Below are 63,190 nucleotides of genomic sequence, written 5' to 3' on the forward strand. Positions count from 1 at the left end.
AACACATCCACTGCCGTGACTGCTGGCCTCCCTAACTCTAATTACACGCCCACTCCCCGTGAGGGCTGCCAGGAACACAAAAGGACCCTAAAAAAAGAGAAGCAGTCGGCAAACCGTCAATGTTGCCACCAGCACAACACATTTCCTTCCCAGCGCAAGCAGTAAAAAGATGCAGCTCCCGAGTGAGTCCTCTCCTTGCCTACAGACACGCACCGGTAATACTGTACAGAATAGCAGCAAACACGAAGCTCCCATACCCCGATACGCCTGGGGATCCATTCACTGACACACATAGATGCATGCATAAAAGTTTCATCTGATTCACTCTCGTGTCGGCCACCGGGACCTGCTTGGGGATGCAAACGATGCGATTTCCATGTAAACTGTGGAACGAGAGCCTGGCCAGCCCCAGTGTTACCCCAGCCAGTGCCGCTCATGCATCCACACCCATGCCCACTCAGCCACCACGCCGCCACCCATCCAGACCATCACAGCCTCCCAGACTCGATCAGCAGCAGTCCACCCTCTCAGTACTCTTAGTCGACATGCAGAGGTAATTGTCGATGGAGACTTCATCATCCTTCTCTACACCACTACCACCACCACTACCACCACCACCACCACTACCATCTCTATCTCCTTCTTACCCTCTTCCTCATTCTCCAATACCACTACCTCCTCATTCTACTTTTCCTCCTTCTCATCGCCCTTCCTCTTCCTTCCTCCTCTTCCTTCTTCACTACCTCCTCCTCCTCCTCCTCCTCAAATCCCTCTCCTCTCTTCCTTCCGTCCTGTGCTTTTCCTCCACCTCCCGCTGTTTTCTTCCCGTCCCGTCTGTGGCACCTTCTTCCATCGCCTTTAAGACTTCCCGTTTCTTTCCTCCCCTTAATCATAATTTTTTCTTTCCTTTCCTTTTCTCTCCTCTTTCATTCCCTGAACGTCCTTTAAGTTCTTATTACCTATTTCTTTCCATGAGCTTTATTTTGCCTGCAGATCTTTACTGTGGCTACTGTTGTTCTTTGTTTCGTCTATTTCCTTATTCTTCATTCTCTTGATATTTCCTCTTTCCTTCGTAACTTTTCTCCTCCTGCATTCCCTCTTTCTTTCTTTCCTGGTCTCTGAATACCTTACGAGTAATTTTTTTTTTTTCATTATTTCTTTCTTGTTCCATTTCTATTCCAATTTGAAATCCAAATATCCTTCCTTCTCTTCACATCCTTTTCCTTCGCTTCCATTCCACTTCATTCTTCTTTCTTGGTCTGTTTTACTCCAAAGCTTTTTATTTTTTTGACTTTCCATTCTTTCCTGCCTTTCTTCTATATCCATCTATTTATCGTTCAGATTTATTTCAACCTTTCTTTTTTCAATTTCTTATTCTTTCATTCATTCTCCTTATAAATTTATTTCAAAGCCTTTCCTCCATTCTCCATTCTTTCATTCCTTTCCCTTTATCTTCTCTTATAGTTATCCTTCTAATCTATTTTATCTTTCTCTTTTTCCTCCATTTTCTATTCCTTCTTTTCTTTCCCCTTATCATTTCTCACAGTTATTCATCTAATTTATTTCAGCATTTTCCCTTTCATTTTCCCATTCTTTCCTACCTTCCCTCGTCTTTCCGCACGTATCCTTCCTTCCTCCCTTCCTTCCCAATAGTTTCTTCCAGTCTTCTCCTAAATGAAAATTCACGGGGCGCTACAGCCGGGTGACCCCCTGATCCCGCAGGCTGGAGGAAACTGAATTTTTACCAGGAGATAATTTAGTCCCAGACAACGAGAAACATTTACGAGCTGAATTCCACTTTTCAAAGCGAAGAATGGTTCCCTCTGTTTTATTTTCTCCTTTTTTTTTCAGTTACGTTTCTCGTTTTTTATGTTAATTTTTTGTGTGCGTCTCTCTCTCTCTCTCTCTCTCTCTCTCTCTCTCTCTCTCTCTCTCTCTCTCTCTCTCTCTCTCTCTCTCTCTCTCTCTCTCTCTCTCTCTCTAACAATGCAAGATATCTTTCGCCGGTGATCCATAAAGAAAATCTACACACACTGTCCATCCAGGCGTTCCTCTGCACCACTCCTTCCCCCTACGAACAAATGGAAGGAGAGAGGAAGCGAAGGAAGCGAGGGGGAAGATGTCTACGAAAGGGTTCAGGAAGAATAAGAAAGGAGAGGGAAGAGATAAGCAAGACAGAACTGGAGAAAAATATGTGAGAGAAGAACTGTCAATGTATAGAAATAAAAGTTGGAGAATGAGTTAGGGATAAATAAGTAAATGAAAATGGTTAACGAACATTTGAGAAGGTAGAAAATGGTGAGGAGAGAGCCAAGGTAGAGGGAGGAGGATGAGGGAAACAAATGAGGGAGAAGGAATGATGGTTTAGAAATGGAAAGGTACAAAAAATAGGAAGAGGTGAGAGATGAAGGGATAGGGAGAAGCTGAGGAAGGATAGAGGGGGAGGAGAACAAAGGCAAGGAAAATGTAGGGGGTGTAAATGTTTAAGAATACGAAGTGAGGGAGAAGATTTTCCTTTCATTCCTTTCACATCCTTGACGATATTTTCTTCTCTCTCTCTCTCTCTCTCTCTCTCTCTCTCTCTCTCTCTCTCTCTCTCTCTCTCTCTCTCTCTCTCTCTCTCTCTCTCTCCATACAGTGAGTGAGCTATCAAATCTCACTCTCAAAACAGGACTAACCACAAACAGGAATCTTTTAAGGACACTGACAGCTCGAGAACCACTAATAAATTTTCTGAGTTCAGACATCGCAAAAGCGGCAGCAGCGGGTTGAAAGTAGGACTAAACTTGGAAAATAGGTTTAGCGAGTCGTGAAGGTGGCGTGCAGGCCCGGATAATGTGAAGGTTGGGTCGTATTGAGGGTCGTCGCGGGTGTGTGTGTATGGACGGAGGCGCCGCTGATGAGTGACGCATTGGAGGCAAATGAAGCGAGGCGGGTGTAATCCAGAAGCCGCCGGGACCCCTATTACGAGGAATGGCGGGTTTGGGAGGCACTGCAACGAACCTGCGATGGGGAGCGAGGGTGGCAAGGGTGACTGGCAGCTGCGAGAAGGTGGTATGAATATTTATTGATTTCTTTGTGCCACCGCGAGCCCCGGGACGCGGCACATGCAGAATGGAGAAAGAGGAATAAATATTGGATACCGTTCCTACCAAGCATGGCCTCGAGCTGCGCTTTGAGGCGTCCGTCGAAAAGAAGACCAAGGGTACCTCTCACACACACACACACACACACACACACACACACACACACACACACACACACACACACACACACACACACACACACACACACACACACACACACACACACACACACACACACACACACACTCTCTCTCTCTCTCTCTCTCTCTCTCTCTCTCTCTCTCTCTCTCTCTCTCTCTCTCTCTCTCTCTCTCTCTCTCTCTCACACACACACACACACACACACACACACGGCCATTGCCAATACGACCAACTGGTACACACTGCTGTCCTTAATGTTTCTGAGGTTGCTCTTTTCGGGTCTCACGGGAGGCGGGCAGGAAGGTCAAACACTTCACGTAGCGCACTTGGACCACATTTCCTCGCTACGCCGAGAACAAAGCGACGGGATGTGAATGAAGAATTCCTCGAAAAACGATCACTTCTAAAGTAAAGCGTCATGCGGGCTGGCAAGGCAGTGTGAGGCAGGCGGCCAGGATGAGCTGGAGAGGAGGTGCAGCCGGATGAGAGGCGAGGGGTGGGGTAGGTGGGTGGGGGGAATGAATGTAGCTGAAAGGAAGGTGGGAGGAAGGTGGGACGGAGGAGGTGCAAGCGGGCGCCCTCACTGCCTGTCTTGAATAAGTAGTTTTGAAGAACAACAGAAGCCTGGCGGTCCTTCTCCCAGCCAGGCCACCTCCCCCGCCGCCTCCATTATGCATGGCGGCGTGAGGCAGGAGGCCCGGCTCTCTTATATGTAGATTGAATCATCAATTTTCAGTGTCTTGTGAACCCGCGCCGTTGACTCCGTTTACCACAGCCAATATATCAGAGCCAATACTGATGTGCATGATAACTGTACAAATTTCATAGAGAACAGGAATGTAGTGCTGAGGTAAAAGGAGGAATGTGAAAGGGTAAGTCGAGAGACGATAGTGATTGGGGAAAAAAAGAAAGGAAAGGAAGTGGAGGAGCGGGAGAAGGGAAAGAATGTGGAGGAAGGAGAGGAGGAGGAGGCAAATAACTACACTCTTTACTGGTGCTAATTTTCAAACTTAATTACCTAGGTAAGTACAAACAAAGGTGATATGAGAGAGAGAGAGAGAGAGAGAGAGAGAGAGAGAGAGAGAGAGAGAGAGAGAGAGAGAGAGAGAGAGAGAGAGAGAGAGAGAGAGAGAGAGAGAGAGAGAGAGAGAGAGAGAGAGAGAGATGAGGCAGGTAACGATTTAGACTTAACAGCTGGAATGAATAAGTTTACTAATATGAACACATCCAATACCTCACCTTTCTTCCTATACATTGCAACAATATCCTTAATGTTGAGCAATTATTACATTTACACTCCCTCATTTATCTGATTATCACTGCATTCCAATCAACCACCCTACAGAAATCAGTAACTGATCGCTTTTTTTTTTTTTTCTATGCATTATGATTCACTTTCGAATTTTCCTCTACGTGACTCTAAACCCGTGCTCGTGACCCCTACGAATGGCGTCCTTTCATCTCTTCGACGCAGCCACTGAACCATTCACCCTTTGACGGCAATGGCAACGACTCAAGCTTAATAAAACGGTATCACGCAAAACTTACAGTATAATATTCGAAAGCCAAAAGTGACAGCGAAAGAAATAATCGTGTGGATCAAACTTCTTGCCCCTGTTGTTTTATTTTTCCTCGATAACATAGTCTCAGGTCACTCGAGTAAAGTGGCAAAAGTCAAGCAATTATTACCAACCAAAAAAGGTTAAACTCCCAAGTGACAGGATGAAAAAACTTCTCGATCTGTTATTCCTCAACGTCCGCCATCCTCACGCAAACCTCATCCATCACAACCGATACATTTGTCACCTGCTTATTCACTTGTCAAATACCGTGCTTTGCCCTTCCCCATCATAGAGGACACGACCTTCTCTATCCATACAGAATCAGTAGTAAAATTAAGCCTCGACGTGCAAAATGATACAGTTACTACACGTGTCTCTTTCACCTTCTTCGCTCCTCTTCTTCTCCTCCTCCTCCTCCTCCTCCTCTTGTTTCTCTTCCTCCTCGTTCACCAAATGTCACTCCCCCGAATAACACTCTCAATGCAAATGGGAACTGAATGATTGATGAGTCGGCCGCTCTGATGGAAAGACGCGCCTCCTGAGATCTGAGGCATTCAATACTGCGCCTTTCTTTGCCCCGACACTTTTTTCAACGTCTTTCTCCCACACAATAATCGGTTGACTCATTTCCACTCTGTAAACAATGAAGGAAAGATGTTTTACTGATGAGATTTTTGGCGTCTTTGCTCAACAAATCTGTTTATGTTTGTCTATCTTTATCTATCACCCTACTCTCTCTCTCTCTCTCTCTCTCTCTCTCTCTCTCTCTCTCTCTCTCTCTCTCTCTCTCTCTCTCTCTCTCGCTCTCTCTCTAAGTACCTATCAGCGCTTGTCTGTAATTTAAGTAATAAAATCTACGTTATGGTATGACCGAAAGACAGTCAACCATAGCCTGCTGCCGCGCCTACGTCAGAGCGCCCCGCCACCAACCATCCCTCGCCGCCCTCCGCACCAGGCAGTAATTACGGACTTGGGTATGAGGTAGTGCGCCTGTCTGCCTGCCGGACTCCTGGGATGGGGAGGGAGGCAATAGAGGAGAACCACAGGGCAGGAATGGGGACAAAAGAACGGCAAAATGGAGTTGAAAGGCCTAAGTTGGGCGGCAACGATCTAACAAGCAACTTCGTGACCTCTTCCAGAAAAAAAAAAAGTATATCTTTCGAGCATTCAAATGAGTAAGTGATTCAGAAAATACGGCACTTCCATCTACTTTTGCTAGTGTTGTCGTTAATGACGGTGGTAATAACAACAATGATGACGGGGAAGATAACACTGTTTCTTGCAGTTTGTTTATACGTGGACCCCCAGCGCGGCGTCTGCGGGCGGGCTTCACCTGTCCGCGGCAGCCGTCACCTCCATCACTGCACGGTGCAATTTTACCTTTTCACCGTCATGCTGGCCGGTGGGATTACTTATGTTTAATGAAGGTCCGTCAGGCGGTCCGTCATTACCACGTTACGAGAACCACTTACTTATGTGATTTATGGTGACCGGAGAAAGGGTGCGCTGGAATAGGGGGGGGGGTGAGAGATAACAAGGGAGAGGGAGAATGGGGAGGGAGTGAGGAATAAGGAAAGAAGAGAGAGGAAAGGACAGGAATGAGATGATGTAAGGGAGGGAGGGAAAGGAGGTTCACTGCATCCTGGTCACTTGCCCGAGGAGGCACTGAGGTAAACACTATTCACTGCTTCCTTATCTTATAATTACCAGACCACACCCCTCCGTTGCTCCCTTGACTTAGAGGTTTGCTGGCCGCCCTTAAGAGTAATTAAACCAACCAGCCACATGCAGACCACATAGCAGTTCGGCTTACCACGTCTCCAAGATAATGAATGATAATAGTCCTGTTGGCGCAACGTTGTTACCATAAAATAAACAAGTAACATGGATCGCACTCCACCCACGGATATGCGGACCATGCCAACACGTCCCGTCCCACTCATGGAACTTCTATCTCGTGATTCTCAAAGTAAATTTACCTCCGAGAGATGAAAGTTGCACGATATGGAATAAATATACTTACATGAAAACTAATAGTAATTATGTAACGTATTACACCTGATTAGTCTGTTATAGGGAAATTCTGACTGGATTAGAATAACAAGAAAAGAACTATGAAACCTCCAGCGAGTCTATGCAATTGTGTTTCATATAAGTGGACTTAACTATTTTATCAAATTCGATTTCGCAATTTTCAACAAATTCTTAAAAATAAGTGTTTTTCTTTTCTTTCTGGGTCATTATACCGGGCGCGCATATCTGTATGGAATCAATGGGATAAACAGCTAAATACTACACACTGGAATAAAAGTTTCCCACATCGCATCTTGTTGGAGTTCCATCTTAATACTGACCAACATGACCTGACGTGACCAACTCTACTGGCGACCTTTCTATAATAACCAGGAACACAACTCTGCTTCATTCCCGTCCTTCCTCTCACTCCTCAAGCCTTATTTGGTTAGCAGTCTTTTCCCTCCACAGGTGAGGCACACCACAATACATGTGAGAGTGACACATTTCTATTTTAGCACAGTGTGTTGCTGTTCGTTCTCTGAAGTCCACCAGACTAGCATGCCGACAATACCTGTGTGCAATGATACAAAGGTGCACCAATACTTATGATGGCTAAAGAAACAAATAGCTAACTTAAATGTTACTTTAAATTAATGCTGTAGGCATATATTACAGTGATCTCGTATAAAATGCTGGAATATGATAGCAAGCATTCTGAAGTCTCTAAAATCGGAAGACACCTGATCATAGAGAAGAACTAAACGGCCTTAAGTCACTGAACATGAAAAAGGGAATGAAGTCAAGAATGCCGCGTATAATGATTGAGTCTGATAGCCGCTAATTCCTCGAGGAGTGTCTCGACAAAGAAGCTCCAAGTCATCAGTAACAATAATGGAAATAAATCCACTGGAAGAAAGCCCTGCCTGATGGCAGATAAATGGTTTTCAACGTAGCTCTCTCTCTCTCTCTCTCTCTCTCTCTCTCTCTCTCTCTCTCTCTCTCTCTCTCTCTCTCTCTCTCTCTGTGTGTGTGTGTGTGTGTGTGTGTGTGTGTGTGTGTGTGTGTGTGTGTGTGTGTGTGTGTGTGTGTGTGTGTGTGTGTGTTAGCTTTACATTTTTTGCCCCCGCTCCGTATGTCCAATAACACCGAACAACCACGCACGGAATGGGAGGCAAAAATAACACAGGATCATCTTCGTAGCCCCCCTTCTTCCCCTGCCAGCCTCCCCCATCACCTCACGTTTTCTCTCCATCTCGTCCCTACTTCTCCCCCTTGTGTTGTCTCCTGCAGCTAATCCTGGCCTATTGTTGCGTCCCTTAGGCTTCGGTCTGTTTATGGGGTGATGGATGAGCGGGAAGTGATTAGACCCATCATTCAAAGTCAGTCTGCACCCCGCGTCCCTCGTTCCCCACCCCATCCCTGCCTCGTCCGTTGCCCCGCGCGGACGACGGAAGGTTCAAGAGGGAGCGAGACTAAACACAAAGACGGTGGTAAGGTGGTCAGAATTATTTTGGTGTCCGAGAGATCTTTTGTCTGTTGATTTGCTTTACTTTTCCTTAGTGCAGTAACTCTATAAAAGCGTATGAATAAGGTAAGTATGGACAATCCCTACCCACAATTTACATTTACAAAAATGTTTACTGATCCTAAATTTGCACTTTGTAGAATATCATAACTTTACTGTAGCACTTAAAGCAGACGTACACGTACACCTCAATGGCCGTAAATATGCCAGCAACTCAAAGAATCAGTAATTTTTTTGTTTATGTAAACACAGTGCACACATTTCGAGCTTGCTCGAAAACAAAAAATTCACACACACACACACACACACACACACACACACACACACACACACACTACTGACATGACAATATAATCAAGTGTTGACGGAGTGAGCAAACAAGATAATACCGGAGAAATAGTTCCCCATCACGGGCTAGTGTTCCTCCAGGCAGTAGTAGTACCCATCGTAGCTTGCAGGAGGCACTTCTGCTAACAAGACATCCTGGCTCGCACTGGCGTCTGTCATGACTCCTTTCTATTACCACAGCTACCATCGCAGGCCCTCTTAATCGGCACGCAGCCTGTCATGGTTACGGTGCCGTGGGAGGATAGGATGAAAACCAGCACTGCTTTCTTCTTCGTTACTACGAGTGGCTATACCAGTCTCAACTAGTCTGTTATTTGCGTTGTCTTTGATACCCCGGTGCTTAACATGTACAGTGCCACAAACTATTGAGCGATTTTTTTTAAAGGGTATTTAATTTAATTTGCATCACATAACTAAACAACTTAACTACCCGCTTCACTATAAAGACAACTAACTCCTTTCCTTTGCAATTCCAGTATCACAACCACAAATCGTTGGTAAATTACTCCACCTGATTTTCGTCTGACTCACCTCGTCATTGTCACCCGAGGTAGTCAACTTCCACGCTCATGAACGCACCTATTTCTAAGTAACCTGATATTGTTGCTCCTCTTCTCACAAAACAAAACAAAAAATCAAATATTTCTACCTCACTGTCAACTTTCACCACATTTTCATTTGGACCCAAAACCACACCTGGTACTTAGTCACCTTTGGGAAATTCGCTCACTTCAAAAATAGCCTCTTATTTTCGTTGAGATTGCTTTATATTTCCCCCCACCCCCTCCCTTCCTGACGACACACCTTTCACTGACCTCTCTATTTTTTCCCTCATGAACCTTCCTATTCACGTACTACTGCTCTCTCTCTCTCTCTCTCTCTCTCTCTCTCTCTCTCTGTGTGTGTGTGTGTGTGTGTGTGTGTGTGTTGGATTGCTTCGTGACACACTTACTGGCACTGTCATGCCAAGCCGGTGTCCCAAAAAATAACTCCTGTGAATAGTACGTATATTCATTAATGTAGTGAACAGAAGTAATAAACCTTATCTGAGTATTCAAGTTCCATTATAATATTTCAACTCTCAACTTAACGACTTACAAATATGGCCCTTTACACACACGCACACACCTTTCTTCTACTCCACTCGCATAACCAGTAATCTGTGTTCTGCCCGCGCAGACAGCAGGGCGCAGACACCCACGCATTTATTCACTTGCGCATTAATTAATAGCATCCATGAACACCTAAGTTCGGAGATATATTCTCACAGCAGAATAAGTCTCTGGTAATCACTTCAGAATTCAAGCTTAATGTGTGAAGCGCAGCTTTAGTAGAGTTTAGTTTTATATGAAAAGAAGTATAAATATTATGAGCCTCACCAGCAACACCGCCACCGAGCATCCCTCCAGGACGCCTCCTTCACAGCCTCACCCTCGCGTCCTGGCTGCCCCCTCATCACCCCCACCTCACACAAAGGAGTTACAAGCACTTATTTTTCGTGGCACTGTCTCTGCAATCTTTGCGGATAACCACAAACCGCAAAATCAGAGGAAAATAATCGCGATCCCACCAGCACACCAACCACTCGCCAAAGTCACTCGCGGAATCAGTGTTGCCAGACTGAATTATGCATAATCTGACCAAATCTGACAAAATATCTGTAGAAATCTGTAACCCATAAGGAAAATTTCTGAGGAAAAATATGTTGATAATAATGAAATTTTATTAGCCCTATGGTAACTCCACATAAACAGAACAAAGGGTATTTAGTTAATTTTAACTCAAAACAAGCATTTAGGAAGTGTAGCCCATAAAGGCGACGTCACACGGGAGATTTTAGAAATGGAAGCTAAATCTCAAAAACTTGCGATATTTGTGAAAAAATAGTGGTTGCATATCCCGTTTGACGACGTCTTAATACAACTACATGCAATTTTACACATATTACACACCCAGCATAAACCATTTGTAGCGAGAGAAGCACTGTATGAAAAAGAAAACTGCACTCATACACAGGACATAATAAAGCTAATGAGATCACATGACATATCAAGCAGTATATATCAAGCAGTATATATCAAGCATATATGGGATAATGACATAATGCTAGCATTATGTCATTATCCCATACCACATACCCCTTGGTATTATACCAAGGGGTATGTGCCATGGGCACATACCCCTTGGGTCCCTTGGCCCCTTTTCGAGACTCTACGTCCATAGGCTCGGGCCCCCTTTACCTAATCATTATTATATAGGCCCTGGCCCCGTGGCAGTTTGCTACCTCTGCCACCCTATTGTTACGCCTCTGAGCATGCAGAGCTTACTTACTTGCTATAGCTTGTAGTTGTAAGGGTATAGCGACGATGTAGCTCTATAGCTCGTTCTTGTGTGTTTGCTGGGGTCGTGTAGGGCAGGCTGTGGGACTGTGGGAGTATGTTTGTACTTTGTTTACATGACGCGCGCGCCCTCGGGCCTCGGGGATCAGGATGATCTTGATCTTTATGTAGCCTCTGAACTAAAACTTGATGTTGCAGGTGCCTCCTTCTAGGGGAGGGCTGGCCTTTTTTATCGGCAACTCCCGCAAGGGAAAAGAAAAATACAGGGCATCTGTCCCGAACTCATGCATACCATATTCTTAAGTAAGTGCCTTAAGTGAGGAAAATATCTGTAGATTTTGTCCATTTAGAAAAAAAAATCTGAAAATCTGAAACGAGGTCTGAAATCTGTAGAACCTCAGAAAAATCTGTGGATTTGGCAACACTGCGCGGAATGAAAAGTTGCTACACTTCTCCACGTCTTAAATTTTGTAATGTACACTGTGACTGCCTTCCTTGTCGATGACAGTGCCCTTACCATTCAGCAGCATCACACCATTGTAATGAATACATCCATGTGTGTGACATACTATACAATACATTTGATATATGAAAAAAAATAAAATAATCGAGATGAGGCATGCGTAGCCTGGCCATCCGTGTTTATTTCACATGTAGGTCAAGTTTACTTTCTTGACAGTGCATGACAGTCATTATTACTGCTGTAATTAAGTGAATTAAATTGCTTTATATTCACTTCCTTGACCTACCAAATTGATCCCAAACAAGATATGTGAGCAGTCCTGAATACAGCACGGATAGGTGTGTTGTTGTGCAGTAATTATCGTACTGCACAACACGAGGTTCCCGAGAAGAGCTTCCTTCTTCCCGTCTCATCTAAATCAAATGCCAAAATCGCTTAAATACTATTTTTCATCCTTCCTTCTTTATACCTTTCTTTCCTTCTACCCTTTTTCTTTTATCGTGCATCCATCGCCTTTTCCTTTCCCCTCCTTTGACGTCAATAGCAATCATGTATGAGGTCTGCTTTAGTCCGATTTCTGTCAGATCTGAATCCATTCCTGGTCGAAAACGTTCCACAAATAAATTGATTTTGCATTACAAGGTTTCTGCATTTTTATTCATATGTTCATGTATTTGCTTAATTGTTTGTTCATCTATTTACCTATCTAACTGTCTATCTATCTATCCATCCGTCTATTTATCCATCTATCTGTCTGTCTGTCTAGATATCTGTCTAACTATCTATATCTATTTACCTATCTATACATATTATATGTACATCTGTCTATCTGCCTCCAGCTATCACTATCAATTTACCTTTATGTCTATCCCTTTTTACGTTTTTTTTTTTTATTTATTTACTTTTCCTTGTTAAATTTCATATTATATTTTTTATATTATATTGTGAGAGCTCTTGATGAAATGTTTCATCCGGCTTAAGAAATATAATTAATACTGATTATGAAAATGTGTGTGTGTGTGTGTGTGTGTGTGTGTGTGTGTGTGTGTGTGTCAGTAACCGACACATTCCACCACAGACACCCGAGGAACGCCGCACCAGTGAGCTAATAAATAATGTTACAATCCTATAAGATTCCCGATACTTCTCTGTCTTACATGAGAAACACACACACGTGGATCTGTAAATGGGATAACGAAAAACTGGACGAGGCTCATTATTTAAGAGGCTTTACAGAACCGCCTCGAGCAAACAATGCCAGCAGCCGCCTTCCTCTACCACTAATCGATACTCCAAGACCCAGGATAAAAAAAAATACTCATCTGGAACTTTTTTCCCGTCACGTAAGATAATGTCTGCATTTTCTACACTAATGCCAGTAGTAAGAAACGCGTTGGCCTCTCACAAGGACTATTAAAAAAAAACTGTAAGGATAACCAGTACATATCTTGTGTGTGTGTGTGTGTGTGTGTGTGTGCGTGTGTGTGTGTGTGTGTTTTACCACTGATGGTGTATAATTCCTGTTACAGTACTACCAGAAACGTAGGAAGACAATTCTGACGGCGGCGGCATTCATTCTTTTACGCCTTTCGGAAGACTAAGACGGAGCAAAATTGAAAAAAAATCATCCTAGAATAAGATGAGAAAGAGAGAGAGAGAGAGAGAGAGAGAGAGAGAGAGAGAGAGAGAGAGAGAGAGAGAGAGAGAGAAAGGAGAAAGTCATAATAAATGTTGAATAAGGGAATTGTGCTGGTATCCTGATTCCCTCCAAGCCTTCCTTTGTCATCTCTCGTGTTCAATAAGGGCGTCGCTTTTAATATTCACCTGAGCCGACAGTAAGGCTCCAGCGAGACAGGTCTGATGCACACACACACACACACACACACACACACACACACACACACACACACGTACACGGCAGCCTTTTCTCGTGTAGGATTTCATCATTTTTCCCTATTTCCTCGACGCCGCTGGTTTTGTGAAAAGGCGAATTAGATTAAAGAATTCTCTCTCTCTCTCTCTCTCTCTCTCTCTCTCTCTCTCTCTCTCTCTCTCTCTCTCTCTCTCTCTCTCTCTTCAATCCACCTAACGCCCCCCCCCTCACACACACACACACACACACACACACACACACACACACACACACATTTGGCTTTTTCGACTAACAAATAGAATCTTCATGAAATTACGATTCTTTCAGCGCGTGTTCATGAAGTCCGGACGGAAAGTACTCGTATAACCAGAACATTACTGTAAAATTTCTCGCAGCTTCCTGGGCTTGGAATAACTGTGGCATTACTCTACACGTTCCTGTGCTATAGTCCTGTGTGTGTGTGTGTGTGTGTGTGTGAGGGTAGAAGGTCACAACATCCGCTTTTTAACTTATGTGATAAGAGAATGGTGAAATCGTTACCAAATGAGGCGATGTTATTCATATGAGATGGTCCAGGCGAAGTACTAGTAGAGTAGGAGGGAGAAGAGTAGGGGAAATAGGAAGAAAAGGAAGAGGAGGGGACAGGGGTCAGGCAGGAGTAGGGAGGGAGCTGCATGACGACAACGACGAATACAAAACAGGAAACGAAGCTCCATTGTGGTAAAATGGTATTCCCTAGTTGCCATGATATCCCACACACACACACACACACACACGGTATGGAGAGCAGAGATAACTGTGGAACAAATATTAATCTATGTACCAATGTAACCAAGGGAATGAATACTGAAAAGCAAGTGAATATTGATCGGGGCTGAATATTCATTGTGGAGTGAATAGGTGATCAGAGGAGAGTGAATATTTACAGGTGATAAAAAGAGAGTGAGTAATAACAGGTGTTTCTTTTTTATCATTAATTTTAGATGTGCATGAGAGAAAAAGGTTGTTTTGCTTATGTATGAACAGGTACACGATGGAAATAGATTGAGAGGTAACAGGAGTAATTTTATTTACCCCTCCTCCCGCGGCCGCGCTGCACAAGACTTCCTTCTTTCTCTCACCCTTATTCTGTCCACCTCTCTAATGCAAGAGTTACCCAGTATTTTCAGTCACTCATCCCTTTCTCTGGTAAACTCTGGAACTCCCTGCCTGCTTCTGTATTTCCACCTTCTTATGACTTGAATTCTTTCAAGAGGGGGGTTTTAAGACACTTATCCTTCAATTTTTTAGTACCGCTTTGGACCCTTTTCTGGGACTGGCATCTCAGTGAGCTTTTTTTTTTTTTTATTGGATTTTTTGTTGCTCTTGGCCAGTGTCCCTCCTACATAAAAAAAGAAAAAAAGAATACTTGTTACCTCCATTCAGAACTGTGCGAGACGGGGAAGGACTCTTTGCATTAGTCCATTAGTTAACTGACAGGCGGAAAATACAAAAGCCTGTTTGAAACTAATAGGCTGACGATTAGACTTGTACTGTTCATATCTGACATGCGCCTACTAACTATTATTACTACTACTTCTATTACTACTACTTTTATTACTACTTCTACACTACTACTACTACTACTACTACTACTACTACTACTACTACTACTACTACTACTACAACAACTACTACTACTACTACTACTACTACTACTTCTACTACTACTACTACTACTACTACTGTTACATGTTCTTTCTGTATATAATTTAGTAGATATTTCGTTGCATCATCCCTGTAGCATTAGTCATTTAAAAGACGTGCACGTGATTGCGTGGGCGCGGGCACACACACACACGCGCACGCATATAGACATACACACACACACACACACACACACACACACACACACACACTATATCTACTTTTCCATTTAACTTTTTTCTTCTATTGTTTTTAGTGTCATTACCCACAACAAGGACAACGCCAGCACAACACCGCGTAGGGGAAATCGTCATCAGATAACACGGCCACACCAGGTTGACAGAGACCTCCAGCTGAAGACACAGAAGTCAGCACCCGAGAGAACAGACGAAGGAATAAGGAAGCATAGGCTATAAAGATGCAGTTACTGGAGGATGTTGAATTGAGGACACCATCATTACGTCTCACTGGGATATCCTACGAGTTTTTGAAAGCTTTAGACGAACTTAATAAGAAACTCGTGCTAATGTGTGCAGCGGGGCAGGATGTAGCAGCGGGGAGCTCCTGAGAAGTTAGTGGATGTGTCACAGAGTAGTGGGTTGCTTGCACCTCAATCGTCTCCTCGCTTCTGCTCTCCATACTCGCCTACTGAAAGCTCTTCCAAATCTGGCTTCACTGGAGGTAAACATTTCAGCTTCTTACACACTTAGCTAGACGCCAGACTATGCCACCCAGTCTTTGATTTATGTTATTGTTGTATTTTTTCCAAAGCGATTTTCATTTTAATAGTATACATGCTAAGCGACATATTTACTTTTGTTCTTTAGTGTATCTCGTATTACTTTCGTATTCTTCCATTTCAATTTGCATTACTTTTATTCAACACGTTAACAGATGTTCACCCTTTGTGCTATGATTTAGTTACCTTTATTTAGCGTTACATTAATACAAAAAACTTGTCAGGATTTTTTTAGTTCTTTTCTTCCAGACGAAATGAGTTAGGATGTTTGAGGAGAGTCTGTAAGATAACTTCGGTCTGCTATGTTTTGTGGTGTAAAGGAATTCACAAATATAGAGTTTTGTTAATCCTGAGCTGGTAATGAGAAGTCAGTATTTCATCATTCATAAGTTTCTTATTTCTTTTACGCTTTTTTTTTTTTTTTTCAATTCGTGCTGTCATAAAAAGAAAAACAAATAGTTCTACGTGAAAAAAGTATATACATATATATATATATATATATATATATATATATATATATATATATATATATATATATATATATATATATATATATATATATATATATATATATATACATACATATATATATATATATATATATATATATATATATATATATATATATATATATATATATATATATATATATATATATATATATATATATATATATATATCCATAAAATCATCTTAGTAATTCATGTAGCAGCTCCATACCTCCCTGGCATTACAAGTGAGGTGCCTAGTGAAAAAATGTTCAGAAGTGAGAGCAGGGCAATGCGGGCATGGGATATACTTTCGTGCAGTCTGCTGTCATTTATAGTGCAGTACACCTGCTTTGATAAGGGCTACATCAGGGTGAAACTTTTCGTCCTCTTTGTCTTACCGCCAAACCTATTCACATGCTAAGTACGTACACACACAGAAAAAAAAAAGAATGAAATAAAACAAGATTCAAACGAGAGTTGACCTCGAACATTTTTTTTTTTTGTCTTTTTGTCTTCTTCATTAGTGCTCACTCATTAATGTTTACTGTGTACTATGTGATCAGTGCTTACAATTGTTTACACATTTACCAATAACTCATAAGAATAAGAATAATTTACATTAGAGACTGTTAAGAGTTGAAATGTCTAGGAATAGGAACCAATGTGCCAACCCTTACTGCCTCCCATAAACATTTAAATGGTGGCCTTCTTTGCCATGGGGACGCAAACAGCTGGCATAGTGCGATCTTAAGGCAACGCAACCTCTTTTAACTGTGGTATCTACAGTAGACCACAGGAGAGTCCTCGTATCTCGTAGAAAGTTTTTATTTTATTTGATAAATTCAATTTCTTAATCACTGTCAGTAACTTAATAAGAATAACAAACCTAGTTTATTAGGTTACCTTCAGTAATATGTGATACACGACTATACACATGTAGACTGCTGATGGGATTATAATGCATAACACAAAGTAGACTAATCTCCGAAGATAAATCTATTAAAGGTTGCATTTTTTCTTTTAGATCATAAGTCGAAATATGTCTGTACACATGGTATTTTGTTCCTCCAGATAGGTAAAAGAAATATAAACATGATGAATCTAAGTGAAATAATATTGTGAACCGAAAGTCTTGCACCGCCATCAGCTACTCCTGCGTGACGATCCCTATACACTGCGACACCTCTTCATTAGCGTTGTGCGAGATGTTGTCTACTACCTTATTTATTTGCATTATGGTACAGCTGTACGAGCCGTAACATGTCAGCGCTGGGCTGCTTCCACGGCAGGATTTCGTCGTTCCTTCCTCAGGAATAAATCAGTAAATTGCTGAGACCGGTGAATTTGCATTGGCGTTCAAGATAGAGAAAACGCCTACAATTAATGTGCGAGCTCAAACACACACACACACACACACACACACACACACACACACACACACACACACACACACACAGACACACACAAGAAGGAAATAACTCGTATGCATGTAACGGACACATTTTATTACAAGACGTGTGAACTTTTTTTTTTTTTTTGGTCGCAGGTGTTCTTACGTGAGTGTCAGAACGTAAAGAGAAAGGAAAACTGGCACGGAAAGCTAGCAACTTACGCAGACATGGCCACTGAAAAGCCCCGACCGCTGCTGCTGCTGCTGCTGCTGCTGGTGGCACCTTCACTCGTGGTAACTGCTGACATTGAAGGTAAGCTGACTTACGTGAACTTTTTTCTTGTGGCTTCAGAAGAGGAGGGATTTTTTTCCCACTACATAAATACAGATTCTCAAGTGTAATTTTTGTTTTTATTTCTATTTTGATGATCTATATCTGGGAACACTTATTTAAAATAGCCTTCCTTGTTCTCACGACTACTATTAAAACATTTAGATCAGTATTTAATCGGTGGCATTCCATCTGTCCGAGAACAGCTAAGCCGCAATTTCATTGCGATACAGTCTAGTGTCTGGAGATAAGAGATTCATGCTGTTTAGCGTGATTTATTACTGATCTGTTTCTTATTATATTGTATTGTGATACGATTCCACGAAGAAATTATATGCTGTCTTTCTCCAATGAAATGAGAAGTCTGAATCTCTAACACCAGGGTCCGTGTTTCCTCAGGCTTGATTTGCTCGGAACCGAAGAAGTCCACCGAGTCCAATCCCGTCCTCGTTGACTTGTCTCAGGAGCCTCAGCAGCCAACCAAGAGCATTCGCTTCACCGCTCCTATGAGAGACATAAAATGGGATGCAACCTTCATTTTTGTAAATATATATGAAAAAAAAATCACTTCTCGCATTTCCATGGAAATTAAGAAAACTAAATCCGGTGCATACTTTTACCCCCTGAGGCTGTACACAGAAAAACATTCCATAATAAACCACCGACTGGGGAAAAACTGGTTGAATGACGGCGGACAGGCGAACATGTATGTGAACAACAACAAGTCATCATTGACCATCGTCTTCCAAGATCCCAATGAGCATGACAAAAAGCTCGTTTTTGAACTAACAGACCCAGAGGTGAGTGGAAGAAACAAACAAAGGACATGAAGAAAAATATGTTAGGAGGAGAGAACAAAAGTAATTTTAAACGTTCATCTTTCATCTACTAGTCTTTCAACTTCTCACAAAGAAAGAAGACTATCCCATGAATTATTTAGAGCTTCATAATACATTTTAGTTTCAGCAAAATACTGAGATACTGAGTAAGAGCGCACATTATATATATATATATATATATATATATATATATATATATATATATATATATATATATATATATATATATATATATATATATATATATATATATATATATATATATATATATATATATATATATATATATATATATATATATATATATATATATATATATATATATATATATATATATATATATATATATATATATATATATATATATATTGAAGCCACTAGGACTACTTATCTAACTCTGAAGACACCACCCCTTGTTATCTATCTCTCTCTGAGAATACCATCCCTAGTTATCTATCTCTCTGAGGACACCATTCCTAGTAATCTGTCTCTCTGGGGACACCATCCCTAGTTATCTTTCTATTTGAGGACACCAACCCTAGTTATCTATCTCTCTGAGGAGACCATTCCTAGTTACCTGTGTCTCTGAGGACACCATCTCTAGTTATTTGTCTCTCTGAGGACACCACCCTTAGTTATCTATCTCTCTGAGAACACCACCGCTAATTATCTATCTCTCTGAGAACACCACCCTTAGTTATCTATACCTCTAAGGCTATCACCCTTCATTACGCAAATACAAGTTAATTTTTCTTGTTCCTCTGCTGTAAATATCTTGTCTGCTCCGGCCTGGCTTGTAAAATTTTCTTTAGTAAAAACTGATGAAAAGTTATCATATAGCGCCTCAGTTATGTGTTCATTACTATATATATCATCTGATCATCTCTGTTTAGTAAGTTCTTTATTTATTCATTTATTTGCACCTTGAGGTACTCCTTCGTGTATCACGTGTCGTAATTTTCTTTGTGTAAATTATGGATTAACAACTTTTGGTGATGTATTATATAGTATAAACATTTCCAGATTGAAGGAATCGACGCTGTGAAGGTGGTTGGGCGACTAGAGGTGGAGTCGTGTTCGGATCCTGAGAGTGTCCCAGGTTAGTTTCGTGAAGTCCACTGGCAGGCGAGGCGCTGGGGAGTTGTGGGAGCGCAAAGCAACGACTGAAAGTTAGAGGGATACCACTGACCTACTTCATTTATTCTATATTACCGAGATTTAGGGCAACATGCAGAATTTTTTTTCTTGTCCCTCCTTTGTTTTTAATTCTTTTTAATTACATTGGTTTTATCTTCATTTTAGAAACTACAACCACAACTACTTCCACCACAACAACGAGGCCTACCACAACCACCACCACAACCAGTACGACCACCACTACCACTCCCATCCCCACTACCACCACTCCCGCCCCCACCACCACCACTCCCGCCACCACCACTACCACCACCACCGCTCCCACCACTTCTGCCACAACTGAAGTCTTCCCCACCGACGACGCATTCCTCACCACAGAGGGCGAGTCCCCCCATATTGAGGCTGTGATTGGACCGGGCGGCAGCGAGGAATGCAGAGTTGTGCCGGTGTGGGCATGGGGATGTGCGGGCCTGGCAGTAGTGTTCTTCTTGTTCATCTTGGGACTCATGGCTTATTGCATCATCTTGCAAAAGCGCACTTGGAGGATTGAAACTCTGACAAAAAATAAAACAGGAGGGTTTGGATTGTCGGCCCAGGACATGCACTATTATGAGATGAAGAACCCAAACCTGATGGTTGGAAACACTGTCCCCCGAATCAAGACTCCTCGTCCGTCGCTTTCCCCAGGACGCTCACCTTGCAACAGCACCTACCGTCTGTCCGACAACAGACAATCCAATCCGACCCCGACACCCAACACTCTCAGTCTTCCTGCTCCTGACCTGGGGGACTACAAGTGTGACACTATACCTCCTGGAGAAAAATCGAGTAACCCACAAGTTTCCTCCTCCCGTGATGAATTGTGCCCCAGTGAAGAGCTTAATATTTGAGTTTTTAGTGGGCGCTGGCAGGCTGCCATGATGAATCGTACAGATCAAGAAATCTTTTATGACTCTCCTAAGCACTCATATGAACGCAATGTTAGATAAAAAAATCGCAACCATCTGTTTGTTCCTGATTACATGCCTTAACTTCAAAATTCTGTCCACGTGAGGGACCAAGTGCTGATGTCCAAATAATTTCACGCGCAAAAGAATTTCTCAGTTCCCCAAAAAATATATGTTGAAAGGTTTAAAAACAGAGGATAAAGGCACTCTCACAGAAAAAAAAAGTTTATAAACACCTTATAATTATATGCTCTGTGCTAGCCAAGCGGATTAAAAGCAGGATCTCTCAGTTGTGATTCAAGCGACCTAATGCTCAAACTTTTAGTATAAGAAACAGGACTCTGTAACTGTAATTCCTGTTGAATCTAATATTTCATGCACATTTTTCTGTATATAGAAATGCTAACCTGGATGACTGTAATTGATTATATACATTACTTTTTTTTTGTATGTGTATGATACGAGAGACTGGCAGGAAAGCCTCTTGTATTTTTACTGATGACTTTAATGCCCATCATATCGATTGGGTGAATTTTTATCACCCACTGATTTCTGTAGTTATGCTGCCCATGATTTCTCTTGCTTCTCTGGTTGTCCTCGTACTCATGCTTCACGTGACTGCCTAGATCTCTTGTTTTAGAGTTTTCCTGATCTTTAGTAGATCCTTTGCTTTCTCTGATCACAGTTCTTTATTCAAAGTGCGGTTTAGTTGAATTTATCCGTACCTAATGTTTCTTTGTCATGTCAGGTTTACTTTGAATTTAAATTTAATTTGGATTTTGTTAATACGCGTAACAATGTATCTGTTATGGTTTGAGGTGATATCTATCGTGCTGAGTGACCTGTATCAGCTCTTATTTCAAAATTCGTGGGCTTTGTTGATCGAAGATTGCTGTACCTGCTGTAATATTTACTTTACCAGCATTAATGTAACATATATAAAATTCTCTCTAGTAAGCAAGAGTAATAATCTAATATTCTTAAGTTAATTATCCTTCTGTCACAATAATTTTGATGTTTCTTTATGTATAATCCATATGTTTAATCTCTCTCTCTCTCTCTCTCTCTCTCTCTCTCTCTCTCTCTCTCTCTCTCTCTCTCTCTCTTATCCTCAGTAGTTAATCTATACATGGAGGTAAGGAAGAAACTGAAAAAGAATTCATAAATTTTCTTAGGTTTTATTCACCTGTGACTCACATATACTATACAAATGTAGATATTTATATATACAGTAAATGTACAATATAACACACACACACACACACACACACACACACACACACAACTTATATATACACATCCAGGAGCAAATAGTTCCCTCTAGACTCGCTGAAATTACTAAATGGACTCGCTTGTCTACTACCGACTTTCCCCGCGCAGCAACACTCGCCTCTCCAGCACCATGACGTTAGGACCAACACTGCCTGGCGCAATGCAAGCCTGTGTGAGTTATCGAATGTTCACTTGGCTAACAGAGGCAAGCGGCATGACTAGCGTTACCAGGACACACACGGGAAAGAAAAAATGTGGAGTTGTAAGATACCCCCCTCTCTCTCTCTCTCTCTCTCTCTCTCTCTCACGCATGCACGCACGTACAAATAAATGGCCTTATCATTTTTTAATCTCCCTTCTTCTCAACTCGTTACTTTTGAATCTTGTCTCACCCCGGAACAAATGGACAGGATTTCCTTGGACGTTATCGAAGACTTGAATGATTCAGTCGTGCCCTGTGCTAAGGAACTTTTTTATTTTTTTATATTTTTTTGTCAATTCAGAGACTAGAGAATATCATAAAGCAGTCGCACAAAACCTAAAAAAAAAAAAAAAAAAGGAGAAAATGGCTCGTTGAGGTGACAGTGCGATGTTGTGTCTCATCAAACTGAGGTGAGAGCGTTACATGCTGCAAAAATATGATACCAAAAAGAGTGAGTCACTCTGAAACACCAAGGGATGAGATGAAGCTGCAGGACTGTTCTCCACCTTACAACATAAACTCCATCCTTGTATTCCCGGTCTTTGTGTGATACGCTCACCGGTGACTCTTCTAAAGTTAGCTGCTTTGATGCCTTGTATGCTTCCCTCGGTGTTCATCTCATCAATAAAGAACAGCCACAAGGATAGGCAGCTGATGTAGCATGACAACAATTGAATGGTACTAAAACTCAGAATGTAACAAATAAATGAAGATATCATGAAGTAATGTGATCATATTTCATCACCCACTACAGTAAGAACAGGAATTAATAAAATCTATTAAACTTTATAAAACCAATATTCACATAAAGAAGTGCTTCATAACCACCAATGCATGAAATGGAGAGCACAGAGCCACTCGCCTGCCAGGGTAAGTGTACCAAAATGCCTTTGAACACCGCCGGCAACCCGATGCCGGACCCCTAATATAGGACTCCATCGGTGTAGAAAATATCACATCAAAGTCTTGCACTGGACAAGAGGTACAAAAAAAGCCTTACTTATAACACTAACCCAATGGTTGTCGGCCTTACATCAACAACATCGAAGGGAAGAAACAAATGAACGTCAATTAGCCCCGAAGGACTCACTGCTGAAGCAGGACAAGGTGTGGAGAAAATACTTATGACACCTTACGCTATGAAGTTGAAAGGACTCACTCTTGACTCGGTTTACTGGCTCACACTGCGTTATATAAAAAGGGACTCGGAACACTGAGCGGGAATCAAGCACACAAGCAAACACTTTACAGGGGATGGGGGGGGTGGGGGGCACCGGGTCCTGACCAGTACAAAAACTAAATGACTAGTGAATAGCTTGAGTCTGCGGTGACGTGTGCACCCCCGCAATGAGCACCCTGCTAGGTTTGTCCCCTCAGTAGTGCACCCCGTCACGTGTACGTCCCATTAAGAGTGTGCACGTACTAATAATTGTCCATTGCGTTACATACATACGTACATACACATTTGGCTAGGTACACATGGCCGAGGTGTTCACTCCCGTGTGAGTACGAGTACACCCTGCGGCGTGGAATGTTCGCTGGCCGCCAGGTGTAACACAAACCTATACAAGTGCACACAGATTATGCCTAAAATAGTTAGTCTCTAGGTAAAAGGACATAGAAAAGCTACTGCTATGAACACACTCGGCTTCCCTATCGTGTCTAGGCCGCCCTGACCACCCAACCCGCCCGGCCTGAGGGTAGGATCCCTTGCTGCGGCAGGAGGCGATGATTCTCCTTCCCTAATCTAGCCTCCTCCTCCACATGTAAGGCCCGCCCCTCTCCCTGTGTGTCACCTGCGGCCTCAGCGTGCTCTTTCCGCCACCTACAGGAAAAACTCGGAACCATCAAAGGTGGAGTTTTCCGTTTGCAGCTTTCTTTTTTATCTTAAGAAGCCACTATTGATATTTTTTTTTATTTTTTATGAAATAATGGTTTAGATATAGTTTGTGTCAGGTGTTTCTGGTATTACGATACACACTTTCGTTTCTACTTTTCAAACTTCACTTTTTCTATTTTCCTTTCCTTTTCTTCGATATCTTTGTGTTTCTTCTTGCTGTCATCATTCTTTGCATCTTTCTTTTTCTTTTTCTTGTTTGTAGATGAATTCGTTTTCGTTTGTCCCTTCCCTCCTCCTCCTCCTCCCTTTTCCGTATATCAGATGAAGCTGTTGAGTTGCTGGTGGAATGCGGCCAGGTAGTCTAGGATGAGCTTAGCGTGGGGTCGGTCGTGGGGATGGATGGCCCAGCAGAAAGCCATCACTTTGTACAAGTCGTCAGGGCAGTTAAGAGGCTGAGCAAGTCTGTAGCCGTCACGCAGGTATTCGGCCATCTCACACGCTGCCACCTCCACGTAGGGCTGCTGTGCCAGGGTGGTCAGCTCCCACAACAACACACCGTAGGACCACTGGCGAAGAGAGGACGAGGTGTGTCAAGAGAGGACGAGGTGTGTCAAGAAAAGAAGAGTCGTGTCAAGAAAAGAAGAGGCGTCTCAAGAAAGGAAGAGGTGTGTCAAGAAAGGAAGAGGCGTGTTAAGAGAAGATGAGACGTGTCAAGAAAAGAAGAGTCGTGTCAAGAAAAGAAGAGGCGTGTCAAGAAAAGAAGAGGCGTGTCAAGAAAGGAAGAGGCGTGTCAAGAGAGGACGAGACGTGTCAAGAGGCAAGTGTTTGAAGCAAACAAAATTTTATCTGTTCATTCATGGTATTTATCAAGCCTATTTGTCGAGATCTATATGATGAGACTGAAACACAGAGCCATAGTTAGATGTGTTCATTCAGTTCTGGGTGTGAATCGAACGCCGTCTGACTCACCACGTCGCTGGAGGTGGAGATGACGCGGTCCGTAATGACTTCATAGGCCATCCACTTGATAGGTCTGGCTAACTCTGCGCCGGCTGACTCGTAGTCCGAGGGGAAGAGGTCACGGGAGAGAGCGGCATCTGTGATCCGCAGCTGTAATTTTTCGCTCACCCTGTGAAAAAGAATCAGAAGGCGAATGGTTCAAATGGATATCAGATAAGCAACAAGCATCCATCATGGCAAGATATTATCTTCTCAACAGCTGAAAGAGAAGGCGAAGCTGACACAAGACACAAGAGACACTCACACACAGTTCCTGGCAGCGACATCCCCGTGCAGAACATTTGCCGTGTGGAGGAAAGCCAGCCCGTGGGCAGCCTGCACTGCCAACTCAACCAGCTCTGCCGCGCGCAGGTGTCCCCCGCGGTGCTCCTGCAGGTACCTGGCGCAGGGGAGAGGGAGAAGTGACGCTAAAGACAAGTACTCATTTTTAAGTTGCTGTGGCTCTTTGTAAAACCCTACCACTATTGTGAATTAGATAATACATTCCATTAAATCTAAGCAGAAAATAAGTGATATTACTGGTGAACTAAAGAACTAAATATTCAAAAATATCAGTCTAGATACTGGTAAGGATAAATACTTATCAAAACTCTGCGGGTACTTACTGCTTGAGATTTTGGTACCCGTGGAAGGGGTAGATGAGGAAGGGAGAACTGTTGTCTGCGAAGGAGATGCCGACCATAGTGAGGACGTTTCTGTGGTAGAGATTGAACAAGTGCGTGCCCTCCCGGTAGAGTGCCACCACCTCGTCGTGCGGGGCGCCCTCTGTCACCGTCTTAATGAGCACCTGCTGGTCCTGTTCTGGACGGTCGCGTTGAATCCATCCTCGGAACACTCTTCCAAAGGAGCCTTCATGTGCCACGGCTGTAAGACGCACCCTTTGCCTCTCAACCTGGCAGGGACAAAGACAAAAGACGGTTGGACACGTGTGACACAAACTTCTGAGGACTTAAGAGTTACGAAGGTACAGGAAGGGGGGAAAAAAAACTATAATTGGGCGAAATTCTAGAGGGAAAGGGAAGAGGGAGCGAATAATGATGAGGAAAAGAGGTAGTCAAGAGCTTCAAGGACTTGGAGCAATAGATATAGAAAGAGAAGTAAATAACATCAAAAGGCGAGGAAACAGATAATAATGGAACGGGGGAAGAAAGTCATAACAGAAGGGGAGGAAGGAAGCGACAAATTAAGAGAGGAGACAGAAGGGAAGGAGTAGTAATTAAGGAGCAATAAAGAAGAGGGAATGAGAGACGAAGGGGCGATCAATGGGGAGATAAGCAGAAGCGAGAAACCCAGTGAACGAGATAATCTAAACGTCCCAAAGAGAGCATTAGGGTAATCTGCAACCTTAAATCTGGAAAAAGACCGATTACAGACGCCAACTCAAAATCGTAAAACTTTAGTGTCCAAAGAATCCCGTAAATGCTGATAACCTTTCTGTCCATATGTGGAGTTGGGTAAGGAGCTGAACACACTCACAAAAGATATAAAAAGAAAATTTAATTTGCGTGAAGATATCTAATTTTCCACTTCACAAATCAAGCGCTGCACTGAAGACAATAAAAAAGCCATTTTGTTTTAAATTCGCAAATAAAGAGGTTTAAAAGAGGAGAGATATTGTTAGTGAATGAATGCTTCTTGCGCTACAACAATAGACAATAGACAGAAAAGGATTGAGAAAGTGTGCAAAACTCAAATAGCAAGCGGTTGTCTGACTGTTCTGCCGTTTAGAGGGAGTCCGCATTGAGAGACCGAGCCTAACCTGTGTAACCTTTCCAATAGTGGGTTGTGACTCGCTACCTTATGTGAGGACCGCGACACCGGCCTCTTGGAATTGAAATGGTAGTGTTCATCAGCCAGAAGTGACCTTTACTCACCTCCATCTGTCGGAACCTCTCCTGGAGCTCGGCAGCGGACGGGTCGACGATCACCTCCGACCTACTAAGGGAGCTGGACGACTGACAAGTATCTCTACTGCCGCTGTCTCTGCTGGCATCACATGCGTCCCTGCTACCGCTCTCCCTACTGCACTGGGTGAGAGAGACGGTTGTGGACACCTGGTTGTGGGCGTGGGCGGGTGTAAGGGGCGTGAGGGGCGTGATGGGAGTAGTGAGTTTCCTGAGGGAGGCGTAGGAATTGATGGTGATTGAGGAGGGAAGGGTGTAGGTGTTGTTGTTGGGAGTGGCGGCGCGAAGCAGTGTCGAGTTAGTCATGGGACGAGCCTTCACCCCGAGGTCGTTCACGCTGGCAGGGAAAGAAACGTATTCATTTGTAGACAAACTGGCTCATATTGACCAATAAAATAACAGAATGGTAACTTGGAAGTGGTGAAAGAAAGCAGGGCGGGCAGGGCAGGCGAATGGTGGACTGCCCCGGAATAGTAGTGAAGCAGAATAATGAGTACAAAAGATTCAAAACAGATTTGTCTTGCACTTAAACCACAGACTGATGACGACAATAAATCACATATACTGATGGTGATGATGACGATGACTATGATGATGATGACAATCACAACAGCAGAAATGCAACAATAACGATGATAGATTACCTGCACTGTATAAGAGAAGAACTGAAAACAATGAAACAGCTCAGAAAATAATGTCGAAAATAATACTAATAACAATAAGTACAGCAGCAACATTACTCACTCTAGAATCCTGTGGTCGCGATCCCTCTTAAGCCTCCTCCTCCTGACATACGCAGCGAGACCGATGATGGTGAGGACGAGGGTGAGGCCAGCCAGGGAGGGCACCACGTAATAAGCCACGGGCATGGACACCTCGCCGCCTCGTTCTCCCGGCGGGCCGAGATGCGGGGCGTACGTCTCGGCTGACTGACCTGCGGGTGGGGGGGGGGGGGGAGGCGAGGGACGTGAGTACAGGTTGCAAAATTGGTATACAGAGCAGGAGGATGTGAGGAGGGGTCGGAATTATGACTCATATAAAGAAGACTATGACCTGAGGCTGTAGGGACGGAGGGTGTGAGTACAGGTCGGGACTGACTCACATGCATAAAGAAAAGGAAGGTGTTCATCAGGTGTACATCTTCAGGTATGCAGTGCTAATCATGTTCATCCGATAAGGGGGTCCTCTGCTAATTTACGAGGCATGGTGTATTCTTTAAGCTCATTAATTCAAGACTTATCGATGACCAGGACTGCAGAATGTTCATTACTGCCAACACTGCTTGCATTCATCACCAAGGAACGCTATCTCTCTCTTTTTTTGCTTTTTTCTTCTATAGCGACATACAATTACCCTTCCAGCCTACACTCACCTTACACAGACTACTTTTATCCTTCTCTCAACGCATCCACGCACACATCTCTATCACATGTCCCCCCGTACCTCTCACAACGCACTGACGCACACACCTACACGCAACTCTCCCCTGTCCCTCACGCATCCAGGCATTCCGAAGTCCCGAGACTCACCCTCCAGGCAGATCTTCCGTCGCATGAAGTAGAGGACAGTGGGCGGCTGGCGGGGCCTCGGGGACGTCACATTGATGTTCAGAATCACGTCGACCTCAGCGCTGCGTATACCTAGGCAGGGCAAGTCCAGCCTGAAGGTGAGGGGCTCCGTGGGAACAGTACCGGTGAGGGAGACGTTGACGGAGGGCGGGGCCATTGGGGACGGTCCGGGCGGCTCCGTTTCGTTGGTCCAAATGGCCATGTTGTACAGCACCTGGTGGGGACGAGACGTGAGGGTAAGTATTAGTATTGCATAGTGTATACAGTGTTTGTATTAGCGTTGAGTGGTAAGCTTATTGTATTATCTCTTTATTAGTATTATTATTTCTTTGTTTTCTTTTATTAAGCTTTCTATGCCTCCAGGGTAAATAGAATGATCAGTGTTATAATTATCACCAGCAGGGAAAAAAATTTACAAATGAAAGAAATTACTACAGAAGTAAACGATTTTACAGACACCACCATAACTGAAGAAAATATATTGCAAAAAATGAATAAATAAATAAATAAAGTTGAATTAAGAGACGAGTGAAGAAAACTAAGCACAGTCAGAATTTGCGAGAAAAAAGCCTATAACTTAGAAAAAAAATTACAGTCAAATTAAACATTCCTCGAAGTAAAAACCATTGGCACAAATACATAAAGCTTGCGGCCCATTGTGTGCTGAGATGAGCCACGGCCGCCGCACACTCGGAGCCATCTCAGGGCGGGGATGGTCGCAGTTTGTGATAGTGGATGGCATTCATTAAACCCGCTGGCATTGTTTCCCTCGCGAAGGCCGGCGCTGTGGGAAGGCGGTTGGAGGCGGAGGCGTTGTTATAATATTGCCCTCACACATACACGCCCACTCACAGGAAGCTCAAATACTCCCGCTTCCATTCAAAATGCCACATACATTCTCCTCTTCCTACTCTTCCTCTTCCTCCTCCTGCTCTTCTCCAGCATATCTTTTATGAAATACAAATGGTAAGCACCAGCAAGAGAGACTGAAACATTTCTCAAAACGCTGCTACCAACGCCTACACGCACCTTTCCTCCTCCTCCTCCTCCTCCTCCTCCTCCTCCATCTCCTCCTCCTATCATATCCTTTAAGAGGAACAAGTAATATTTGACAAGCGACGACCGTTTGCGCCGAATACCACGACAACTAGATGACACACGGCCGATTACGCGCCTGTAACGAGGACAATCTCGCTGCTCTGGGAGGCTGAGAGGCTGCGATTATTATGCTACAGCGCGGCGCGAGACGAGGTGACAAGGTGCAGCAGGGAGAGGAGCAAGGTGTGAGGTGGGAGGAGCCAGGTGGAGAGTGGTGACGGTGCTTGTTGATGGTTATGTTGGTGTTGCTGTGCCTGGTGTGGCGATGCTTGATGCTTCTTAGTAACATGTGTTAGACCGTAAGGAAAATGTCATAAGAGCTGTTATTGGATCTTTTTAACGTTCATTATTTGGAGAATCGTTTCTTTTCTTCTCCTTGTGTCGTGTTATACATCTAGCACGTGTCTTGTTTATTATCATTAACGAAGTGTCATTTGTGTTGACATGAATAATTCTTCGTCAATGAGAATCCTCCAAGATATCAAAATGTAAAATGCTATGAGCGACGATAACGAAAATAATAATGACGACGACGATGATAATAATGATGAACAATTCCACTTTTCCATTCTGTCTCTCCTACAATTTCCTCCCCTTTCATTAAATCACCTCGTACTACCATTCCCCCTCTTCCTCTAAACCTCTTTACTTCATCACTAAAACTTACCTTATGCACGTCAAACTATCTTCTTCCCTTCCCTTCCTCCCTTCCCTCCACGCCTCTCGCCCAGTCTCCCTCCCTTCCTCCCTCCAGGCGACGTGTGAGTGGCAGGCGCGACCAAGAGCCACTGTTGCATAATCGGCGTGTAATAACCTGAAGCTCGTCATGCGTAAACTGCTCGTTAGGGTTGCCAGGGTGATGACGGAGGGAGGGAAGGGAAGGGCGAGGGAAAAAGGAATGTGAAGAGGGAGAGGAGGGAAAGGTAAGGGAAGTTACGAGCAGAGAGAGAGAGAGAGAGAGAGAGAGAGAGAGAGAGAGAGAGAGTGTGTGTTTTTGGGAGTGACAAGAAATGAAAGTCAATAGCTCATTCAGTAAGTCAAAAACAGTAAGATTCTGCAGGTCCCACGTTAAACATCTGCAATACTATTCTTGACAAGCTCACAAAATGTAGATGCAAGAGATGGAGTAAAAAAAATAAATAAAAATAAACAAAGTAAATAAATACGGGAAGGCAAGATTGATGAAGTAGAGCCAACAACAAATTGTACGAAAACGCCAAAAGCAACACCACCATCAAAAAAAAAAAAAAAAAAAAAAACAGCGACAAGAAATAATGATAATACAGTTACACACAAACAACAATATAACACGAGGAAAACAAAACATTCTCTCCTTCCTTCCCTCCTCACACTCTCATCCCAACCCACCCTCCTTCCGTCACCTTCCTTCCTTTCACCTTCCTTCCCTCTTACATAAAAAAAAAGTAACAAAAAATACCTAAGTAAAATATAGGGGGAAATCTGTACGTAAATGTGTGAAGACCTCGACGAAGAAAACGGGGCTCGTGCTGTTAATGGCAAGGTGAGGTGTTGAAGGGGGAAGCTTAACCTCCCGACGCCCCAATTATCCGTGGCAGGTGTTCAGGTGTTGCCGCCGCCCTGAGGAACTACGTGCAATTATCGGCAGAAGGGTAAGGAAGGACTCCGATCAGCAAGACAAGGAGGGAAGGAAGAGGAAGAGAGAGAGAGGGAGAGAAGGAGAGGAGGGAAGATGTTTGTTTGAGGTGAAATGAATGAAAGAGAAGCTTAGTGTAAAGGAAGGAGTGAGGAGAGGTGTGAAAGGAGAAAGAAACGTAGGAAGAAAGGAAGGAGGGTGAAAATGAAAAAAAAGGGAGTATGACAGTGGGAATATGAGAGAGTCTAAAAATGTAATGAGTAATAAAAAAAAGGAGCTAAAAGAAAACAGACAGACTGATTTGCACACAGACAAGTAGATATGCATACAAACAAAGGCAAATGTCCAGGCAGGTAGCCGGACACGCTGATAGACCGAAAAAAAAAGAAAAAAACAGCAGCAACAACAACAATAAAAGTAACTAAAGCAGCAGCAGAAGGAGCAACCCTAACAACAACAACAACAACAACAACAACAAAGAAAAAAATAGAAAAAGGCACAAGAATATACAACAAGAAAACAACAACAAGACGATAGTAAAGAAGGAGAAGAAGGAGCGAGACAGAGAACAAAAAAAATAAGGAAGAAGTTAATTACAACCCGCTAAATATAAAGTAGCGAGACGACCCTTCCAGTAACCGTATAAGTCGTCCCCAGATGGCCACACGAAGCACCACCGTATTGCAAACTTTACCCTCAACTTGGGGAAATCAGCGACTTGAAAAGGTAATCAACATAAACAAGTCTCCATGATCACCTTGGCGGGAGGAGAGTGCAATGAAGAGCTTCCTTCAATTGGAAAAATAAAAGAGATTTGAGAACCGGAGAGAGAGAGAGAGAGAGAGAGAGAGAGAGAGAGAGAGAGAGAGAGAGAGAGAGAGAGAGAGAGAGAGAGAGAGAGAGTCATATTGCTTGTAAATTCAGAAGTAGAACTTTGCATTTTTCTCAATTTATTTTTCATTTTTTTATTTGTGTTTCGTTATTGTTTTTTATGAAGGTCTTGAAATAGCTCCCGTTAAAGAGGCACCGTCCGGGGCGAGCTACCGTGGGCTGTCGTGGTGGCGGTGGTAGTAGTAGTAGTAGTAGTAGTAGTAGTAGTAGTAGTAGTAGTAGTAGTAGTGATGGTGGTGGTGCTGGTATAGTAGCAGCAGTAGTACTATTAATTATTGTATTTCTTTACTAGTTAGTGACTTTCGTGTGTGTGTGTGTGTGTGTGTGTGTGTGTCATTTACCAGATAAGCATAATAATTCTGCTAGTGTTTCTTTTTTTTATTTATTTATTTTTCTTACAACTTATTTACACCGGCGTTGGTTTACGTTTAATATTTTGTGTTCATGTCTTTCATTTTTGTTTTTCCAGTGTTTTGTCTGTCATCGTTCTGCAACTTTCTACCCCTTTATATCGCCCCCACCCCCCATCCCCCCATATCCCAGCACCCCTTCTACTCCCACACACATCCCTTGTTTGTGATTCTTGCTTGTTTCCTTTTGTCTCCAGTCTAGCATTAATATTTGTTATTTTTAGTATAGTTCTCTATCATTCTTACTCATTTTACATGTTTTCCTCTTTATTTGAATGTCATCTCTCTCTCTCTCTCTCTCTCTCTCTCTCTCTCTCTCTCTCTCTCTCTCTCTCTCTCTCTCTCTCTCTCTCTCTCGTCGCAACACTCACCAGAGAGGGAAGTCCAATTACCTGCGAAGTTCTCAGGAGTTCTGGTGTGGAAGAAGAAGAAGAAGAAGAAGAAGAAGAAGAAGAAGAAGAAGAAGAAGAAGAAAAGAGGAAAAAGAAGAAGTAATTGTAATTAAGGAAGAAGAAGAAGAAGAAGAAGAAGAAAAAGAAGAAGAAGAAGAAGAAGAAAGAAGAACGAGAAAGAGGAGAGGGAGGAGTAGAAAAGGAAGTAGGGGAAAGAAAAGACATACTAACAAAAGATAAAGAGGAAGAGGTAAAAAGGAGAACAAGAGAAGAGAAAGAGAAGGAAAAAGAAAAGATGACAAAAATATGGATATTTTCGAAAGATGGTATACGAAGCACACTTTTTTAATTTTCTCCCTTCTTTTTTTTTTATCATCTTTCATTCTTTCATTCCCCGTTTCCTCATCCATCTTCTCTTCTTTTAATCTCCATGCACATTCATCCCGTCCTTCTATACAACCACATCTTATTCCTCCTGGTTCATTCCCTTCCTCTTTTCACCTTCCTCCTTTTCCCCATCTCTCATTCCCTTCACGTATCCTGACCCTTCCTTTCACCCCCATCTGCCTTCACTCGTCCTGCCCCTACACGCCCACATCCGGCCGCCCACGCACCCCTAAAGACCCAATACGTAACCGTAGGCGAGGGTGCATCTGACAGCCGCCGCCAATTGGCCTCTTGATGTCTTAATTATTCTCCTCAACAGCCTATGGAACCCTTGGCTGTCCGTCCACACTGAGAGGGAGAATGGGAGGGAACGAAGGATAGGAAGGTTTGGATAGAAGGGAGGAAGGGGAAGGGATGGAAGGCAGGGTATAGAAATGATTCAGTGGAATGGTATTTTGAAGTGAGGAGTGAAAATAGAGGAGTAATGAGAGTAATGAGAGAGGAAAACATTTTTACTCCAACTTATTTACTCCCTTTCATCTCTCTAGCTGCATTTCTCCGTCATTTATTTATTTATTTGCTCATTCTTATATTTCATTTTTTCTCGCTTGGGGTTCATTTTTTTAATTTTCTTCTCAAGGTTTAATACGTTTCTTGCAATATTTCATAATTATGTTCCTTTTCTTCCCAGCCATTCTCTCTCTCTCTCTCTCTCTCTCTGATAGTATGGGTGGTAATGTAGATTCTTCCCTCTCCTCCTCCTCCTCACCCTTTAAGTAGCGGTAACAGCTTAAGTTTTCCCTGTGCCTGCATTTTTGTTGCTTCCACCTCCTCCTCCTGTACCACAATCTTCCTATCCCTGCCACGCCACGCGAACAAGAGAAGGATGAAGGTCGAAAGTTTTTTTTTTTCTTTCCACGAAGGAAAATGAGAAAGAAGAGGAAGTCAGGAGGAAAGTAAAGTTATGTAAAGTTTTTCAGTGACGCAATATTTTGAGGTTTTGATATGGTGCCATTCTCCAGCTAGATAGATGGATGAACAGATAGATAGATAGATGAATTGATAGATAGATATATAGATAGACAGATATAGATAGCTTTATAGGTAGCTAGGTATATACGAGTAGGTAGATACACTCCTTACCTTGCTATGATTTTGAATTTTTATCAAGACTGTCTCGCTCACCGTTGACGCCTTGTCAGTGTACATAACAATATAAATGTTTCCATTGGTATATAGAGAAAATAATCATTTGCTGTTTTTTTTTTTCTGCATTAAGGGTAGCGAAGTATAAAAAATGGTTTCAGAGGAGAAATTAGGAACAAAAGAACTGCTATCCCCCACGTTCCAATACTGCGGAGGCCTCGACGTCTCCCGCACCTAGTCCAGCGCGAGTTTCCGTTACGGTTAGGCGCAGTACTTCGTTCTTCTCTTTGTTTTCCGCTCCATTAATACCTGAATATTTGCGTCCAAGTGGTGAACGTGCCGCGGCCTTCCTGCGATGATTGGTAAGTGACGGAAGTAGAGTCACTGCTGCCTTTTAAGATAATGTTCTCTCTCTCTCTCTCTCTCTCTCTCTCTCTCTCTCTCTCTCTCTCTCTCTCTCTCTCTCTCTCTCTCTCTCTGTGTGTGTGCGTGGGGGGGGGGTATTTTGTTTCATAATGTTATTTATGTTGGAGAAAATGTTTTGAAATATTTATAGGAGAAAAATATTACTAAGTACTTCAGGGACAGTGTCCAACTTTTATTTATTTGTTTATTTTTTAATTAATTAATTAATTTTTTTTTATAATAATGTCTCAACATAGTGTGTGACAATTATGTAACTTTGGCAGTGAATGTTTGAGACAACGACTTAATCGGCAAATTTATGCTTTGGTGCTAAATGTGGATGATTAAGACATTTATAGGAGTAGATTTAGGATCAACTAAGCTAAAAGAGTCAAGAGGCACGAAGCGAGGCTAGCTGCTGTCACGATACATGCCCCGCCCACCATTCAGGTCGTGACGCCGGTGTGACGTTTAACTATGACGTGGGAGTAATCACCGACCCAACCGGCAGTTACGTCTTTGTAAGCTGTTTAAAGATTCAGTGCCTCATGGTATTTATATTTGAGCTGCGCCTCTATTTGCGAGTGACTGAGGCGGGGAGTCAAATACTTTAACCGTCACACAACAGTTGATAGGCTTTTATCTTTGTTGTGTGATTATTATACGCAGTCAGACAGTTTTGTATTTTTTTCGTCTTTCAGTAGCAATGAATGAACACGTTTCATCACAAAACAATTGAATTATCTTTGTTCAGAGCATCATTTTATCTTTAATCTCTGTCATTCTTGTTACATATTTAACATTTCGTGCTCAGAATAGTTTATGCAAGGAAAATATTAATATTTCTTTTATGCTTAAATTGCTCTGCTCGTCAGCAAAATATAAATTAATGAATCTCTCTCTCTCTCTCTCTCTCTCTCTCTCTCTCTCTCTCTCTCTCTCTCTCTCTCTCTCTCTCGAAGTCGCTGCAACACAAGCTCATTTCTGCAGCAAAAATCCGTGGTGTCCCAGAATAAGGTTTGTTTTATGCAGCTTGTTGTGGATCCACGTTGCATTTTTATGGTAATGCAGCATCGTGTGCATTAATGGGGCGGCGCCTAAGTGCATGTTATGGCAGAGTAGCAGTCTTGGCGGGGCGGCATTCTTTGGCCAGCGTGTGTCGACCATTCAATTAAAATTCCCTAAAAAATTACGGCTGTTCAACACAGATTGCTCAGGTGTCGCTCAGTAATTCGGTGGATGTGTCTGTCTGTTGACCTGATATGCGTTCACTTGTATACACACACACACACACACACACACATCAAAAAGTATAAATAATTGAAAGTTTACTTGGCAAATGTTATTCCTCGATGCTGCTTATTAACATTAGGCTGCTACGTATTTTCCTTTAATTAGTATGTTAAGCTACATTTCATCGGTCTGCCGCTGCTGTAGCTGGGGTCCGAGAATATATTACAGGCAGGGGACAGCCGGCCGCGCGGTGCCCTCGGTGTGTACTGTTACAGAAGAAAGCGCCATTCACACTCGAATATATTACTGCCTCTACAAACAAATTTCCCCGTGCTATTTAAGCCTGAGAAGTCTGAATAAATTGAATATAAACAAATGTGTGTTAGCTCTCCCTTTATTCATTTCTCACCCCTTTCCTCCTTCATTTTCTCCTCCTCCTCCTCCTCCTCCTCCTCCTCCTCCTCCTCCTCCTCCTCCTCCTCCTCCTCCTCCTCCTCCTCCTCCTTCCCCTCCTCCTCCTCCTCCTCCTCCTCCTCCTTCCTCCTCTCGTACGATTAGCAATGACCTATACAATGCGCAGAATGCCAAAGCAAGTCATTACGTTATATGCAAGCACAAATTTTGATGCTTAACATTGTTGCGTTTCCTCCTTTTCCTTCTCATTCCTCAAAGTAACGTATAATTTTTCACCAGCCTAGACGAGCCCTGTGTGTATTTGCTTTTACGTGATGTATACACCAGTAAAGTATTAGTAACGATAAAAAAAAAAAAAAGACTGTCATGCAATCCTGAAATTCTTTGTGCTTCGAAGTATGTTGCTGATTTGGCATTTGTTAGTGTGAGTGTGGCAGGTGTAGAAAGAAAGGAGGCGCGTCCATGGAAGTTATTTTCGATGTTGTGCTTTCGATGTTGTTGGAGTTCGCTGTACGCTAAGATTTGCCGGCGCCACATGATCTCGATGTTGTGGCGAAGAGGCTTCAGTAAGTCACTCAAGCTAAGATTTGTAATTTCATCCCATCCTGTGTTGCTTTGCTGTACCTTGCTTTCAGGTGAATAACAGCGCATACACACACACACACACACACACACACACACACACACACACACACACACACATTTTCTCCAGGAATAGCGTCTTATCTTGTACAGATTTCTGCAAAGAATCCTCATAAATTTCCTCCAGTTGCGAAACTGCCACGGCCGCCGTTCGCTGGCTAGGGCGAGGCTATATTTGACTTGCCGAGCCGATCACATTTCGCCCAATGACGCGGTCTCGGGACATGGGGGTAATTGTCTCATTATTTAGGTGGTTGCAATAAGCGGGGATATATTATGCATCTCTTGGCGTTAATTGTCCTGAGAAGTGAGTAAGGAAGGGACGGCTGGTGGAAGGAAGCGCTAGTCATAACGCTCGAAATAAACCGTGAGTCGAACCAGAGATTTAGAGACAATAGATCAACAGTGTATACAACTCATTCAGTACTTAAGCCGTTTCATTAGCCAATTTACACGCTCCCATTAACAGCACGTGTAAAATGCTTATTGCTCCGATATCCACTGAGCACTGAGGGGAGGTGGTGGGGCGACAACACGAAGGCTTGCCTACTGAATCCAGTGAACACGATCCTCCAATAAGTAACAACAGGAATTTTACATCACAGCTTCAAAAAAGGAAATAATTTCTTGCTAAGGTATTGTGGTATGTAGTTAAATGTTAGACTGGCGAGCTGGAAATTAAAAACAAACTTAAATCTTGAGTAATAGGTAGTCGTTTATTGTTTCCTCTCTCCTCCTCCTCCTCCTCAGATTTCCCCACGCCTTACGTTAGGGGACAGACAGACACAATTAGCACTTCTGGTAATGAACAAACACGTGAGTTGCCTTCCCCTCCTCTGTCACGCGTCGCCTCTGCCTCCATACATCACCCTTTCTGTACCCTCTAATTCCCAACCCTCCTCCTCCTCCTCCTCCACCTCTCCTCTCTTTTCCTTCTCTTCTTTGTCGTTCTCCTGTTTCCTCTTTATCTTCCTGTTCCTTCTCTTCATCGCGTCATTAATTATTGTCTTTGGTTACTTTTCATTTCCATCATCGCCTAACTTTCTTTCTCCTTTCTTTCTCAATTGTGTTATTTTCTCCAATTATCATTTTCTTTTCCTGCTCCTCTAGATTTGTTTTCCTTGCTGCTTCTGTTCCTCCTCCTCCTCCTCCTCCTCCTGCTCCTCATATATTAAGAAATTTGCTTTATTTTTTTCCCAGTTCGAGATCTCAAAAGCCTTACTTGCTCCCAGCTAGCAATCAGTTTCCATTACCAATCTCTCTCTCTCTCTCTCTCTCTCTCTCTCTCTCTCTCTCTCTCTCTCTCTCTCTCTCTCTCTCTCTCTCTCTCTCTGTCTCGTTTTTTATCGATAATGTTACGATTTTATTGATAATGTGTTTGTCTTCATTTATTTTATCATTTTGTGTTATTTTACATTGTTTTCTCTTTCTCCTCTCCCCTTTTCTACTCCCTCCTGTTCCTTCTCCTTGTCCTCTCTTCTCCTCGTCATCCACCACCTCTTCCTCCTCCGCCTCCCCCCTCCCCTCCCGTTCATTAGGAGTGGAACACTTCAATCAATGTCACCAGATGGACGCGTCGAGTATCCCCCAACACACACACACACACACACACACACACAAACGCACACATTCCTCTCTCTCTCTCTCTCTCTCTCTCTCTCTCTCTCTCTCTCTCTCTCTCTCTCTCTCTCTCTCTCTCTCATTAGCGCATCCCTTTTATCATTTTTTTTTTCGATGCAAAGTTATAACCCGTACATTTTTATAGTGTGTGTGTGTGTGTGTGTGTGTGTGTGTATGCGCGTCTGTACGCGCTGTTTTAAAACACTTTTAGACTACGAGTAACTTACCGTCGTGTGTGTGTGTGTGTGTGTGTTTGTCAATAGACGTGATGGCGCCGGCCTACGATGCGGCTTCTCATAAAGGCAATATTTTTCGTGTGCTCGGGGGAGTTAGTGCCGCCAGATGCATCATTAGCATATTAATATCCCGATTATCTGGAGTCTAGCGGTTTTGTACGAAGTGATGGTGACTGTAGTATGTGGCGGTGATGGCAGCTAGGGTGGCTGTGGTGTGGTGGTAGTGATGGTGGTGGTATACGAGTAAATAACAGTACTGGGGCTGTATTCAGGAACACCTCTGAGCCACACCTCTTCTAAAGGCTCTACTCTAAGTTACACGGTATTTTACTTGTGTTTTCATGGTTGTATTGACAGAATAGCAAGATTTCTACAATGCTGACAGGAATATTGCACTTGGAATCCTGCAACTCTCCTCTGTGGCCTTTGAAAATAGTCGTGGAGAGAGAGAGAAGCGTTTTTTTTTTAATTTGACTGGTGTGCTGTTGGTTGTGATGGTTATAGCAGTAGTGGAGTGGTGTTGCTAATGGTTTTAGAGAAGGGGATAGGGAAGAAAGTAGTGAAGGAAGTGGTGGTGGTCGTGGTGGCAGCAAAATAATACTGCCAAAGCTCTGTAGGTGGTAGTGAAGCAATGACAGTGCAATGGTAGTGGTGGTGATGGTGGTGGTCATGGTGATAACGAGCCACAGAGGCCCTCGAAATATAATTAATTAGCTTGCAGGTAAAACAGGTACTACAGGTATACAGGAAGGCCCGATCGAGACCAGGTGGCGTGTAACAGAGTAATCAAGTTAAGCTGAGCAGAGAACCTGTTAAGTCAGGAAACGAGTAGGGTGAAGGGAAGCCATTCACCCCGTTTTCTATAACAGGAGAAGAGGGAGCAGCATGTCCAAGAGAAACGTGGGGTATGCGTCTTGTAAGCTACTGGTGGTGGTGGTGGTAGTGGTGGTAGTGATGTGGTGGTGAAGGATGTGGTGTGACCTGGCTTGTCCCACCTATTTGTCTTGTTACTGGGTCGTATTAGGTTAAAGCTCTCTCTCTCTCTCTCTCTCTCTCTCTCTCTCTCTCTCTCTCTCTCTCTCTCTCTCTCTCTCTCTCTCTCTCTCTTCTCCACAGACACGTATTAAATTTAAATTGTTAAGTTTTCTCATTAAGATGTACATATTCAGTGTCGCTTTTGTCTTATCAATAAACTGTTTATTATTATTATTATTATTATTATTATTATTATTATTACTACTACTACTACTACTACTACTACTACTACTACTACTACTACTACTACTACTACTACTACTACTACTATTTACACACATAACACACACACACACACACCATAAATACCTCGAGACACACATACACTGAGCTTAATGAGCGACACACAAAGGCAAGCTTACAAGAGCCGTATGCTACTCCTAATCCCCAGTGTTTATGCGCCTCCGCGGCCAATTTAACAAGCCGCTTATGAGGGCAGGCCGGGGAGGGAAAATGACCCATAACATCCTGATGCGCAGAGGCTGACTTTCTCCTTCCCTCTCCCTGTCTCCCTCCCTCTATGGATCTTGGCAAATGACAGGCCTAAACTCAAGCACTTGGAGGAAGGAATAAAGGGAGGGAAGGAGGGTAAGGAGGAGGAGGAAGGTATAAGGGACGAAAGGAAGGAGGAAAGAAAGAGGGGAGGGAAACAGAGATGGATACGCGGATGAAAGGAAGGAAAGAGAAGGTGAATTGAAGGAAGGGACGAGGGAATTATGATACAGAATTAGCTTTATTTAATGATATATTAAACTGAAGGTTAAAGAGAGAGAGAGAGAGAGAGAGAGAGAGAGAGAGAGAGAGAGAGAGAGAGAGAGAGAGAGAGAGAGAGAGAGAGAGAGAGAGAGAGAGAGAGAGAGAGAGAGAGAGAGAGAGAGAGAGAGAGAGAGAGAGAGAGAGAGAGAACACAAAGGACGTGAGAGGGAGGGAGCCTATGCTGTACGAGGAGGCGAGGCCAGGCGAGGGAAGAATGAAGAAGTGCGAGACAGTGAGTGAAGAGATGAAGGAGAAGCGTGAGGGCATGGAGGGGAAACGGGAGCGTGAAGATAAGTAGGTTAGGATGAATTGGAAGAATGAAGGCAGAAAAGGAGAGGTAAAAAAGGAGAAAAGGGACAAGTGTAGTGGATGCTTACCAGGTAGAGATAAAGGGGAAGATAAGGTGTTGTTTTCCCAGTCGTCCACAGGTGAGTAAGGAAAGGGAACACCATCCTACATCCTACTTACACGTTTCTTAGCCCTCCACCACACCAAAATACGTCATCATCCTATACCTTCCCTAGATAATGACTAAACTATCCTACGCTGTTCTTAGATAAGCAATGCACTAGGAAGACTTAACACTGACATACACTTCCTGCATACCTATCACACAATCCTGCACAACACACCATCTACATTGTGCTCACATACACACAGCACCATCCTACACGCCACTCGTCTGTACCTTCGGAAAATTTTGACTCCCCTTACGCTAATATATAACATTAAGAAAAAAAAAAAAAAAAAAAACACATGGACTTCCGCAAACAATATTTTTACACGCGGATAAGAAAATGCACTCCACCGCGTCCAGGTGCAGCAAAACAACTAAAATATACAAGATAAAAAGAAAGAGTAGGGTAGAAATAAAGTAAGGTTATATGCCTTTACGTAGTATAATATTAATTATCGCATTACATATTATTTAATATTATTTTCAGCCTGGCAAAAGAGGCAAGAAAGAAGTACTAATGCAAATAGAATGTATACCTTGAACGGCGCAGTCTCATAAAATGTACCACAGTGCTTATTAAAATATACTACTACTTATATTACTAATAAAAGTCTCTCACAAAAGAAAAATGGACGGAGTTTCACCAAAAATATTGTTATTACACAGTTTTTATTATTATTTTTCATTTGTAGTAGTAATAGTGTTATGTTTGTATCATACTTGTTGTTACTATTATTATTATTATTATTATTATTATTATTATTATCATTATTATTATTATTATTACTATTGTTGTTGTTATTGTTGTTGTTGTTGTTGTTAGCGTGCGTTTTCCGAGGCCATTGCAGTAAAGAAAGGAAAATAAATTGAACACTTTCACTCCAAATATACAAACAGATGTATACTCGTAGGTGAACTTATGCAGTGTGGGGAGCGTCTGGTACTTGCGTCAGGCGTCAGCAGAGAGGAGGGAGCTACCTGTACTTACAAGCGACCTGGCGGAAAAGGGGAGTTATACATGGGAGAGAGAGAGAGAGAGAGAGAGAGAGAGAGAGAGAGAGAGAGAGAGAGAGAGAGAGAGAGAGAGAGAGAGAGAGAGAGAGAGAGACTCGTCGCCTGTGAGTGTGAAAATCGTTGCTCTGAAATAAATGTGCAGTGTGTGTGTGTTTGTGTGTGTGTGTGTGTGTGTGTGTGTGTGTGTGTGTGTGTGTGTGTGTGTGTGTGTGTGTGTGTGTGTGTGTGCGCTTGAAACTGGAGACAAGCGACAAAGTGGGGGTAGACTAGGGGGCGGGGAGGAGGAGGAGGAGGAGGAGGAGGAGGAGGAGGAGGAGGAGGAGGAGGAGGAGGAGGAGGAAGAGGAAGAGATGCAGGAGGAGGAGGAGGAGGAGGAGGAGGAGGAGGACAGGGCAGGACAGGGCAGGACAGGTCAGATCGAGGAATATAGGAGGGGGTAGAAGGGACTGGAAGAGCCGATAGAGCCTCCTCATTCTCTCCCCTTGACCCCTCCTCCCCCTTTCCCTGCTCCCTCCTTGCCCTCATCTTCCCTCCCCACCCCTGCCCTGCCTTGCCCCCATCCCACCCTTCCCTCCTCTCTCCCTGGACACATGACCCTGGAGCTGATAACGAGGACACTTTAGTCTTTACAGCTCAAGTGCATAAGGCTGGACATCCCTCGTTACGGAATCATACGATCCCAGGAGTCAGATAACGTTCTTTTATTCTTATTATCTTTCGGTACATATAAAAAGACTAACTCGATATTTGAACGCAAGATGTAATAGGAAATTTTCGTTATTCACACCTGCTCGCTACGTAAGCCCACTTGGGAATACGTAGGGAGGTTGTAAAAGTCGTTTCCATGGATCTGGTAATAACAATGATGAATGGAGCGATAAGGTTCTGGTAACACTGGCGCCACGGATCATTGGTGTCAAGTTTCTGAAGGCTAATCCTCGTTACTAGCACAGGGAGTGAGGGGGAGGGGGTGAGGGATGGAGGCAGGCAGATATGGAAGGCGAGGATGGAAGAAGGGGAGAAGGGAGGGAGCAGGGAAGGGCGGGATGCTACATGGATAAGGGCGGATGTGAGGGAAGGAAGAAGAGGATTGAAAAATTTTAAGTTAAAACGAAATATTTGTTTGGTTGTGGAGTAAAGACAGAGAGAGGAAAGAGAGAGAGAGTTCCTACACTGTCTGGCCACTGACTCATGTTGATAAGTTATGTTTATTCTCTGTCCTGGAAGAAAACAAGTGGTGAGGTAAAGGTGGTGAAGAAAGGAGGGAAGAAAGGAAGAGATGTGGCGGTGAGATACAGACGAAGACGAGTAGGGCGAGGAAAAGAGGGAAACATGAGGCGACTGGATGGAAAGGTTGAGAGAGAGAGAGAGAGAGAGAGAGAGAGAGAGAGAGAGAGAGAGAGAGAGAGAGAGAGAGAGAGAGAGAGAGAGAGAGAGAGAGAGAGAGAGAGAGAGAGGACATAAGAAAGAGCGGTGTGAGGGAAACACTTCCATAAATCCTTGCCTATGATAACCTTCCAGGCGGGGTCAAGCAGTGACCTGACCTTACAGGAGATGGCGTGAGGTGACCACCAGCAGGTCACGTCGATGACACGTCTCCAAACACTCTCTAGAGAAACTGTGGGACTGTGAAGCAAGAGAGAGAGAGAGAGAGAGAGAGAGAGAGAGAGAGAGAGAGAGAGAGAGAGAGAGAGAGAGAGAGAGAGAGAGAGAGAGAGAGAGAGAGTGTGGAGAAAAGGGAGAAGAATGCGGCAATGGTACAGAAAGGAATGGTAGGAGTGTGAGAGGAGGAGAAGGAGGAGGAGGAGGAGGAGGAGGAGGAGGAGGAGGAGGAGGAGGAGGACTCACTCTCATTTCCGGCAGGGGGCGGGCGGTGGAGGCGAGGGGGCAGTTAGCAGGTCGTGGTGGCTTGTTTTGCTTGTTGAGGAGAAGGAGGGAGAGGAAAAAGAGGAGGAAGGAGGAGAAGAAGAAAGAGAAACTGATGGAGATGGAATTGGGAGGAGGAGGAGGAGGAAAAGGAATACAAAGAAATAGAAAGGGGAAAAAATGGAAGATGAGGAAGATGCGATATGAAAGAAGGAAGAAATGAATGGAGGAAGGAAATGTATAGAAAGGAACAAGGAACTGAGCTGGTTAAAGGAAAATAAGGAAAAAAACAACAACTTGAGGCACTTACTCAGACATGCAATAAAATATGGAAAAAAAATGAAGTGCAAATGCAAAACTGAAAAAGAAATAAAGTAGTCTTGGAAGAAAAGAAAGAAAAATGAAGGACGAAAGGAAAAAAGTCAGGAAATGAATTACTGAAGCAAATATTATGACGTTGCCTTGGTTGTGGGAAATGACGTTTCCTTCACCTCCTTCAGTGCTCCTCCTTCCTTCCTTCCTTGCTTACTTTCTTCCTTCCTTCATTTCTCCCCTTCCTTCAGTTTCGCTTTTCTCTTCCACCGTCGTTTTCCTTCCTCTCCTTTCTTACATAACCCTTCCTTCTTTCTTCATTTATCGTCTATCCCCCCTTCATTACTTTCCTTCACTGACCCTCTCTCCTTCCTTAACTAATCCTACCTCTCTCCTTTCTTCATTGACCTTACATGTTCCCTCCGTCACCTCCATCCAACATTTCCGTTTCTCCCTACTTCACCGTTCTAGAATCTCCTTCCTTCTTTCTTTCCTCCTCTTCTATTCCTCTTTCACTTCACCACCTTCATTCCTCCCTTCATTCTCCCTCCCTCCTTCCTTCGCTTCCTCAAAGAGTGTTAGGTTTCCCCGGGCAGAAGACGAAGCCCTTTGGTCAAGCAGTCCTATAATCCGCTATTGGGCTCAGTATTCCCTCCTGAAGGGCTTAACACCCCTTCCGCGCCTCAGCTGACACCCTGCCCGCCAAGCCCCACATCAACACGCGCTGAAACAAAAGCCCTCTCAACCACTACCTGTCCCACGCAGGTATTCCATCAAACTAGTATCAATACCTGCTCATAGGTAATTTTAGACCTCATGAGAAGATGTGTGTCTGTGTGTGGTTTTTCTATACGGTGTTTCAGAGATCAAATTGCAAGAGAGATGAGTACGTTGTCACTGCTCCTTCATGGACTCAGTGAAGTCAATATCACGGCTCGCTTTCTTTCGTCGGCCGGGTGTGCTCTATGTCACGAAGCTCCGCCATTACACAAGAAGTGCTTCGGCAAACAAAGCTCGCTAATGGTTCAGAAACTTATATGAGCGGTCTCGCCAATCAGCCATCGGTAATTGTTCATGAGTGCGCCACTAGACAGCAGTGCACTCACCAAATTAGTTAGGAAACTCGCAAGTAGAGGGCGGCAAAATTGACGAAAGGTTCTGCTTGAAATAAAAGACACAAAGTGCATCTTAGAAATAGCGAAGGGACCGTTGTGTTGCCTCTAGGCCTCTCTAGGGCCCATCACTCAAGGCCTCCCTTCCGATCGCCTCACTGATGGCCGGGGAAGAATAGAGCAGATGGGGGAAAGTGAGAAGAGCGGGAGAGGCGTGGGAGGAGAGGCGCCTGACTGGTGATGATGGCATGTGGTGTTTCCTGAGGTAGATGATGAGGGAGGGGCGCCCTTTTTCTCGCTAACGTGTTCTTGTGTCTGAATGAAAAACACACACACACACACACACACACACACACACACACACACACACACACACACGTATTAGATTATTTACGTGCATGGTGTTGGCAGTCTGCGAGTATGTATGCATGTATGTTTGTATGTATGTATGCATATTAGTATGATGCATTTGTGGAAGATGCCACATACATTACTGCCTTGGAATAAACTTTGCCGGTAAAAGCTTATTCGTGTATATTTTAATAAATTTCTTACTTCTGATGTTTATGCAGGAAAGTATGCATAATTATATAAAGACGCTGAGGAGAAGGAGGAGCAAATGAATGCAACGCAAAGAAAAGTTATGAAATAAAGTGGTTAGAATTAAGAGTGAGCGAAAGAGAGAGAGAGAGAGAGAGAGAGAGAGAGAGAGAGAGAGAGAGAGAGAGAGAGAGAGAGAGGAAGAGCATGATGATGACGAGTAAGCGCATAAGAAATAAATAACTGAAAAGAGGTGAAAAAGAAACAAGAAAAGAACAACAATAGTAAAAGGAGGACAAAGTCGAGGATGATAAGGAGGAGGAGGAGGAGGAGGAGGAGGAGGAGGAGGAGGAGGAGGAGGAGGAGGAGGAGGAGGAAGCGGAGGAGAAAGACGTGTATGCGCGTGGAGGAGGTGGGGGTGGAAATGATGAGCCTGTGTAATGAAGGTCATCGCTTGCCGTAAACCAAGCGTCGGTGGGGAGGCGCTGGCCGGCTGCCTTTGTGTCCCGGCCAATTAGTGCTCCTCAAGCGGCCATTATCACCTCGAATTACATCCCCGCGCTTATCTGGACAGCCGCCGCTAAGATAGGAGCCGCTGGAACAGTGCCCCGTGGAGACATTAGGCGGCTCTTCCCGAATCCAGGAACCTCCACAGCACCCCAGGCGACCAGGACACGACCAGGAGGAGGAGGAGGAGGTGGAAGAAGAGGAGGAAGAGGAGGAGGATATATGTGACACCAACGATAAGACTTAAACAAAGCAAGGAAATAGTTTCCTCGGAACAAGACACGATTATGCCCCGAATGAGACAACAAAGACGAAGACAAAACCAGCACGAATATTTTTTTTACTTTTTTTCTTTTATTAAAGCCGCAAGACAAGACAGCCTGACCTCGACGAGCTAGTAATGGTGATGCGGTGACAACCACACCAACATGACTGCGAATGTGAGACGTGCATCGCGGTGTGACATTACTACCGTCACTACTAACTATTACTGCTGCTCTTTAGTTACTGTTCCTATTCTTGCTGTGGCTGGTGGCGGTGGCGGTGGCGGTAATACTACTACTACTACTACTACTACTACTACTACTACTACTACTACTACTACTACTACTATTACCACCACCACTACTACCACTACTACTACTACTACCACTACTACTACTACTACCACTACTACTACTACTAGAAGTTACAAGAAACTGCAAAATAAGAGTCGTCCTCCTCCTCCTCTTCCTCCTCCTCCTCCTTTTCCCTGTGATCCTCCTATCTCCACTCTTTTCCTCAACAAAAATAAAATAATCGTTCAACAATAAATAGAGAAAAGAAAACACTGAGGCGAGGTAGGAAACAAATTACCAGTCACCTGGCCATTAAACACCTCCGACTCCTGCCGGGAGAGTGAAAACATGTAAAAAAAAAAATTGTTTCTCGATTGATCACGCGTGTTTGAGAGAGAGAGAGAGAGAGAGAGAGAGAGAGAGAGAGAGAGAGAGAGAGAGAGAGAGAGAGAGAGAGAGAGAGAGAGAGAGTGTTACATCTCAATAGCTTTCCTTTCCCCTCACTTCTATTAAAGCACTATTACTACTTTTCAACTTGAGCTTATTATTAATTCCATCCCATGTCCCTTTCTTCTCTCTTTCCATCTTCCTTCCTTCCTTCCTTCCTTCCTTCCTTCCTTCCTTCCTTCCTTCCTTCCTTCCTTCCTTCCTGTCTCCTGCTCTGCCTGCTTTGTGTTCTTAATGAGGGATCACTATTTATTACCTCTTATGGCTTTCTGATTTTCCTGGACGTGTGTGTGTGTGTGTGTGTGTGTTTAAAGCTTGGGAACCTTCTACATTTGATCTATTTATTTATTTATTTGTTTACTTATTTATTTATATGTTTCAATCATTATTAACATCTTTACAGTGATATGCAATGACGATGGTTAAGTTAGCATTTCACCTACACATGTTTTAGTCGGAAAAAGGCAAACAAGTACTCACATTTCATCTTTAAAGTATTTTTCTCCCTAAATCAGCGTTTTTTTCATTCAGTAACTCGGTGAGATCAGTCTTGCTGCTTGAAAGATTTGGTCATATTTTTCCTTTATAACGCACAAAATATTCTGGCGAGGGCATAAGAACTGATAAAAACCTAATAAAAAAAAGGTAATAAAACTGTCCTTAATTCTCGCTCTTCCCCCATAAAAAGTGAACACTAAATGGATAATTGCTTTTTACTAATAGCGTTGATGGGGGGATGAAAGAAAATGCAGTTTATTTTTCAACCTAAAACGAAAGAAAAAGAGTGAATACAAATTGTCAATGAAACAGGGAAAGGCAGTACAAAGAAGGATGGACGTCCCACCAGCCGATCCTTCCGGGACATAAAAATAAATGTCTGGTGATCTACACTTTCAGGAAAAAAAAAAAAAAAAGGAGAGGGACGTAAGAAATATCCTCTCATTCAAGAAAGGGATCACCATTCTTGGAAGGAAAGGAGGGTGGGAGGGTGATGAGGGGGATGGGGAGAGATGGAGTGGTGAGGAAGGTGTGGAATGGTGAATGAAGAGAAGAGGGAAGGGTGAGTGAGGTAATGGAAGGAAGCTGAGAAATAGGAAGGGAAGAGAAAAGGAAGGAAGATAGAAGATATTTGAGAGAGAGAGAGAGAGAGAGAGAGAGAGAGAGAGAGAGAGAGAGAGAGAGAGAGAGAGAGAGAGAGAGAGAGAGAGAGAGAGATGACGCAGGCATAAATGGATGGTGGAACTGAATGACACTAAAACGGAAAAAAGTTGTGTGAGCAAAAAATAAAGAAAGTGAGTCTGAAAAAAACAAACTTGAAATGAATAAAATGAAAAAAATGAAAATGAAAATAAAAGGGCAACCACCATTCTCTCTCTCTCTCTCTCTCTCTCTCTCTCTCTCTCTCTCTCTCTCTCTCTCTCTCTCTCTCTCTCTCTCTCTCTCTCTCTCTCAGAAAAGGGAGAGGGAGCGTTGATAATTTTTGGCACCACCGACAAAGGACTTTTCACAATCTCCGTCTCGCCTCGCTGGAGAGAGAGAGAGAGAGAGAGAGAGAGAGAGAGAGAGAGAGAGAGAGAGAGAGAGAGAGAGAGGGGTGTGTGTGTGTGTGTGTATCGGGCAACATCCTTTCATTGCCGTCATTCATTGGTGTCATTCAAGCGATCGTCGTAAGCGAGGGAAGGAAGGGGAAACAAGAGGAAGAGAAAGGAAAGAGAAAATTAAGGAAGACAGTGAAATCTTTAAGGCGAAACGGGACCTTCCTTCTTTATCTCAATTCTTTTCCTGGGATGTAAAAAGGAAAAAGAGAAAAAGAGGTGTAGGTGGGGGGAGGATTGAATGTAAAGAAATCATCACCGTGAAATCTTGCGAGAAAGTCTAGTATTTTATTTTTTTTTTATCAGGAGATATTTTGTACATTACGTTCAGGGAAGGAAAATCAATGAGTTACAAAAAAGTATATAATAAAAAGTTTACTCAAGCGTACTATGTAGCAGAAGACTTTATAAAGTATATGTGAATGTATATATGTATAATGGTAATATGCATCCGTACATATTTGTAACTAAGTGTATTTTAATACAGCGCCCATTTATACTAGGGAGGGAAGGTACAAGACATTATTCGTATACTTGGTCGGGCGTTGGACGAGACAGCACGGTTAGAGGTGGTAGATATATGTATAGCTAAACCAAGAGAGAGAGAGAGAGAGAGAGCGCTTCTTAGTAATGACATTCTTCCCTCCCCTTGTCCGGTAGCTACGTGAAGCTCGTCAAAGAGAGTGCTCGAGCTGATGAAGCTTTGGGCGAAGCGTCTCGAGTGTTGCGTGAGTGTGAGTGCGGGATTAGCTGAGACCCGACTTCGATTTTATTTTTTTTCGTCTTGTCAATACAGAAAGAAAACTCGTGTTTTTATGTTGATAGTATTTTTTCAGAGATCTGGCATTTTTTAAGTACAGAGAAGTAGGGAAGTAGTAAATGGTCTGCGAAAGCAGCAACAACAACAACAACAACAACAACAACAACAACAACAACAACAACAACAACAACAACAACAAACAGCAACAGCAACAAACCAACAAGAATGATAACAACAACGATAATAATAATAATAAAAATAGTAATAATGCGTAATTCAAGTTTATTCGTCTTACATATGTAATTATGGGTAAATATCAGTAATGAATGATAAGAACGTACGTAATGTATGCATACAATGATATAATGTATGCCAATAGCAATTATGAAGCAGACTGTGTATATCAATGAACCCCACCGAGCCAAGGTAATGAAGGAAGGGAGAGGAGGAAGAGGAGGAGGAAGGAAGGAAAAAAAGAAAGAGTAAATGATACAGGAATGTAATGAAATAAGTAAGAAGTGGACATACAAACAAAATATAATAACTGGGCGCAAAAATAAAGAGAAAAAGAGAAAACTGAATGAGGAAGATACATGAAAAGTCTATGACCACCAACAAACCAACACACACACACACACACACACACACACACACACACACACAAATTGGAGGCGGTAGAGCTTGTCCATCTTAACGAGGAACTTGCCGACACCTTCCTGATTAACTCCCAGTGCAGTATAGAATGAGAGAGAGAGAGAGAGAGAGAGAGAGAGAGAGAGAGAGAGAGAGAGAGAGAGAGAGAGAGAGAGAGAGAGAGAGAGAGAGAGAGAGAGCTGCATCCGCGAAATCGCTCATGTTTTGTGTTCCTGAATTTTTTAATGCATATTTTTAGTACTGATATTATGTACTCTCTCTCTCTCTCTCTCTCTCTCTCTCTCTCTCTCTCTCTCTCTCTCTCTCTCTGTGGTTGAAGGTGGATGTAGAAATGGATACTTAGATGGGTGTGGAGATGGGAGTGGGGATGGGATGGAAATGGGGATGGGAGATGCATGTAGGATGAGCTAGGCGGGGCGAATGTCAGGGGCTGGTAGGAGTGGTGGTGGTGGTTCGGCCGGTTCGGGCCTAGCGTGTTTGCCTTCGCCGGGATTATCTTCGCTGGGAGAGAAAACAGATTGTGGTTCCTTTTTTAGCATTAGCGAGCGGCCCCGCCAATCGTCCGGGCTATGAATACATATTGGCTCATGCATTTTTCTCGTGTGTCGCCTCGTTCACCTTTCATACGCGATGACCTGTTGTTGCTGCTGCTGCTACATCTGCAATCACGCGATGTGGACCTGTTTTTTTTTCCCCTTCTTTTTTTGTCTTTCGTTTCCCCGATATTTCATTATTGTGCTGTGTGGCCAGAATCCTCATGGTGCCTCAGTGGCCAGGTATACAGGTGGTCATGGGGCGCGGCGGGGAGGTGGACGGGAGCAGTAACTTAATGGTGGCAGGGACAAGTAAGCTTGGCCTTCCAGCCCCTCAGGTAGCAAGCACACGGCACTGGTATCCCGCAGGAGTAGAAGAGCAACACACACACACACACACACACACACACACACACACATAGACATAGATATTGAGAGAACATCGGATTAATTTTTAGCGTGTGTGTGCGTGTGTGTGTGTGTGTGTGTGTGTGTGTGTGTGTGTGTGTGTGTGTGTGTGTGTGTGTGTGTGTGTGTGTGTGTGTGTGATTTGTTTTATCGAAAGGACACACACACACACACACACACACACACACACACACACACACACACACACACACACACACACACACACACACACACACACACAAACACAAACAGAAATAGAAACACACACACAAAGACTAAAAATTAATCCCGATGTTTTCTCAATATCTATATCGTCTGTGTGTGTGTGTGTGTGTGTGTGTGTGTGTGTTTCCTTTCGATAAAAATCCTTTTGCAAATAGTGGTAGATAACCTCGTATACGTAGTGAAAGAAGTGTCAAGTATTATATTCATAATATAATACTGTAATGTTATATTTATTCTAAGACAATATCATCTTTTTTTTTGCAGGTGAGTCAGTGAAAGGATTTTCCCTCGTGATGTTTCACGTCACGGAAATCCAAGTCGTCAGGCCTTGGTGTTTTAAATTGACAAGGAAAAGGGTCTTTGTTTTGTGGTGCTGACAAGTGCTAGTGACTAGTATGAGAACGGCAGTACCAGACATATATTGCCATTAGGTGTGGAAGTAAGGCAGATAAACACTGTATGTTTCCTTTAATCGTCCGCCTAAAATAGCAACTTCGAAAAAAAAAAATAGATGGGAGGTGATAACCAAAAGAAGTCTGTGGTTATCTGAAATCTCCAGACCCCAGACTTCAAACCCTGGACGCTAAATAGTGCATGGAATGGGCTTTGTAAAAGGTAAGAGTGATATCTCAGTTACAAGCAATATGAGCATTTTTTCGTCTCCGTTGCTGGTTCCTCCATAGTCAACCTTTAATACACGTGATAATTTTTTTCAGCGTTACTGAGGAAATGCTAATGATGCATGGTAATGAGGCTGGAGCTCACTCCTTCACAAGGTTTGAAAATACTATATTTCCTATACGAACACTGACCTACCTTCTTCAGCTTCTTCCTAGGCAGCTTCAATAGGGGCATTGAGGGTGAGGGGGAGGAAAGGGGAGTACGTAAAGAGAGGCGATGAACAACAGGGCACGGCAGGGCGGATAACGAGTATCAGAGGAAACAGTCTTTTAAACATTGTTTATTCATACAGAGAAATTGTCCGAGTGACACAAAAATAGAGTGAAGGCAGTCCTCTGTTACAGAGCAAGAGAAAACAGGATGCCGGCCTTGATAACAACTGAGACTAACTCAAACATAATTATTTCACAATGTTAATAAAAATCACGTTAGTAACAGCGATAAAAATACCACCGACCAGCACCGCAGAGGCACCACAGCACGCACCTGTGTGAAAAAAAAAAAGCGTAATAAAAGATATGACATTACAAGAAAAGCGAGTAGCGATCAGTGACTGCGCAATCCCTGTGTATAAGTCGAGATATAATTTTATATAATTAATTAAAAAGCACAACAAACGACAAAATCGCCCATACGTTTACAGTAGTTAAAGGGTGAATGGTAGCTGTAGTGAGCAGGGTTGAATGACGGGAGGAGGAGCAGGGGGATGAAGAACAGGGGAGAGGAACTGAGGAAAGCTGCTAAGGGGCTGGAGCTGAGGTGGGGGACTGGGGTAAGGGACTGGGGTAAGGAACTAACATGAGTATCTAGAGTTAGGCATTGAATGAAGGAACTTGGATAACGGTTAGGGGTGAGGGAATAGGGTGCAGAGATAGACTGAGATGCTGGGGGGTAAGGAGCTGGGGGGATGAGAGCAACTGGGATGAGGGAGAGGATGGTGGCTGTTGTGTAGGTCGTAATGGTGGTATTTATTGCTACCATTAATATTTTTCCCTCTGTGGCCACCGCGGTATTTCCCAGAAGTGCTGTACATTTCCTCAAGCTGACGTCGTTCCCTCTTGATTATCTTCCATCGGCGGTAAGGGAAGCCCGAGAATATTTCGTCGGTATATCACGTAGTGGACTGTGTGACTTTGCTTGTTGTTTGTGACTCAATATCTTTTCACGTTTTCCTACTGATTCTGTTATTTGCCCCGTAAGTTTGGGCGCAATTATTGGGTCAACAAAACTTGCCGGGAAAAGCAGCGGTGGTCGGTGATAGAAAAGTCAAGGAATGTAAATATCTGTGATCGAGAAAGAGGGTCGTTGTCCGAACAAACAAACAGTAGTTAGACCGTGTTTGCCCCCAAGGAACAGTTTCTCTCTCTCTCTCTCTCTCTCTCTCTCTCTCTCTCTCTCTCTCTCTCTCTCTCTCTCTCTCTCTCTCTCTCTCTCTCTCTCTCATCCTTTTTCCATTCTTTTTTGGTCTTTCTTACTACTAACTATTCTTGCCTTTCTGATATCTTCTCATACTAACCTTTACCTTTCCCTTCCTCGTTCCTTCATCGCCACCACAAACAAAGCAGTCCTTCCCTTCTTTTTCTACTCTGCCTTTCATCTTGCCATCCATCCTTTGCAATTCCCTGTCCCATTCTCATTCCTACCCTCTTCCCTCGCTGTCCCTTCTATCCCTCAGCCCTGGCAATAAGAAGGCATCCCCTCCATTCTCTCACCCCTACTCCTCTCCTCATCCCCGCTGGACAGTCTGCAGTCATCCCCTCGTCCCCCATCCCCCGTCTCCCACATGCGGTCTGTTTACCCTCGCCTCACACGGTGCTGCCATCTGTTGACACTATCGGCAGCATCGGTGTTTGTCGCACCTCCTGTTTTTCCCACGTCATCAGACACCCAGTGCCCCTCCTCCTTCTCTCCCTCCTCTTTCCTTTACATCTCAGCTCCTCTTGTCCTTTTCCTCCCCTCCTTCCTTATATAGGTGATGATCGCTAAATGGGAGGGGACGGACAGTGGGAACAAGATAAGTCTCTGCCATAGAGTTCGTTGCCAACATGTTTCCTCCCTCTCACGAAATGGAGAACCGAGTGACTGAATTGGCTCCTTCGTATTCCGTTTTCTGTTTGGATCTGAGTTATGCTGGAGTGACTGATCGTCGTCGTCGCCGCCTCCTTCGTGATTTATCTTCAGGGAGCTACTGGTATTTATTTGGTGGTGGTGGTTTATGATATCTAGTGTGTATCCTCAGGGTCGTATTGTATCGGAAAGTGGTTGCAGGTGGTAATGGCTCTTCAGATATGCAGATGACGTGCCCGCATCGACTCCTCCTAAGTGATGCACCTCGTGGTCGTATTTATCGCTCCTCCTACTCTGCCTCCCTTCCACCTTCCCTTCCCGGACCTCTCTATCTGCTCCTCTCCTCCCCTCCTCCCAACTCAAACATCACTCCCCTTATCCATCCCTCCCTCATCCAGTCAGTGCCTCATTCTCTTCTCCTCCTCCTCCAGGTTCGCAAAACTTAAGAGAAACATGGACTGATACCTTGGCTGTTAGGTGTGTGTGTGTGTGTGTGTGTGTGTGTGTGTGTGTGTGTGTGTGTGTGTGTGTGTGTACTGATCCAGAATGTGCTGAACAGTTAATAATATACCTCATTTGTTGTTCTAGTCTTTACGGCATTATTTTGCAAGTTTGCCCGTGGAACAGTGGTAACCTGAGACGGGCAGACTTGTAAAACTCTACCGTCTCTACTACTACTACTACTACTACTACTACTACTACTACTACTACTACTACTGCTTCCACTAAGCCGTACTTCACTTATCCAATACAACCCGAGACGAACAAAAAGAAGACGCTACAGCACAACCTTGATTAACACAGCAACAATGCACTCGATAAGCATATTATTACCACGAACTGGGGAGGAAGACGACGACGACAACAACAACAACAACATGAAAACCTCCCAAACACCAAGAGAAGATTAATATATTTCAGGTATATTTCTTCCCTTCACCCTCAACACACCTTTTCCCCCTTGTTCTTTAGCGCCCCAAATTCTCTCTCTCTCTCTCTCTCTCTCTCTCTCTCTCTCTCTCTCTCTCTCTCTCTCTCTCTCTCTCTCTCTCTCTCTCTCTCTCTCTCTCTCCCGAAGACATGCACCGGATTAGAAGTCGTACAATGCTGTCTTTGGTAAACATCCCGAGGGTGGACGGACGCACTCTCGGGGACTCCTCGTGGTGCTGTAAACCTGCCCGACACAACCCTCTTGGTGGGGATGGGGGAGGGGGAGGGGACGGAAGTTATCAGGTCTAGGGGATGGGGAGTTTGGAGGGGGAGGATGGAAGGGAATGGAGGGTTCATTATCGGATGGTGGTGGTGAGGGGGTGGGGTGTGTAGTACAGGGGAGCGGTGATGGTGAGGGGGGAGTGGGGTTGGGAGGGTGATAGGTGTCGGGGTTGGTTGCTGGCGAACAGACCTAAGTAAACAGCCTCGAGAGCATCACCGCTAGAGAGAGAGAGAGAGAGAGAGAGAGAGAGAGAGAGAGAGAGAGAGAGAGAGAGAGAGAGAGAGAGAGTTTGACAGGAAACAGGTAGAAACACGAATAAGAGGAGGAGGTAAGGAGGAAGGCAGAGAAAGGCTAAAGGGAAGAGTAGCCAGCCAGCCAGCCAGCCACCCGGGGCGAGGCTGCGGCCCAGATGGAGGAAAACACGTTGACTACAAACAAGAGAAAACAAGTCGGAGAGTCAAGATCTAATGAGACTGTCACGGTAATCAAACCAAACCTAACCTTACCTGAGAGTGTTGAAGGAGAAACACTTCTGCCTGCACCTCCACTACACTGAAAGGGCCCTAGTTAAAGTTACACGGTTTTTAAGGATGTTTTTACGGTTTTAGCGACAGATTAAGAAGATTTCTACATTAGTAACAGGAGAAAGTCTTAAAAACAGGCTTATGATCTATGTGGCCTTTGAAAACAGTCGTGGTGAAAGAGCAAAGCGTTTCTGAATACGCGCCTGGCACTTTGGAGAGAAGGAAACACTATTCACTTTCTTGAGTGACGAGCGAATATGGTGAGTGACTAAGATGGCGTCACTCTATAAAAACAGGGAGCATTACATCATGGCATTACTTCCTGAACTATTAGTGATGCCTCGCCTCCTGTCAAGGTTAACCAGTAAGTAAGGGAGTCTGGTGAGACCTTTGGCGAGGGATGAAAACGTGTGCTTCGTGCTACACTAAAATTGCTGCGTTTACGAGAGGTTTTGTGATCACCCTTAAATTTACGATAAGCGTGCTTGTTGCCCACACTCAAGACTCAAGGCCGTGGGCATGTGTAGCAACGCTGTTTTCACCGAATACAGATTATTTCATGGTGGTGGCGAAAACTGAGATGATAGATTACATCCGTAAAAGCACAGGAAGCAATGATTACTGGAGGCCAAGTTTTCTTTTCAGCAGATGGTGTGTAATATTTTCTACGTACAATAATTTCACTGACAAATCAAACGTAAACAATCTAAAGAGTCATTGCTGCACTAATGATAATAATAATGATACGAAGCAATATCATCAATTTCATTCTTTGGAGGCATAGACAGCTTAATACAAAATCAATTAACAGCGGGAGTGCCACCTGATAATTACTAATCATAGGTAAAAATAATCACACAGTATGCGCGGCTCAACAGCAGCCAGGTGATGGTTAGTGCACGGTGGTGAATGTACTCACAGGCTTCTTGGTGAGCGCCTGCCATTTGAAGTAGAGGCGGTGCACGTTGGCGGCCACGGGCACCCTCCAGTTCAGGGCGTAATCGTTCACCACGCCCTCACGCACATAGTAGAGCTCCGCCGTCAATCCTGCGGGTAAAGGGAGGAAGAATTTCAGTTATATAGAATTACATAGGTTAGCCAAACAGCAGCAGAATTCTCGATCCTTGCATGGCTGTTCAGAGACTCACTCTGCTTGGTGGAGAGATTGAGCAGTGTTATAGTGGAAGGCCCCTGATGCCATTTGAAGTGTTGAAACTCTTATCACATCATTGCAGGAAAAAATATCGTTCTTACTTGCCTTCATTAAATCTTAACCTTTTGTAATGAACCTAATTTATATCTTAATAGAAAGGGAAAAGAAAAAAAAAAAGAGGAAGTGAGGCAATTTCCATCAAACTGTCATGACGTAGAAAAATTACACATGAAAGAAAAATAAGAAAAAACCTTCCTCAGTTTGTTCTGGTTTTTGTGACGAAACGAGCCGTGAATTTTTTTTTTTTCCATTCTTTCTTTCTTTGGGTGATTCGTCCGCCCTATTCTTTATTTTGAAGTGAGATGAAGGAAGGGAAAATCTGACAGGTCCAAGATTAATGTTCGCACTCGGCTGTCATCCGCACTCTTGCTGCCCGCTGGTATTTATCTCCCTTAAAATGCCACGGTCTCTGCCTCTCCTCTCCACCCCGTCCCGCCTGACCACCCAGCCACTCTCTCTCCTCCTTGCTTCTCACACACTGTTGTAAGGAGCTGTTGTGTTTTGTGGCCCATAAATTACCAGAAAATTGTCCCTCCTCCTCCTCCTCCTCCTCCTCCTCCTCCTCCTATCGTAAGTAAGAGTCCCGCCCGAGGCACAGCAAAGAGACAGTGCCAGACCAACACCGTACCACGTGCCTGTTTAGATCATGGTGTCCAGACGGCACTAAAATTACCGCCAGGAACAGACGCACTGACAGACTGGCGGCTGGAGATTTTTATGGTGGCGCCCCTACGTCCGCTTCCCCGTCACGCCAACCAGATAGAGGCAGGCCATGTGGCGGGGTGCTCGAGGCGGCGGCACGCACTTGACACGCGCTGCCCATGAGAAGAGGAGATGAAGGAAGAGGTGTGGGGGGAGGGGAAGAGGAGGGTCTGGACGCAAGTCTGTCCCTCTTCCTCTCTCCCCTGCTAGATATACACACGCACGGATCAGCTCCCCTGCACGCCTCCCCTGCACCTCTGCGTCTGCTCGCCATGCACATATCCATTCCCGTAATCAGAGCCAGTACCATCCATTCCGCAATAAGGCAAATGCTGATCTGAATTCCAGCCAGGTAACGTATATAGGGCCATTTTATGTTATTACCGGCCACTCTAAATATTAGCTGAGCGCCCCCGCTCGTAATATACGGCGAGAGATAAAACAGTTGTTTACTCGCCGGTGAGGAATGTCCGGCGGGGAGGCGAGGCTCGGGTGTAAAAGTGTGAGCGCATCGACAGGGTGTAGGAAACGTGCTGCTACTGTTGCCTCATGTGTGTGTGTGTGTGCGTGTGTGTGTGTGTTTCTATAAGTGAGCTAGAATCTTGTAATTGGCTTCCGAGGTGATACGCCTTTTGAAAGATCAATGCACGGTGATAGGGTAGGAAGAAGTCGGACATGAGAACAGAAAGAGGAAAAGAAAGAGGAACTAGAGGAGGAGGAAGAAGAGAGAGAAAAAAGAACAGGAAGAAGAGGCGGAGGAAAAGGAGAAAAAAAAAAAAAACGGTAGCCAACTAATCACATTCTTTTTTTCCTCGCGTGTGACCTTCGATGTCTTGTCGCGCACCTCGCTTGCCGACTCACCTGGCGTGCCCTCTCGTGGCCCTGACTCCACCCTCCCTCCTTCACATCCACACCACACGCATCCGCACGTCTCACCCAAACCTTCCACCTAATAACCTACATATGTCTCCCTTCCCTCCCACACTTTCCCCCTCGCTTCGCATGACCCCTTAACACCTGTCCATTATAAACCTGCCCCTTCACCCATCTGTCCTCCTAGCATACCTGTGCGTCTCCCCAGCTCTTCATCACGTACACCTGTCGAGTTCCACACCTGGTCTGGAATTGCAAACTGCCCTCCTTTCTTTCCTGGTCATAATTCGGCGCCTACTTGATTCTCCACCTCCACCACCACCACCATCGCCACCATGTTACCTTGACCCCTCCCTCCGTCGGTACCGCTACGCCCCTCAGGCTTCAGGTAATCAAGCAACACCTGTCAGCAAAAAATTACCTGCAAGAAGTAGTAATCCTCATAGGGCAGTTGTGATTAAGGTATGGGGGGGTTGGTGTCACTTCCTCCTTCCTTCCTTGATTCCCTTCCTTTCAGCGTGTTACTAACTTGTTTCTGACCCGCAGCTTGACTCTCGTGGTCTCTCATTTGAAGGTCGTTGCTCTACTCTCTGCCTCTCCCTCTCCCTCCCTTTCCTTTCCTTTTATTTCTCTTTCTCTCCTCTTCTTTTTCCCTCTCCTCTCCTTACCTTCCCCGCTCATCTGTCTCCTTTTCTGTGCCTTTCCCTTCCCTTCAACTTCTCTTTTTCCTCATCTTTTCCCTCTCCTCTCCTTACCTTCCTCGCTCATCCTCCCTCCCCTTCCCCACACTTCTCCCCTCCTCTCTCTTAGTCATTGTCATGTTCATCTCGGCATTTACTCTTGACGCCCACAACCTTCATGAATAGACGAACATGATGAAGCGAGACGTGAAGGACGCTTCATTGGCAGCATCATCCCCTTTTCCTCCTCACTCTCTTCCCCTTCCTCCTCCGCCGCCTCGTCCTGAAAGATCGTAAAGGCGACTCACCAACATGGCGACGTTACGACATAGAACGTAAGGGGAAGTTCGAATCACTAGTGTATTTTTTTTTTCTTTTTTTTGCCTCTCAGACCAGAAGTGAGTCTTTGATGTTCTCTCCTGCCATGACTCTCGTGTTTCTTTTTGTGTCTTGTATTTATCCGTATGACCGCCTACACTGCACTGTGCTATTCCTGTTATTTCCTGGAGAGAGAGAGAGAGAGAGAGAGAGAGAGAGAGAGAGAGAGAGAGAGAGAGAGAGAGAGAGAGAGAGAGAGAGAGAGACCTCGGGCATAACCCTCAAACACATATGGGTTGGGTTCCCGGACTGCCTTCCGGTCCCTCATTAAGACGTATTATAGTAAGGTAAATATATATGCAGGTGAGGTGGGAATTCAATTTGCCACGTGTTTCTCTCTCTCTCTCTCTCTCTCTCTCTCTCTCTCTCTCTCTCTCTCTCTCTCTCTCTCTCTCTCTCTCTCTCTCTCTCATACCTTCATTAAGCAAGGTCATTTCGTTTTGGCCTTACAATTAGCCTTTATTGTTTACGTCTTAAGAGACTTGATTACCTATGCAGGATCTCTCTCTCTCTCTCTCTCTCTCTCTCTCTCTCTCTCTCTCTCTCTCTCTCTCTCTCTCTCTCTCTCTTTCTGTCTCTAATATCTGCCTATTCTTAAAACCTCTCTCTCTCTCTCTCTCTCTCTCTCTCTCTCTCTCTCTCTCTCTCTCTCTCTCTCTCTCTCTCTCTCTCTCTCTCTCTCTCTCTCTCTCTCTCTCTCTCTCTCTCTCTCTAATATCTGCCTATTCTTAAGACCTAACTCTCTCTCTCTCTCTCTCTCTCTCTCTCTCTCTCTCTCTCTCTCTCTCTCTCTCTCTCTCTCTCTCTCTCTCTCTCTCTCTCTCTAATATCTGCCTATTCTTAAGACCTAACTCTCTCTCTCTCTCTCTCTCTCTCTCTCTCTCTCTCTCTCTCTCTCTCTCTCTCTCTCTTATATATGTCTATTCTTAAGACCTAACAGACTTCTAGCATCTCTAAGGAAGGTACCAGTGGTGGATTCTGCCAAGCCGTGGTAAAGCAGGGTTGGTGCAGCGGTGTGGTGTTGCGTTGGTGTGGCGGTGGACGCGTCACCGCAGCCACCCGCCAGGTCAGGCAAGGGTGGCGGAGCGGGGCACCTTGACCTCGCGCCACCTGGCTCTTTCCTTCAGGCCAGCTCATCATGAAAGTGTTCTGGGTGTTACTGTATGTGTGCATGTATGTACAAATTTTTGTTGTTGTTGTTGTTGTTGTTGTTGTTGTTGTTGTTGTTGTTGTTGCTTTCTTTCCTATTATGGGTAAGTATGTATGTATGTATGTATATATGTATGTATGTACGTATGTATGTATATGTTAGAAATATTATTATTATTATTATTATTATTATTATTATTATTATTATTATTATTATTATTATTATCTTTAATGGTAGTATCATTGCTTTTACATGCGTTGTTGTTGTTCTTGTTGCCATCAATAATACTGCAGCAAAATCACACTAATTACTGTTGTGTAAATAATGGACGAACGGTGCAACCTTGACATACACAAACAAAAAAGTTCAGTATTAAAACTCGTATCCGTTTGGTCTCATTAATTTACAACAGCTGCGGGGGTCCGGATCCCGATGATTAATGGCAAAATGTGGATTCCAACAAATGGCAAGCTTTGAGAGAGAGAGAGAGAGAGAGAGAGAGAGAGAGAGAGAGAGAGAGAGAGAGAGAGAGAGAGAGAGAGAGAGAGAGAGAGAGAGAGAGAGAATGGATGGGGTAGATATAAATGATTAGGGAAAGCAGTTGCGAGATAACGTGACGTGCGTGAGGTGGAGGTAACGAATCACCCGTGAATCCCCAATGAATGCTGCGGGAGTGACTGGTGGATGCACAGGTGGCGCTACGCAGGTGAGCTTGATTAGGGTTGGTTTGTGGAGGATGTTCATATGAGTTTTCTTCTTTTCTTACGTTAAGCTGAGGTTGATTTGGGATGTGTTTATATGGAAAAGCTGAGGTTGGGTTTCATTCGTTTGTGTAGGAAGCTGAGTTTGTTAAGCTTACGTAAGTGAAGATGTAAATCTGGGCTGGGTTTGTTTACGTGGAAAAATTAGGTTGGTTTTGTTGACGTTTAAATATGAGGTCTTGTCTGCATTTACCTACCGATGAATAAAACTTGAGAATGTTATATTTAGGATTAATATTGAGGCTGGGTTGTGTTCCTTTACTCGTAAAAATTAAGTTAGACTTGGTTAATTGAGATCTCATTGACACAAGTGGACAGAATAGCAACACAAGGTTGCAGAGAGAGAGAGAGAGAGAGAGAGAGAGAGAGAGAGAGAGAGAGAGAGAGAGAGAGAGAGAGAGAGAGAAGGGAAAAAAACAGCGAAGCGAGGACGGCGAACGAGAGGCAGAGAGAGGCAGGTACGAGCTCAGAATATTAAGTAGAGTCGCTACCTGGAACAGACGCGCAGAGCAAGACTGACTGGAGAAACTAGAGACACCTCCGTCCTTAAGTGGATCTGTAATGGATGTAGATGATAATGAGATTAGCTCAGGTTAGCCGGGTTGCGGCGAGACTGAGCCATTACGAGAGGCTTGGAGAGGCAGGTGAGGGTATGGCTGGTAATTAACCTCACCTGTGATACTTTTATTTAGTTCGTTACTGATTGTTTCTATTTTTTAACGCCTCTGGACTCTCAAATTTTCCTTCACTGTTAATCACAACCAAATCATTTCCACCCACGGAGATTCCTGTATGACTGAGTTATTTTTCCGATATCACCTAACGTAACTTGACCTGACCTGATGTAATTTATCATAGTGGGAACTATTATGAGGAACCTTTGTTGATGAAATATTCATGGTAAGAATATACTCGAGAGAAACTTATTAAAAACCTAGAAACTCCCTTCCCTAGCCCTTCCC

The 63,190-nt window shown here is 43.8% G+C and overlaps 2 protein-coding genes across 2 annotated transcripts; one reads left to right on the forward strand and one right to left on the reverse strand.

Moving 5' to 3' along the window:
• Positions 1-15,563: 15,563 nt before the first annotated feature.
• LOC135100681 (uncharacterized) lies at positions 15,564-22,082 on the forward strand. The gene is made up of 5 exons (XM_064003830.1): positions 15,564-15,720; positions 17,816-17,972; positions 18,390-18,790; positions 19,853-19,928; positions 20,132-22,082. Exons 1-5 carry the CDS (start codon positions 15,619-15,621, stop codon positions 20,854-20,856), a joined length of 1,461 nt encoding a protein of 486 aa, XP_063859900.1. The 5' UTR covers positions 15,564-15,618; the 3' UTR covers positions 20,857-22,082.
• Positions 22,083-23,081: 999 nt separating this feature from the next.
• On the reverse strand, positions 23,082-60,585 carry LOC135100961 (tyrosine-protein kinase Dnt-like). The gene is made up of 9 exons (XM_064004577.1): positions 60,525-60,585; positions 57,391-57,518; positions 28,681-28,933; positions 27,896-28,085; positions 27,122-27,488; positions 25,853-26,139; positions 25,492-25,626; positions 25,197-25,356; positions 23,082-24,793 (listed from the first exon to the last, which is right to left on the reverse strand). The coding sequence occupies exons 1-9, from the start codon at positions 60,583-60,585 to the stop codon at positions 24,545-24,547; spliced, it is 1,830 nt and encodes a 609-aa protein (XP_063860647.1). The 3' UTR covers positions 23,082-24,544.
• Between the last annotated feature and the right edge of the window lie 2,605 nt (positions 60,586-63,190).

Source organism: Scylla paramamosain, chromosome 5 (assembly GCF_035594125.1).
Source record: "Scylla paramamosain isolate STU-SP2022 chromosome 5, ASM3559412v1, whole genome shotgun sequence".
Lineage (NCBI taxonomy): Eukaryota > Metazoa > Arthropoda > Malacostraca > Decapoda > Portunidae > Scylla > Scylla paramamosain.

What these genes read in the sequence shown, in the direction of transcription:
- LOC135100681 (XM_064003830.1), top strand. Translation starts at nt 15,619, where the DNA reads ATGTGTCACAGAGTAGTGGGTTGCTTGCACCTCAATCGTCTCCTCGCT. An exon ending in CAAATCTGGCTTCACTGGAG is followed by an intron (nt 15,721 to 17,815) that starts GTAAACATTTCA and finishes TTTTGGTCGCAG; the next exon opens with GTGTTCTTACGTGAGTGTCA. An exon ending in GGTAACTGCTGACATTGAAG is followed by an intron (nt 17,973 to 18,389) that starts GTAAGCTGACTT and finishes GTGTTTCCTCAG; the next exon opens with GCTTGATTTGCTCGGAACCG.
- LOC135100961 (XM_064004577.1), bottom strand. Translation starts at nt 60,585, where the DNA reads ATGAGGGACCGGAAGGCAGTCCGGGAACCCAACCCATATGTGTTTGAG. An exon ending in ACGGAAGATCTGCCTGGAGG is followed by an intron (nt 28,086 to 28,680) that starts GTGAGTCTCGGG and finishes CCCCACCCGCAG; the next exon opens with GTCAGTCAGCCGAGACGTAC. An exon ending in CGCGACCACAGGATTCTAGA is followed by an intron (nt 27,489 to 27,895) that starts GTGAGTAATGTT and finishes TTTCCCTGCCAG; the next exon opens with CGTGAACGACCTCGGGGTGA.